General features: G+C 34.8%; 3 protein-coding genes across 4 annotated transcripts; 2 read left to right on the top strand and 1 right to left on the bottom strand.

The window, feature by feature from the left end:
- Positions 1-32,658: 32,658 nt before the first annotated feature.
- Positions 32,659-47,110, bottom strand: LOC126813392 (intraflagellar transport protein 80 homolog). The gene is made up of 14 exons (XM_050539145.1): positions 46,883-47,110; positions 46,148-46,258; positions 44,701-44,769; positions 43,934-44,043; positions 43,190-43,279; positions 42,183-42,320; positions 41,432-41,556; positions 40,569-40,817; positions 39,299-39,462; positions 38,769-38,833; positions 35,425-35,560; positions 34,479-34,626; positions 33,564-33,735; positions 32,659-32,781 (listed from the first exon to the last, which is right to left on the bottom strand). Exons 1-14 carry the CDS (start codon positions 46,995-46,997, stop codon positions 32,659-32,661), a joined length of 1,815 nt encoding a protein of 604 aa, XP_050395102.1. The 5' UTR covers positions 46,998-47,110.
- A 3,050-nt stretch (positions 47,111-50,160) lies between these two features.
- On the top strand, positions 50,161-63,168 carry LOC126808493 (uncharacterized protein CXorf58). Of its 2 annotated transcripts, none has more exons than XM_050533243.2 (10): positions 50,161-50,270; positions 51,886-52,225; positions 52,679-52,778; positions 53,069-53,163; positions 54,344-54,455; positions 55,958-56,089; positions 57,598-57,673; positions 59,623-59,776; positions 60,521-60,653; positions 61,223-63,168. In XM_050533243.2, exons 2-10 carry the CDS (start codon positions 51,906-51,908, stop codon positions 61,403-61,405), a joined length of 1,305 nt encoding a protein of 434 aa, XP_050389200.1. In that variant the 5' UTR covers positions 50,161-50,270; positions 51,886-51,905; the 3' UTR covers positions 61,406-63,168. The 2 variants fall into 2 exon arrangements, with proteins under 2 accessions (XP_050389200.1, XP_050389201.1); XM_050533244.2 differs by having other exon boundaries at positions 50,173-50,266.
- Positions 63,169-64,193: 1,025 nt separating this feature from the next.
- On the top strand, positions 64,194-66,972 carry LOC126808496 (E3 ubiquitin-protein ligase MSL2). The gene has a single exon (XM_050533256.2). It carries the CDS (start codon positions 64,294-64,296, stop codon positions 65,488-65,490), a length of 1,197 nt encoding a protein of 398 aa, XP_050389213.1. The 5' UTR covers positions 64,194-64,293; the 3' UTR covers positions 65,491-66,972.
- Positions 66,973-72,089: the final 5,117 nt, after the last annotated feature.

Raw genomic sequence — 72,089 nt, 5'->3', positions numbered from 1 at the left:
ACCACAGAAGCAATCTAAGTAACAACTGTTAAAGAGAGAGAGAGAGAGAGAGAGAGAGAGATGGGGTTTAGGGTTTAACTCCACTCAACACTAACTAGATCATTTTGGGACTAACATATGTTTCAATTTTATTTCAATAATTCGCTGGCACAGTGGGAGGAAACTGGAGGATCCCGAGAAAACCCATGAGGTTGAACGGACGAAAATGTTAAAGAAAGTTTGTACAGTTTTAACTGTGTATTGTAAGCACTACATCAAAATGGATGGTTTCAAGTAACAACAAGAATTTCTATGGATTATATAAATTGGATTTATGGATTTATTATCCATGTTGTCCAGAGAGAGAGAGAGAGAGAGAGAGAGAGGATGTTATAGCTAGGATTCATTTCTTTTGTAGTGTACTAAAGACTTAATAAGTAGAAACCTACCAGAAGTTGAAAGGTAGATGGATTGATACTGAAAACAGATGTTGAAACATTTTTTAAAATAAACAATTTCTGGTTGTCAGTTTTACTGTTGGCTAGTAAAGTCAGTTGATATACTATCTACTTGATGAAAGATCCATGTTGTTAACTTACTATTTTCATAACCTATTTTCATAGTAAACACAAAAATAATACATTTCTAGTTCTTTACAAGTATAATAATCAACCTTTGTAAAAATTATGTTGTTTCAAATCTAGACTATTATTGTTGAATACCTTGAGCATGATTGGTACAGTTAACTCAATTCATTTATGAATTAGCTGAGCTTAGCACATTTTTTGAAAAAATAGCTGTTCTTAGCTACTTTGAATGAAGGCCTATATGTGCCATGCGCAAGAACAGGTAGCTTACTCAAGCATCTTAAAAAAAGGTATTGATACTAATACAGTTAACTCAGTTCATTTAAGAATTAGCTGAGTTCAGCACATTTTTGAAAAAATAGATGTTTTAGATGTAAGCTTTTCAACTTCTACTTTGAAAAAAGGCTCATGCACAATGGACAATGGTGGCTTACTCAACCAGAGAGAGAGAGAGACAGGGAGAATGAGAAATCGGGACTAACACACGGTTCAATTTCATTTCAATAATTAGCTTGCGTGCAGGGGTCTTTAGCAGTGTGAGGAAACCGGAGGACCCGGAGAAAACCCACGAGGTTGGACAGACGACCCTACTCCTTGTCACGTACAACCGGGGAATCAAAACCATGCCAGTTGACTCAATGACAGGTCTTATGATACAGCCTGCACGTGCTAACCATTCGGCTATCTAACCCCCCACCCCTAACTCAACTATCTTAAAAAAGGTATCAATACTAATTAGAATTTCCTTCTTCAATGATTTATTTATTTGTTGTTATTGATCTGTCAAACAACTATATATTCCTAGTGATAAAGACGTCTGGGTTTTCTAATGGTGCTAATACTGACATAATATTTATATAAGGCAAACCCCAAAATAATTTCCTGACAAGGACAGCTGTCTAGTCATTCAGATGGGACAAAAAAAAGAGGTCCCGTGTACACATTGGCATGCACGTAAAAGATCCCTTGACAATTGGAATTCAATTATAAGAGAAGGCTGTAGTGCCGCTGCCCTGGCAAAATTTCCCTCATAGCACACTGTATGGCGTATGCCTGTCTTCATTAGCACAGACCAGTTCAGAGCAGAACAGTAGGACGTTAAATCTCATTTCATTTCCAAAATAATTTAGTTTGACAATATGGTCCATTAAATGTCATATTTAATATGACATCCCCTCCAGGTAGAATCACCCCCCAAAAAATATCACTATTATCCTTTAACAATGGATCTTTTAGATAGTACCATATGTCTATTAGGACATTAAACATTTCTATTGTAATATTTCGGGTACTGGTATAAACATGTATTTAGATTAAACTTATTTTAGTTCTAAATGGCTATATTAGAATATTCTACACCATCAATATCGGTATTGGCTAAGACTTCACCGACTCTCCCTTCACGGAATATTGAACGAACAAATTACATCTCAATTTACTGACAAATAGTGGCAGAATTCACATAAATCTGCTCTTATAAAATATTCAGTGCAAAAATGTTAAGTGTAAGAAGTTTATTACAAGCTCAGGCCTCGAGTTCACAAAGCATTCTCAGACTTAAGTTAAGAATTTACTCAACTTTCAATCACTGTTTATGAGAAATATCTTTGATCTAGAAACACAAAATTTTGCACATAGTTTCTTATTGATGTATTTGATACATTAAAACAACAAAGTTTTATCAAGGGTTATATTTTAGTTAAAATAAGGCAAACAATTCTAAGTAAATTCTTAACTTAAGTCTGAGATGGCTTTGTGAACTTGGGGCCAGACAAAAGAGAATTATTTAGTCCCATTTGGCACCATGCGTGCTCTCAAGGGATTCTTCTTTCCTGGTTTTCTTCCTGTTGATAGGTTGAAGTAAACTTTATATAAATTAAACATACGTTATGCAAGAGCAAAATCGGCCTATTGTAGGTCTTTCTTTGGGCCTGAAATGTTATATATATAACATTTCAGGCCTAAAGAAAGACCTACAATAGGCAGATTTAGATCTTACATAATGTATGTTTAAAATAAAAGTGAGTATGATGATAAAAGATGATTAAGATCTTTGTGATGCTGTAGGTCTACTGGATGGTGTTGGTTGACTTTTAGTAGATGAAGCTGTTGTGTGGCCACCAGCAGACGGTCTCTCTCGTTCTCTTTGATATTCCATTTCTATTTTTGATTCTATCTTCTCCCAGTCCACTTCAATCTGCAAAAAAAAAAAAAAATATATAAAATAAAACAAATGATAGATAGAATTCTTTTGGGAGAAGTCACAGAAACGCATGCCACATGCTACAACAAAAACAAAATATTATACAAAATAGGAAAATCAAAACGGATGGAGGATGCAAAGTTACAACAATGCAATAAATCAACAATTTACAGCTGTAAGTGTTAATTAACAGAAATACTGCAAGATCTACGTTTTTAAGTCAGTTCTGAGGTCGACTTTCAGATTTATTGCAACTTCAAACTAGAAATGATCAATTTTATTTTCTTTGACATGTCTGGAGAAAGAAATGCATCGTTCATTCGATTTATGAATTTTCACTCGAGCAATCTGTCAATATAACAAATATTGATTCAAGGGCCGACCTCTTACAAAGACTAAAAATAACAGTCTCGGATTATATTACAACACAATTATAAGAGGGAAAAATCATGAAATATGGCCTGTAAACCTGCGCAAAATAAATGGAAGACCTAGTGTATAATTTGTCTCTAATCAGATCAGGCGTTATGTTCGCAGTTAATAAATGAGATTTTGGAAATGAAGTTATGTAATGACAGAAACGCGGCCCTTTTAGCTCACGGCAGATCAATACTTGAAATGCAATACTAGATTTCAAATTCACAATCAATATATTGGCCAACCAACGTGTCTTTTGCATCGCTACGGAATTTTCTTTTTTTTTTTTCGTTTTTGCGTTAGCCAAGGGAAAATATTTCAATGTTTTACTTGATAAACATAAAATCTGTACGTGACATGCCTGTATTGATTGTGGGTCACCATGTCGTTTTCCGTCTCATTTCTTGCTATCATGACAAACAATATAAAGATCAGACGTCCAGACAGAAATAATTAGACTCGCTTCCAACTCATCGCCTTTTCTATAGGGAAAACAAAATTATTCCCTTTCTGTCTCATTTTGTTAGGTCCTTTTTCCGTTGTCATTCATTTATAAAATGATGAATGTATAGACTAGAATGAAACATGCAATGTAATATAATTTACACGGAATGATTACATTGTATAGATGTTATTCACTAGCAGACAGTCACATGATTTACCCGTATTTTTTCTCTCGATATTTGGGAAATTACATTCAAATTTGGGGCAGTTGACCTTTCTCGTATCAATCAGGCCTTAAATTAACCTTTTTGAACATTTAATATAATTTTGTCTGAGAAAAAAAAAAAATGTCTGAAAGGCAAATGGCCATAGGGAAATGGTAATCACGTTTGGTCTACAAAAAACACTCTTAAGGTCTTCGTTAATTTGCTCGACTCGAAACAACACCTAATGTAATCTAAGCTTACATTTCCCATAGCACGAGACTATCAAAACATTTAATAACATTTCATATGTATTTAAAGACAGATAGAGAAATGGGGTTTAACGTCCACTCGACACAAACTAGGTTATTTAGAGAATAACATATGGTTCTATTTTATTTCAATTATTCCCTTGCGCGCAGGGTTTTTTAGCAGTGGGAGGAAACCTGAAGACCCGGAGAAAATCCATGAAGTTGGACAGGCGACCCTACTCCTTGTCACGTACAACTGAGGAATTGAACCCTGCCAGTTGACTTAATGACAGACCTTATGATACAACGCGCACGTGCTAGCCATTCGGCCATCCAAACACCCTATATTTAAAGCACTAAAATCTCCTAAAGTTTGCATGATCAAGTTAAAACAATCTGAATTTTTAATAAAAATTCCGATTTTCTTGTTAAATAAAATTCCGATTTTCTTGTTAAATAAAATTCCGATTTTCTTGTAAAATAAAATTCCGATTTTCTTGTTAAATAAAATTCCGATTTTCTTGTTAAATAAAATTCCCATTTTCTTGTTAAATAAAATTCCCATTTTCTTGTTAAATAAAATTCCCATTTTCTTGTTAAATAAAATTCCCATTTTCTTGTTAAATAAATGTATGAATACAGAGGACCTTGTGTTACTTGCTGAAAAACCTTCTAAAAACGTTTGAAATAATAGAAAACATGAAACATTTCATTTGAGAAAGGAAAAAAAGAAAGATCTTAAAAACTTTGATTGTCAAAAAAAAAAATGTCTTTATCACACATTCATTAGTTATCAAAAGTATTTTTTTGTGCAAAGTCTTGTATTGCAAGCTGACTTATCAGTGTATTGCATAACAAGCGGAAATTAAAATCAGAGAGTGGGATTAGTAAAGGAATATTTTCATTCCTAACATGGCCATCTCAAAGCGCAAATTGAATGTCAAAGAGCTCACAGGTGACGGACATTCCTTTATATGAAGCAGGTTTGTCAGAAATATCAGATGAAAACATAATGCACGCTAAATCCCATTTTCATGTTGCAGTGAATCAAATCTCAGGTTTTTTTTTCGGGGGGAAAACCTGAGAGAGAAAAAAACAATTTGTAATGAGTAACAGGAGCTGGTGAGCCGAGTTCGATGTAAATTGAAGATTTACACACTATTGATTATCAATGCTGCGTTGTAATTTTTTTTTTTTTTCTTCATGATGGATTATTGGCAGAAGCAGGAGTAAAAGTGTGTCACACTATCTCACAACTCAATCCAAACTCGGCGTTAATGAATTTGTCTAGACAAAGAGCGACCGTGCCTAGTATTTTATCGAACAATACCCTTCTCAAAGTGAGAATCGCATTTCAATTTGTCAGATGTCAAAAGAATAGACTACCCAGGGTGAGCTAGGTTTTTTTTATGTCTATCAAAAATGTGTAAATCAGTCGTCTGATCGAATTCAAGTAGAAGCAGCTATTACACTTACGAACACAAAGGTGGAAAATTTATTTGTATTTTGCTAGACTTGTCATTTAATTGAAGGCTCGAAATAGCCACAGAATAATGAAAATGTCTGGCTTTATCTCGACATTTATGTTTTATATATACTAGAGGATATAGTCTCTTCTTGAAATTGTCCATCTTAATCCTATATTGTCTATTACTTGTAATCGAGTTAAATCATTCTTTTGTAAAAAAAATACTGTTAGAGATAAATAGGCTTACCAAATAAACTGTATCGTCTATTAATTCCAGGGCATAATCACCCTGGTTTCAAATCAACTGTACAAATGTTAAAATAGATAGAGAGAGAGAGAGAGAGAGAGAGAAAGGAGGGTTTAACTTCAGTTAACATGAACTAGGTCATTTCAGGACTAACACATGGTTCAATTTTATTTCACTAATTCGTTTGTGCGTAGGGGTCTTTAGCAGTGGGAAGAAACCCATGAGGTTGGATAGGCGACCCTACTCCTTGTCACATACAACCCTGGAATTGAAACCATGCCAGTTGACTCAATGACAGACCTTATGATACAGCGTGCACACGTGCTGACCATTTAGCCACCCAACCCTCAAAATAAATATTTCATGGAAATGTATGGACACAATACTGAGAGTACCATTCAGTTCAAAGTTTTACAAACGTACAAAGAGATATTTGATCTTTGATTAATAAATTGGGCACCCAAATGACCTCAGATCATGCACACAGATATCCTTTTTTGGCTGAAAACAATGATGCGCAATTCCTTGCAGAAACAAAACAATGCCTTTGTGATTTTCCAGAAGAGGAAAAAAAAACCACTGCATTTTTCTCCCTGCTACTGACAGTTACATAATGCACATGACAAATGTTCTGATGCTTGAATTACCATAAGAATAGATGGTAGAAAACTTGTTGTCAAAACGCCTTTCACTTCTTAAACTTCATTATCTTCGATATCATTTACCATATCAATAATTATTAGTCATAATTTCCCTAGTGTATATCAAATTGATATTAATTTCTCCACGAGATTGTCTAGCTTATGTAACTATGTGTATGAATTGAGTAGGCCAATTGGATTCATTTGCTTGAAAATTTGAATGGATCACTTGCTATCGCTCTGTAATATGAGAAAGCATATTTTATCAAGGATAACTGATATCAGTGAAGGGATACATAATGAAATTCAAAAAGAAAATCTTATAATAAATTGGAGGTTTGTTTCTAACTAAATATTATTCAAATACCCGGTATTCTTTATAGCATACCATAATGCAAATCCAACCTTTTAAAAAAATACAGCTGATATGCAAAATCCATTTCTGGGGTCAGAGTAACCCTGAATCACCCCAAAAAACTGTTTGAATGAGCGAATGAAATATTGGTGCTCCTAATTCTTAAGAACAGATGCACAAAACTACTGCATGTGTTGCAGGAGGATATAATTAAAACTTGGTTTGACTAGCACACTTCTGATTGACATTAACGGCCAAATTTAATCAACTGGAGGAGGCGCTTGACAGCCATATCTCATGGTTACAAAATGCTTCAACCATTAAAAAATGACTTTAATAGCAGCAATGTTTTGTAATGTTTGTCAACATTTAATTTTATTTGGAATTTACGTAAGAATGGTCAGCTATACAACCTATTGATAGGTGATTCGCTTACGCAGATAAATCTAATAGTATATTCATCACTACGGTTACGGGTTAGTGCTAAATTATAAGGCCAACTCCATTTATCGTCATAGGTCACAAGATGTAAACAATGCTAGCGCTAATTTCAATATTAACCTTAAAGGGACAATAACACTCTTACCGGCTTGACAGCTCCAGAAAATAAAAAATAGCCTTATTCTAAGTACTAGATGTGTTAGTGTCCTACCTATTGTGTAAATTATCCATTAAATCCTATTTTACTTGTCCAGAGGGTTCAAAAATATTTTTCAATCCAAGTCACATTTGAAAGCTTTACGTCAGGCTTTTCAAATAATTTAGTTGAATTTTTCCAATTTTTAAAATTAGGTGTGTTAAGATGAAATTTGTATCATCAATTAATTGGAATATTGTAAAATAGTACAATTTGTTGACCAGAATAAAGATTGGGACATATTATTCAGTTACAACAAGAGTGGTATTGAGCCTTTAATCCTGGACCTAGCCCAAATGCTTACCCTAACAATCTTGCAAACAATCACATAACCTTATTTATATCGCCGCGACCTTGACAAAAATTGAGCTGGCCTTAACAAATAGATTTAGCCAATCATTATGAACGATTTTTTTCATTTGGAAACACCACTCATTCTCATAGCAAACTGACCAATAAACGGGAGCCAACCAGTCATTGTACAACTAGATACCCCAACGACAAGACAGATACTCCCAAAACTGATCAATTTAAACACCCTAACGACAAGACAGATATTCCAAAAACTGATCAATTTAAACAACCCAACGACTAGACAGATACTCCCAAAACTGACAAAATTTAAACACCCTTGCCTAAAAATTAAAATTTGTTATAAAAAAAGGTACAAATTTAATATATATGAAAAATTATAAAATCTGATTTTTGGATATTATATACTCTCCGATAATTATTTAAAAATATTTTTCATCTATAGAATGAAGAATCAGACATAAAGATACTTCAGCAGCTAAGTCTTTGAATTCAGATAAGAGAGAGAAATGGGGTTTAAAGTCCACTCGACACAAATTAAGTCATTTTGGGACTAACATATGGTTCAATTTTATTTCAATAATTCGCTTGCACGTAGGGGTCTTTAGCAGTGGGAGGAAACCGGAGAAATCCACGAGGTTGAACAGGCCACCCTACTTCTTGTCATTTACAACTGGGGAATCGAAACCATGCCAGTTGACACAATGACAGACCTAATGATACACCACACACGCATGCTAACCATTCGGCCACCCAACCACCCAGAATTCAAATAGACTAATCAAGAATTAATAGGTGCGTACAAAGAATACTAGTGAGCTCATAGTGTGGTCTCTTCTAGAAGAATTAAGACATTTGATGCACAGAAAATGACAAAACAAACTGCATAATGCATGTAGGCTTTTTTTGTTACTTGCAAACAAACGTGTTGTTTACGAAATAATCCAAATAACTTCCAACATTTTTGTCTGTTGTTGAAATGTGATGAGTACAAATACCACACTAGAACTAGAAGAAAGACAATGTTTTTAAATGAAACTAAAAATAAATTTAAAACCTTTTTTCTGCACTCGAAAGGAAATGAAATGGGGTTTAATGTGCCACCGTTCTGTGTGCTATGCAGAAAATTTCCCCGTACAGCAGTGCTATGGCCTAATCTTATTTTGAATTCAATCCGTCAATGTGTACATGTGACCTTGGTTTTTCGTACCTTATAAACAACTAGAATCTGTTCTGCCAGGCCCTATCTCCAGCACTCCTGCCAGGCCCTTGCGTAAATGAAATGATGAAATGAAATGGGGTTTAACGTCCTACTGTTCTGCTCCAGCATGGCTAATGAAGACGGGCATATGCAAGTGCATGCTAATCTATACACGGGACCTCAGTTTTCTCTCCCATCCGAATGACTAGACAGCTGTCCTTGTCAGGCCCTCCTACCTGCACCACTGACAAGGGGAAACCACGTCGGGAAATCCAAGTGAACTTTCTTGACCAATGCAGGGATCGAAACACCCGACCACCAGGCTAACGAGCCAGCATCTTACCAACTTAGCCACCGTGGCTCACTGTGTCTCCGTGCATCAATGCCGGAAAGGGACAGTAAGCCAACTGCTGATCTTTTGACATAGGTAATAATAACATGTAACTGACTATAGTGTGACTAGCTGTGTATGGCGTGATTCAGAATAAGACTGGGGTCGACATGACTCTCCTGACTCTCAAGTTCAGCTAAGAGAGAGAGAGAGAGAGAGAGAGAGAGAGAGAGAGAGAGATGGGGTTTAACCTCCACTTGACACAAACTAGGTCATTTCGGGACTAACATATGATTCAATTTTATTTCAATAATTTGCTTGCGCGTAGGGGTCTTTAGAAGTGGGAGGAAACCGGAGGACCCAGAGAACACCCACGAGATTGGACAGGCGACCCTATTCCTTGTCACATACAACCGGGGATTCGAAACCACGCCAGTTGACCCAATGACAGACCTTATAATACAATGCGCACATACTAACCACTCGGTCATCCCCCCCCCCCCCTTCGTTACAGTATAACATGGGACGGATAGTCATTAGAACCCCAAATTCAGTGCTATTACTAAACTCTAGACAACTTACTAATTTATGACAAAACATGGTTTGCAAATTAGCATTAAATATTATTTATTATCGTCTAAAGAGAAAGGAAAATCTTTGTACTAAAGTCACCCACACCTATTGTGTTAAAAGCATTTTGTTTTTGTAATGCCAAATATCTATAGTTGATTTATGACATGTTGACAAGATGAATATGTGTAAAATCAGCATTAATAACACGCCAAGAATGTCTTATTTGGGTTCTTACTATCAATATTTTCTCTGACAGAAAAGTAAAAAACTGAATTCCAGAAATCTCTTCCATTCTGTCTGCAGGAATTAAAATTAGACAAATTCTGAATTCTGACATAAAACAGACTTTTCTGAAACTTTTCAACCCCTTAGATTTCAATCTGATCCTGTTTGTTTTTTATAGTTTAAAATTTCGTTTTATTTGTCTGTACAGAGAGAGAGAGAGAGAGAGAGAGAGAGAGAGAGAGAGAGAGAGAAATGGGGTTTAACGTCCACTCGACACAATCTAGGTCATTTCGGGACTAACATATGGTTTTTAATTTTATTTCAATCATTCGCTTGCGAAGGAAACCAGAGGACCAGGAGAAAACCCACGAGGTTGGACAGGCGACCCTACTCCTTGTAACGTACAACCAGGGATTCGAAACCACGCCAGTCGACTCAATGACAGACTTTATGATACAGCGCGCGCACGCTAACCATTCAGCCATGCAACCCCCCATTTGTCTGTACAACACTAGGATCTGGAAGAGTTGTTATATAACCTGCATTCTGGATGGCGTGAGGGATTAGCCAGTGAAACCATCTGTTATGGCGACTTCTTGGCGTACGATGCACAGAACTCTGGGTAAACCACTAGAAACGTCAATGCTGATTGATTAATCAATGTCTGACGTCATAGGACCAAAAGATGCTCGTACGACCCATGACACGACCTTCCACTACAGCTTAATTCTATGTGAAAGACCTCTAACTTACCGCCAAGCCACTAACTCAATATACGTGATATGTTTTCAAACATCTTAAACCCAACCGTCTTCACCTGAAAATGGAGACCGGTGTCCCAAGCTGTATTATATGGTGTCTGGATAAAACCAGACTTTTACTTTATAGAAATAAGTACAGCACATGCATCACCACTGTTTTGACCTCTAAAAGAATGGTAATAGATTATCAGGTCAGCCAACGAAAAAATTAAACCAAAATCTTAAAAGGGTTACGTGTCCGGATAAGCGGTTTTGACGTTCACGACCAAACGACTGAATATTTTGAGCTGAAATTTTCAGACAGGGCAAATACACAATTCCTCTATATTTTGGCGCTTAAATTTCATACATACATACAGACGTGGATTTTTATTTCTGAGACTGTTAAAATTGGGATGGACCCTTTAACACAATTACAGAGGTAGAAGATTCATCATGACTTTTGAGACTAATACGTGATTGTAAATGTTCTGACAGTTTCTTAAAGGGACCACAGTAGATCCTGAACTTCATATTCAAGTGTCACTTAGATACAGGGACCACAGTAGATCCTGAACTTCATATTCAAGTGTCGCTTAGTTACAACACTGGTTTTAAAATAAATCATCTTGCGATTTGAAATAAAGCATATGTCACTTCAGTCTTGTTTGCAATCCTCACAAAATAAACATTTTTAAATTCACTGCAGAACGGTTGTTGACTGTTTGATGTTTTGTCTACTATGTTTCTGTGGGTTATAAAATGTGTCGAACATATTTCCCCATATACATACATACACATGGTTGTGATAGCGTACATAAATAAAGAAATGAAGATTATTGGCAGAAGATGAAAATAAATAAGTCTTAGCTCACTTTTCCTGACTCTACTTCGGCTAAGATTTTTCAGACGCAGACCGAATTAAATAGAAATCTAAAAGGTATGGGGTAACAGAAAGAACTTTACAGCAACTTAATTCACAATCTTGTGCACATGCCGTAAGTAAACAATGCAGAAGAGCTGACGAAAATTGAGCCAATCAAGATGGTTTTCGTTTACAGATGAGAGGAGATATATCGTTAATAGTAACACCTTTCAATCGTTGAACTTCTATCAAAGGATTATCATGGCTACCACACAAAGCATATTAATGTAATATAGGAGGATCACGTACTTGATAATGATACTGATACTAACAAAATCTTTGTCGACAAAAGTCAATCATCTGAACTCTGACCAAGAGGTATGCCCATAACCCATTTCAAATGGCATTTACACGTGATTAATATAAAGATTAAAGATACATGGAAAATCATCAATGGTTTTATTGTTTTTTTTTACATTTACGATACGATTGTTAGTCTTTCCATGTGTACTAAAGTTACTATGTAGTGAAACAATTAGACATTATATTTAGAATAAGACAAATTGAGTTATTTCTCGTTTTTTCTTTTCCTAAAAATTGTAATACAAATACTGTATTTGAAAAATTATAATCTTAAATCACTCCACACGACAGTAATACCCAACAAGCTGTACGTCACAAGAGGGAGTTGGATGGCCAAATTGTTAGCGGTTTCGATTCCCCGGTTTTACGTGACAAGGAATAGGGTCGCCTGTCCAACCTTGTGGTTTTTCTCCGGGTCCTCCAGTTTCCTCCCACTGCTAAAGACCCTTGCGTGAAAGCGAATTATTGAAATAAAATTGAACCATATGATAGTCTCAAAATACCTAGTTTGTGTCGAATGTCACAAACTAATGTGTTACCATTTTGGTTGATTTGTTAAAAAAAAAAAAACCCAAAAAAAAAAACCAAGAGGACCGCACTACACACAAAACAAAATCTACAAGATAAACCTACGGACAAGACAGACAATAGACATTGCACCAAATAAACAAATATCAAATCAAGTGAATCGATCCGGGGGCCAGCCGTAAGCGTCCACTGCGCTGTACAGTAGCGAGCCTGTAATAGTACAGGCTTCACTCAAGATATAAAAGAAACGATTTACAAACAAGACGTAACAGAATAATGCGACCAATCTTGACAGTGGTCGTCTGCCAGTTGACGTCATGAGTTAGAACATAAAACAATTTTAACAACAAGGGCGATAAATAATCTGGATAGAATCTTGGAAAACGCTAAAATAATAAAGTCTAGTGAGCAAACAGGAGCAAAACCCAACAACGAGAACATTCTACAGTACGAAGGGTTAATAGTAAGTGCAGGAGTACCGCAATATACACAAAACAAAATCTACAAGTGATCTATCAACAGTGTTAGACTTGTATACAATTACGATATAAAACTCAAACCATGTCCAATTGGATTTTGACATTTTATCTACTATTTTTAATCAACAAAGTTTGATTAGAAATTAATTTAATGTAAATTACATATATGACTATAACATCAAAATACACTATCACACTACAATTTACTCCATGATTCGTATTCAAGAAATTCTGTGTTTTTTGTGGCAATTTGCAGAACCTGTAAATACCACTTCCATTATCTGTATTTCAGAACAACACCAATATTTAAAATTCATGGCCAAGATTTTCCTTGAATATTTAACTTCTGTATATCTTTTTTTATTTTTATAAAAGTTTAAATTATAGATAAAAGATAAGATTAAACCCGCCTTCTTGAATAATAAAAAAATTATAATTTATGGCATAATTTTGCTATAAACTATTTCTTTAACTGATGCCATGGAAACCTTTTTAATAGTTTTTTTTTTACTTTAAAAAAGATAATGAATAATGGATAATTACTTCTTGTTTTAAAACTTTGAACAGATAAAAAGATAATATAAGATAAATTTAAATCATTTTTTTAAAAATTATTTCGATGGGAGTAAAAGAGCGTGAATAATGGATATTTACAACTTGTTTTAAAACATTGAACAGATAAAATGACCTGTGTTTTATAAATTTGTCAGATGCCGTAACAAGTCAATGATTTAGAGCGTTCATTACAAGCTCATGAAAGTTGGACATGGCTATAGAAATCAATTCTTTCATGATATTCTGTCTAATTAGATAATAAGTTAGAGAATAAATCTAACTCAATGTCAAGTCAAGACACCTGGTACCTTTCTGTCTGTCTTATTAGTAGGCCCACATTACTGCATTTTTACAGCACATCCCTTAATTAGTCACTAAACTTGCTCGGTGAAATTTGTCATTTTGATCACATGATTACAAAAAAAAAGTGAAAATTTGTTAAAGGGAAGTCCATAATATATTTTAGTGTGTGTGTGTGTGTGAGAGAGAGAGAGAGAGAGTGTTTAACTCCACTTGACCTAAAGGAAAGTCCCAAATATATTTGAGAGAGAGAGAGAGAGATTAACACAAAATAGGTCATTTCGGGACTAACAGATGGTTCAATTTTATTTCTATAACTCGTTTGCGCGTAGGGGTCTTTGGCAGTGGGAGAAAACCAGAGGACAGGCGACCCTCTCCTTGTCATGTATAACAACAAGGGAATCAAAACCATGCCATGTGTTAGTCCCAAAATGGCCTAGTTTGTGTCGAGTGGACGTTAATCTCTCTCTCTCTCTCTCTCTCTCTCCAAGCTTCCTAAGGAAGTTCAATAAGTTAATAACAATCATTGAATTATGGTAATTTTCTTAGCACTTAACCATGCAAATTTTGAATAATAATGTATTTACAAAATTTTTTGTTGCAATAACTCTAAATTAAGAGGTAGTCATAATATATATATATATAGTATGCAAGGACTGGATGCAGTTTGTTTTTAAACATCAATAACAATATCACTAATTTAAATATATAAAGGTTGTAACATTTCAATTGCTCAAGTTCTTGAACAAAAAAACCCCAGAAGTATAAATGTATATTTGTCAAAGTTACAAATTGAATTCTGATATAAGCTTAGCCATTATCAAATATAACATTTAAAGATACATTATGGGAGAATTGATAAAGAGCTGACAGTTCTCACTATAATAGTTAAAAACTAGATAATGTAAAGGGAATATGCTGAAAATTTCAGTCAAATTGCTTCACTCTAAGCAGAGAAAACCTTATTTTAAAATCTTTGTAGCTTTGATTGTCATTGTTAGCGCTGTCACGATAATTAACAATGTCTCGATTATCCATTTTTGCGTTTAATCACCAACAGACGTTGAACAGCAGATCGGATTCAAATCCATTAAAAATTGGACATATAAGATGGCATCGAGAGTTGATTATGATCTGGATAAGTTAATTAATGTCTAATTAATAGTTTATATAACATTTCAGGCCTAAAGAAAGACCTGCAATAGGCAGATTTAGCTCTTGCATAATGTATATTTAAAATATATTTTTATCAATATATTGAAATAAACCTGTCTTATACAGTATTGGTATATAATTATAACGGCAGTTAAAAAAAGAAAAAAAAGAAGAATAGTAATCAGACATCCGAACATTGAAGACAATAATACTACCTAATTAAAATAAATTAGATTTTCTTAGAACCGATATCTAACAAATTTAATTATTCTTATTTCTGATAAATATCTTAATTATCAACTATTGTATTTTAAGACTTATCTCTCTCTTTCTCTGACATAAGATATAAGGAAGAGACAAAAAAAACCCAGAAAAGAATATCTAACAAATTTAATTATTCGTATTTCTGATAAATATCTTTATTATCAACTATTGTATTTTAATTTTAGGAATTATCGTTCTCTTTCTCTGACATAACAAAACACAAGGAAAAGACAAAAAAAGAAATAAATTTATTCATTCTTAGACAAAAGTAAATACCTCATAGAATGAATTTATGAAATAATAAATATTCCTTATCAGTTCTTACAGGAACATAAACTCTTCCCTAAAACTATCTTAGCAGATGGATGATTACATCCCAAACAAGCAACATCTGTTTTTAAAAAATGAATCCAATATATTTGGACGGAAAGATTTAGATGTGAAATAAAAAACTTTCTTCTGACATTCGATCATAGTGCAAGGCCCATTTAACAATCTATTGGTCTTTTATTGCTTCTTCTTACACAAGGTGATGACGAAAAGGAAACGTGAACCGACAGTTGTAGTGTTGAAAGGTGAGCGAGAAGCATATCAAAAAAGAATAACTTATTCCCTATCTGACGGAATACAATTTGACACAGCTGTTAAACTCATCTTGATGTGATAGATCACATACCTACATAAAAAAGATTTTTCAGCTTTTTGAATTCTATCTGAAGAAGATTTAGGCGTCTGCTATCTTCTTGTTGCTAATAAACATGTATCGGGGAATGAATTGCATGTAACCTTCACCTTGCTTTGACATCATGAGGTGATAACAAACAACCAATTAAAAGAGAGCTGATTTCCAGAGATTTGAATTGCATTATAGATGAAATTAAAATCATCTTGACACTCTGAAATTATTTCTAATTTGAACACACGTTCGTTCGACTTCAAAAGGAACTTTAACAGCAGCACTCTTATGTTTAAATAATAATAATAATAATAATAATGTTTTATATGGCTCTTCTCCATGTTGACACATGCTCAAAATGCTTTTAGTAATGGCTCTACTGGTAAAACTGTCGAAACAGGAAAGTCTTCAGTGCGGATTTAAATTGATTAAAAGTTTGTTGATTCTTGATCTGTTGTGGAAGTTTGTTCCATAATCTAGGACCAGCTGAACTGAAAGACCTATACCCATATGACTTTAAATTATATCTTGGAACAACTTGGAACAATAGATACCAAATATTAAATATTTACAAGAATACACTATCTTGGTGTTTAAAGAAGAATTCTACTTCATTTTAATACTTATCTTTAAGTGTAATCTATCTCCCTTAAAACTACAATTCTTTATTTATTTTTTTTTTTTTTAGCCATATTTGATTTTTACTTAACCATATTTGAATTTTACTTACTGTATCTACCTCCCTTAAAATTCTTTTTTTTTCTTTTAGCCATATATTTTATTTTTACTTAATGTATTTGCATATGTTATTTATCAAAGGTAATATACGGCTACTTAGAAACACATCAGTATTGAATGTCAGGAGATTATAAATGTTTTATATCTATTCTATGAATGAGAGTCTACTAACAATAACAGCAGGATAAATTATCTAATAACGTAAAATATTTGACATCTTTTATATATAGTAATAGTATTCACTGGTGTCTACTGATAAGTTCATAGCTGTATTGTTCTTTATTTAGTTTGAGTCATTCTATGTCTATGACTAGTCTTTGTCTACGGTTGTGTTCCATCTGACTTACCAGGTTTTTATTTTTCAAAATTCAAATATTTCTCATATATATTTAGCCAGGTGTGTCGAGAACCACTGAGCTACACAGACATTGCAAGCAATAAACAACAAACACGTATATATCAAATCAAGTTAACGGATTCGGGGACCAGCTGTAAGAGATTTGATATAGATTCAAATGTAGATTATCATTTACATTTCATCAAATATACACCCCCTGGAGAAATAGGCAATAAACAGTTTGTGTTGTTGGGGGGGCGGTCACATGTCTAGTGGCAAACTAAGACTAAAGAATTTATTTTTAAATGGAAATTATTTGATCCTTTATGAAATCTTTCTTTGCCCAAATCTAGAAATATGATATTTCTGATACTGTTAAAGGGATTTATAAACCAAAATCGGTAAATCTTTTTGATCTTTGGGGTATATTACATGCTCGGAATAATTTGCGGTCTGAAAGTCGGGGGCGACTTTGGATATATACAGGGAAATTTGGGGTTATTCTTCTGAAAGTTTTTCATTAAACCTGTAATGGGTTATTCTTCCAAGAGGTAGGTTTTTATTTTCCATAAGAAAACATGGGATCTTTTACGTGCATGCCAATGTATACACGGGACCTTGGTTTTTCATTCCATCCAAAAAACTAGACAGCTGACCTTGTCAGGCCCTCCGGCCTGCACCACGGACAGGGGGAAACCACATCAGAAAATCCCGATGAACTTTCTTGGCCAATGCAGGGATCGAACACCCGTCCTCCAGACTAGTGAGCCAGCATTTTACCAACTTAGCCACTGTGGCTCCCATTCATTTTAAAAAAGCTTTGCATTTATTTAATATTTCTATATTCTCCTTTATTATGTTTACAGCTTGTTTTGCCGTTAATTAGAAACTTTGTGTTTTTTATTATATCAATATTAAACATGCATTATGCAAGAGCTAAATCTGCCTACCGCAGGTCTTTCTTTAGGCCTGAAATCTTATCTAAATTATTAATTAGACATTAATTAACTTATCTAGACCATAATCAACGCTCGATGTAAAGGCTAGCCTTCGATATCGACTGGATTAAAATCCTATATGCTGCAAATGCTCATTGATAATTAAATCATAACAATGGATAATCGAGACTATGCTTTTTAACGTACTAACTTTAGTAATGATGAACGAGGCTAGCCGGAAATTTACAAAGCTGATATCTCGGTTCATAGTGGACCAATTTGACTGAAATTTTCAACAAATTACCTTTACATTATCTAGTTTTTAACTATTATAGCGAGAACTGTCAGCTCTTTATCTAATCTCCCATAATGTATCTTTAATATATTCATGAAAAGGGAAAAACCCATAACAATTTATTTTATTGCTATGTCTCTTTAACCTTTGTAAAAGTACACCCCAGTAATCAATAAAACTTCACTCACCCCATCTTTATATTGTAAATATCTTTTATTATTTTCTTTTTTATCGAATCGATCCAAGTATTTCAATCTATAGCCCATAACAGTATCTACATGAGTCTTATGTTTTACAGCTAATTCAAGAGCCCTGAAAAAAAACCCCAGAAAACATTAACGGTAAACAATAGGTTGCCTAGCAATAAAACACACACACACACACCCACCAGCTTCACCATATCCTACTTAATGTACTCTACAATTACTGAACATAACATATTTTGCCATCTTAATGCATATTATATCACTGTAATCTGGATATCATTTAATCTTGTGTATTTAGGACTAATTTCTTTCATATTCGTTTAATATCAAATCTTTGTTTAAAAATTCGTAAAAAGCATTTAACATCACCCAAAATCATATACTATTCAAAAAAAGTAGGGGATATTTGATTTTTAAGTGTTATTAAAGTCACCTAATGAAACTGACGAAGAAACAAATGACAAAATGAAATGAAGTTCACATTCATCCATTTATTCCAAATGATCATTAGACTAAGTAAGGCACAGACTGACCATTATAAGGGTAAAATGATACCCGGGGTCAAACAGCAAAGTTACCACAGCATCACAACCAAGTAAATCCTCCTCTGTTTGCCAAACAAGCATTGATCCGACGTGGCATACTCCTAATGAGACGTCTAAGGTCATTTTGGTCCAGATTGTCCCATTCCTGTTGCAACGCAGCAGCAAGTTCTTGGACATTGGCAGGACGTTGTTGACGTTGACGTAACCTCTGTCCAAGCATGTCCCAGACATGCTCGATGGGGGAGAGGTCGGGACTCAGTGCTGGCCAAGGTAATGTGGTGATTTTCTGTTGTTGGAGGTAACCTGTAACGATCCTGGCCCTGTGACATCTTGCGTTGTCATCCTGGAAGATGAAACGGCGGCCATGACGTCGTGCGAACGGCACAACATGGACTGCCAAGATGTTGTTCCGGTAGTACTGGCCTGTAACACGCCCTGCAACAACATGTAAAGCCGTTCTTCCAGCAACAGTGATGCCTCCCCACACCATAACAGAACCACCCCCAAATCGATCATGTCTGATGACGTTAACGTCTTGGAAGCGCTCGTTTCGACGACGCCACACCCTCCTACGTCTGTCCAAAAAATCAACAGTGAACCTTGACTCATCTGAAAACATCACATTGCTCCAGCGTCGATTATCCCAGTGTTGACGATCCCTACACCAACGACGTCTTGCCTGAATGTGATGATCTCTCAAACAAGGGATCACGCGAGGACGTCGGGCGCGAAGGTGACCCCTATGCCGTCGATTCCGAATCGTCTGGCCACTCACTCTCACACCAGTGTCTGTTTGAAGACGAGCGCTGATCTGATTTGCTGTGATGACACGATTTCTCAAGGCCAAGGTACGGATAAATCGATCCTGGGCTTGAGTTGTCGCCCTTGGTCGACCTGAGCGTGGTCTGTCCTGTACAGATTGTGTATCACGGTATCTGGACCATAGCCTGCTTATGACAGACTGAGAAACATTCATCGTCCGCGCCACAACCGCCTGTGTTGTGCCGATCTGTAGCATGCCAAGGGCACGTAACCTTTCATTTTGGGTAAGCCGACGCATATCAAAATTTGTTTTCTGGTCACTAAAACAATTAAACTGATGTTTCCACCCTGGAATTCAATGCCACAATGACTGTAACATTCAAAGTCAGAGTCGTGCAAATCTTGGGTTGGACCCCCATGATGATCCCAAGCATCACATGCATTCCATGCGGTAGCTATTGGTGCGTTTGGGCGTCACATGTAACTGGAAATGTTTCTTCTGTTAGGTTCTATAGTGACTTTTTTCGTAGTCATTTGCATATTTTAGTATTATGCCCCCAAAATCAAATATCCCCTACTTTTTTTGAATAGTATATAATTTGTACTTGTGTCTAGTTTAAAGCTGATAATGAGTGACCAATTTAAAAGTATGTAATTTCCTGACCACTGTCAATAATCAATTAGGTTGTTTATTTTTTAACAGTGATCGAGAAATTAAACGCTTATAAACTGGACACTCATTATCAAAAGTTGAATGGCCAGCTTTAAATTTTACAAATTTTCTAACAAAGATTTGATGTTGAATGAATGTTAAAGAAATTAATGCTAAATACACAAAATTAAATGATACCGGGGTTACAGTGTACCCATAATTAAATGAAATTAAATGGAGTTTAGCGTCCTACTGTTCTGCTCCGAACTGGGCTAATGAAAATGGGCATATGCCATACAGTGTGCTTTGATGGAAATTTTGCCTGGACAGCAGCACTACAGCCTACTCTTATATTGAATTCCAACTGTCATGGGAACTTTTACGTGCACACTAATGTGTACAAGGGACCTTACTTTCGTCCCATCGGAATGACTAGACAGCTGTCCTTGTCAGACCCTTCATCCTGTATCACTGACAAGAGGGAACCATGCTGGAAAATCAGGATGAACTTTCTCGTCCAATGCAGGGATCGAACCCCCGAACTCCTGGCTAGCAGGCCAGCGTCTTACCCACTTAGCCACCGTGACCGTGAATTTGGAAAATGTTTTATCAACCCTGATGGTTTGTCAGCTGGCAAAACATCATAGACAATAGGTAGGGCTGTATAATTGACTGAAAACCAACGATTATTCAATTATGACGAAAATCTGACAAAAAATCCATTACTACTATATAATCAAAAAAACATTAAAAACTGAAAAACTTATTTTATAATAAAAAAAAAATGGCTATACTATATAATCACAGAAACATTAAAGATACAAAAATTGATTTTTTAATAAAAAAAAAAAAGAAAAAAGAAATGCCCCATACCTGTCCCAGTTATAAAGTTGAATATTTAACATGATTGCTCTAAATATTAACCCAGCTTGTAGTAATATAGCTTCAGCATCTAAAGGGTTTCCACATAATAAAGCCATCTCAGCATTTCTTGCTTCCTTTACAGGTATATCTTTTATATTCATAATAAACTGTACTTTATTTACCTGAAGTAATATATAGATTCCATAAATAGAGAGAGGGAGAGATGGGGGTTTAGGTCATTTCAGGACTAACATATGGTCCAATTATATTTCAATATTTCGCTTGTGTGCATGGAATCTTTAGCAGTGGGATGACACCGGAGTACCCGGAGAAAATCCACGAGGTTAGACAGGTGAGCCTACTCCTTGTCACGTGCAAGCGGTAAATCAAAACCATGCCACTTAACTCAATGACAGACCTTATGATTCAAAGTGCATGCATTAACCATTCGACCCCCGATTCCCTAAATAAGTGTAATGGGGTTTTTAAATGTCCTACTGGGTTAATGAAGACAGCATAAGAACATATCTTAATTTTTTGGGAAGAAATAAGATTACACTTTCTTCAAATCCCATTATGTATTGGTCGAGAGCGTGACATTATGTAATATATCCTAACAACAAGAGGGCCGTAGGCCCAAGTGTTTTTACAATATATTACGCAAGCTCGAGACCATTAAACAACTTAAAATACACACACTCCTCACATATATCACTAGTATAAATAATGTATGATTTGCAAGTTGCCCGTATGATTATTTGAAATAATGGTACACCAACATCAAAGGGTGATGTCACATCTGTATTTTAAAGTTTGTTTAAAATAGCAAATAGGTAAAATTGTTCCATCATCTTAGTTTAAATATACATGTAATAATCTGTTGACAATACATTATCTAATGGTTCATTTTGATATGTAAATATAGGTCAGAATGAATTGGTTGTAGAATGGGTTTGTTATGTGTAGGATGAAGCACGAGACTGGGGAAAGAAAGACTGAAGAAAATAACCTGAGAAAAATAAAAACCGAGGTTTTTTCTGAAGTCTTTTTTCCCCTGCATAACCTTAGTCTCGTGCTTTATCTTGCTTATAAACCGTCTATGTTTACATGTACGTAAAATGAAAATATCTCAGAATTCCAGTAAGAAAAACCTTATATTATGTTTTCTTATGGAAAAGAAATCTACCTTGGAAGAATAACCTGTTACAGCTTTAAAGATAAACTTTTAGAAGAATAACCCCAGATTCATCGGTATATATCCAAAGCCTCCCCCGACTTTCAGACCGCAAGTTATTCCAGGCATAGAATATACCCCATAGATCAAAGAGAATTACCATTATTGGTTTATAATTCCAGATCACCTTAAAAGTCATAAGAATAATAACCCCAAATTCCCCTGTATATATCTGAAGCCTTCCCCGACTTCAGACCGCAAGTTATTCAGAGCATAGAATATACCCCATAGATCAAAGAGAATTACCATTATTGGTTTATAATTCCAGATCACCTTAAAAGTCATAAGAATAATAACCCCAAATTCCCCTGTATATATCTAAAGCCTTCCCCGACTTCAGACCGCAAGTTATTCAGAGCATAGAATATACCCCATAGATCAAAGAGATTTACCATTATCGGTTTATAATTCGAGATCACCATAAAAGTTTTTAGATCAACCTTAAAGTTTCCAGATCACCCAAAGAGTTTCTGATAACCCATTCACCATAAAAGTGTCTGTTACCAGAGTTTCCAGATCATATCAAAAGTTTTCAGATCACTCTAAAGGTTTCCAGATCGCAACAAGTGTTTCCAATTATCCTGTAGGAATTCCCATTACCAGAATATGATGACATATTGTAATAAGATTGGTTTTAGATGAGAGCCAAGTTTTTATCTTGTTTATACTGTAAATATGGTCAAAAAATAAATCCACTTATTGATACCAGAAATGCTTATCTTGCCAAAAAGAGAGTATCAAAATTGGACTGTTTTTATTCTATTTTAATAGATAGATTTAATCACCAAATACAAGGCATAGAATCAGAAAAAATATTCTCCTAAAGGTGAGAGAAAGAGAGAGAAATGGGGTTTAACGTCCACTCAACACAAACTAGGTCATTTCGGGACTAACATATGGTTCAATTTTATTGGGAGGAAACTGGAAGACCGAGAGAAAACCCACGATGTTGGACAGGCAAACATACTCCTTGCCACATACAACCGAGGAATCGAAACCATGCCAGTTGACTCAATGACAGACCTTATGATACAGTGCGCACATGCTAACCACTCGGCCACCCAACCTTCCTTCTCCTAAAGGTAGCTACACTGCTAGTACGCTTATACATGTAAGTCCAGATTTAATAATCAAATACAAAGCATAGAACTAGATGAAATATTCTCCTAAAAAAGGTAGCTACAATCCTAGTACACATATACATGTAAATCTGCACGTTTACCCTCTGTGAAAAATGGGATTGTACAACTACAAACACCCACATTATTCTGTTTATATATTTGTCATATATTTACATATAAAATTAATGAGGATCAACCAGTTAGGTCAAGGGTAAAGGTAGGGTGGTGATTACGATCAGACAATAAATGAATAACTCTCCCCTACCGCAGTCTTCTCAAAAACAAAAATCACCTGGTTCAACTATGTTGGTTTTAAGATTGTAATTCAATAGCCTGCTTATTAATATTAATATATTTTCAGAGAGAGAGAGAGAGAGAGAGAGAGAGAGAGAGAGAGGGAGAGAGAGAGAGAGAGAGGGAGAGAGAGGGAGAGGGAGGTCATTCTGGGACTAACCTATGGTTCAGTTTTATTTCAATAATACACTTGCGTGTAGGGGTCTTTAGCAGTGAAAGGAAACCTGAGGACCTGGAGAAAACCCACGAGGTTGGACAGGCGACCCTACTCCTTGTCACATACAACCGGGGATTTCTTGCTAGAAGATAAATAGATTAATATATAGAATTAAACCTACATTATGCAAGATCTAAATCTGCCTATTGCAGGGCAAGTCTTTCTTTAGTTCAGACATGTTATATAAATTATTAATTAGACATTATTAACAAAACAAGACCATAATCAACCCTCGATGGCATCGGATACTCTAGATTTTAACTAGATTTAAATTCAATTTAAAAATGGGAAAGCGAGACTATGTCTTGAATATACCAGTGCTCTGGTTACCACAATGCACACATTTTGTTAAAACTACAAACAGTGATAATAATTTCATTTTACATTATCTATTTTCGAACTATTATAGCAAGACTGGTCAGCTCTTTATCTAAATCTTACATAATGTATCTTTAAGTTAGATTGAATGAATAACACAACACCCATCACTAGCCATTTTAACTTTTTTCACCCAGAGTTTCCTTTATTTAAAAAAATGGACGTGACATGTACCAAGTGAGGCGAGGCAGTCAAGTGCAGCTGTAAAACACGGATGGTTAATGCGTTATGTCACACAGACAGTTGTTTTCAAATTACATGTTATACTTTCTCGAGACAAATATGTTTTGTTAATACCTCATGCGCGCTTGTTTACCATTTTCCATGCAAGAAACGTTTTTTTAAACTGTCATACTAATGGTAAAAGTATGTTGGTGGAATTCTCTTTAATTGTTGATTGTTGTGGTGATAAGGTGTGATGATTTGAGATAACTATCTTTTTAACTGGAAGGTAGACACCTCACCATTTGTAATTAAACGAACATTTAGAGTATTCCAGTCTTGTTTTCTTGTGCTAGTTGGCACCTACTCAACTTATCTAAAATTGCTCAAAGAATAGCTAAGTATGTTTTAATGGTATATATGTACATCAGTAGCGGTTCAGTTATGTGTACTCATTCTAGCAACAACCATTACAAATGGCAAAACAACCACAAACATGAATTCCGCAAATGTTTTTAGCACTATTCACTCTGTGCTAACATTTAACACTCCACAAACTGATAATATCTAACACATACAAAATAAAAGACTCAAAAACACTTTCTGAAAACTTCTTATTAAATAACAATGAATTGAAATGGATCGTTAACAAATGTTTCTAACTTGGCGTTGTCAAGTCTTATTTTGGTTTCCATGATGTCAAACTGCATATTTTTAGAAACAACGCATATTTTTAAATTAGCCATTACGTCATATTGCTGAAAACGCAACTGTAATAATAATGGGTACAATAATGCTTAATCCATGCAGAAACTTGAACTATAACTTTTGAACTGTAAAAACTGCACTTATAATGCACTTTAACAAATCTCATTTCTCTTATATATAGGGTACTTCAAAGTTATCAACCAGGACTACGCCTTCCATTGCGAAATATTACCATACACATTTATTGAGAGGGGAATATTTGCCCTTTAAGTGTCCCCTGCTTAATTGCTATTTCAAGAGGGGTTTTTAATGCCAGACACTAGCCATATCATGAACTCTGTGGGCTAAAAAACATGTAATTTTATTGTTTTCTAGAATATCACTTGTGAAGCTTGTCAAGTTATATAAAATAGACATAAAACATGTTTAAAACAGCTTAAATCATGTTCCTGAAGCAACGACCCCGAGTTTTACAACATCTAGCCATTGCTTCAATACTCAACAATTTCCGAATTTTTGCGCTTGTTGTGTTTACACGTGACTAATTAGCATTGTCCAATCAAAGGTCGTGGCACATAACACACTGTAAACAAATATGGCGGCCTCCATAGAAAAAGAAAAGACAAGTTTACATCCTTTGTTGATCAACCATGATTTCCAGCAACCTTGACACTGATCGAACCTTGAACTTTACAACTCGATTGTCACATGTAGACATTTTAGCTAGAAGCGCGAGACTTGATAATAGTAACCATATTTTTAACGAAGGAATCTGATAGGATCACAAGCTGGGCTTATACCCAATCGATATTAGTGCTAAAATATGAGGGGTATTACGTTAAAGGGCTTGAAAAGATGTACGTAGTTAAGGAGAGATCAAGCCTTCTATTGAAGATGAGTTTAAATATACATTATGCAAGAGCTAAATCTGCCTATTGCAGGTCTTTCTTTAGGCCTGAAATGTTACCTAAATTATTAATTAGACATTAATTAACTTGTCCAGATCATAATCAACTCTCGATGTCATCTTATGCATCCGATTTTCACTGGATTCAAATCCGATCTGCTTAGCTTTAGCAGAAAATGTTAATCATTGAACTCTGTCAAGACATTCACCTAATGTTCTTTAGTCGTGACCAATGAAATTGCTTATCACTACTTAGCCTAAGCAGAACAATTCTGACCATAGAACTTAGTCAAGGTATTGATATAATGAATCTATTCTCTGAGTTTCATCACTCTCACCAAATTAGAACCAAAGTTATCGTGTTCCAAAGTCTCAACCAATCTTATTGCTTATCTCTGCTTAGCCTTCTTAGTGGAAAATGTGCATGATCGAACACTGTCAAAGCATTCACCTATAAATAAACACTTACACCAAGTTTGAACCTTCTACCTAAATTAAAAGGAGAATTATTGGGTTCCAAAGTCTCGACCAATCAGATTTAACTCTCTACTTAGTCTAAGCAGAAAATGTTCATCATCGAACTTAGTCAAGGTATTGATGGATGGAAACTATACATGAAGTTTTATCACTCTTACTCAAACAGAATCAAAGTTATCAAGCTCCAAAGTCTCGGCCAATCAAATTACTTATCACTCTGCTTATCCTGAGCAGAAAATGCTCATTATCGAACCTAGTCAAGGTTTTGATATAATGAAACTATACACCAAGTTTCAACAATCTCACTTAATTAGAACTAAAGTTATCGTGTCGCAAAGCATCAACCAATTAAATTGCTTATCTCTGCTTACCTTAAGCAGAAATTGCTCATCTTCGAACTCCCATCATGACATTCACCTAATAAACACCTACACCAAGTTAGAACATATTAGCTTAATTAGGAGGAGAGTTATTGTGTCCCAAAAAGTGTGACGGACATACAGACAGACAGACAGATATATAGATCCATTTTATAGTCCCCTGCTTTCTTCGACAGATGGATGACAAAAAACCCAACAATTATGTATTATTTGTGTAGGATATCTTTTTTGTAACACACAAACAGAAGTAAAATAGCAATTTGATTTATAGCTGACAATAAAACATTAGGAGTGACCACCAAAATTATTTTGTATTTTTGGGGAGTGTTTTTAAAAGCAAATAAAAATATCATATTCATAGTAGTCAGTACTGTTTTAAATGGAAAAACGGGTTACTAGGCAACAAAGTGTACTCTTACTGATGATTTGTTTTGTCTGGGTCATCATGATAGAGTGATATAACTTTAAAGAAGCTCTAGTGCTTGAATCATCTGGGTTTTTTTTGTTATTGTTCAAATTATTTTTTTTACAGATGTCAGGTATTTTAAAGTAGCTAAGTCTCTAACGCAATATCATCCAAAGTCTTTGACATTGAAAACACAAATTATTTGTCAATTTAAATCAACATAGATGTTGTGATCTTATCGGAAAAAGATGGGCTTCTGATATCCAATAATTAAGACAAAATAAACATTTTACCATTGGTACACGAATCATGTATCATAATGTGTTTCAGCGCCATTTATAACAAGGGACTCAAATAATGAAACTAGACATATTCCACAAGTCATGTCAAACGGTGAAGCCATATTCTTATCTGGAGAGTATGCAAAATAAATACTACCGGTCTAGACTGGAATAACCAGACGCTAGAGATTGCCATTTTATTGAGACTGCTGGCGTATTTCGCGGAACATAACTGATTAGAAATTATTAAAAAAACAGAAACAATTGAATGTAAATCAGTTTATATACATTCATATTGCATTATTATAGGCATTATTGCGACCCAAATATTAGCGATTTAGCTCCTTTAACTATTAAATTACAAGTCATACACATGTTACCTTACACTTATAGCCCGTTCAGACGTTTAAGTTGAACTGGTTTAAAAACCCTGGGGATCGTTGTACTAGTTTCACTTTGTCGTCTGAACGCAAATGTAGGGCAAATAAACCAGTTTAAAAAACCCAGCTCGCGACCTGTCTTTGAAAAGGTTTTTTATTTCAAACGGGTTCATCTGGGCCGTTTGAACGGGTTGGCTTAAAAACCATGGCTCCAGTCCCCTTTGAGTACGCGCAGTATGTTACATTCCTGGGAAAATGTCGAGGTCAGGCAATGCCAGTGTTACCGAAAGCATTCGAGAACTGAATAAAGAATGTGAAGCTACATGCATAGTTAACTCTGACCGAAGAGGTCAGAATAGTTAAACTGGTTTGGTTTATAGTACGTGTGAATGCAACATGATGCTGTCCTTGGATTTTTGTTGATTATGTTATGCCAAGTTTATTTGCAATAAGAAATTGTTCAAAATCAATCCCATTTATCCTTTTAAATTAAATATACAAACAATTTACATAAATTACTAGAAGAAAGAATGGCACTTGTGGTCTCTAGGGAGAGTGTTCTTGGGTATTTTCGACGGTTGGCTAGGGGATAAGAAAAATACAGCCACATTTAAATATGGAAAAACAAAATAGCTATGATATTTTAGCTATGATATTTTAGCTATGATATTTTAGGAAATAATTAAAAATACATTATGGGAGATTTTTATAAGGAGTTAGCCATTCTTGCTATAACAGTCCAAAAATAGATGATGAAAGAAGAATATATTGAAAATTTCAGTCAAATTACTTCATTCTGAACATAGTTATCACCAGTGTAATTTTTGACAAGAAATGGGATTGAATTCCATTTTCACCGATTCTTAGTATGGCTGATCGTCTTTTGTCAGCTGTCATCATATCCGAATTTGTGTTTTACCTTTTTGAATTTTTTATAACAATTGGACAAAATGAGTGAGAGGGTAAATTTTTATTCTTACTAGTATTTTGGGCATGCATTAAACCAATTGAATATAGGACATAATATTATAATACAATTATGATAAATCTATAGGTATACACTAGTGGCATTGTGCCTATTGGGGAAATAAAAATATTTTTATTGATATTATTAAGACAGAAGACCTGTCTGTCTGTATTAGTCATCTCACGGTCTCCAGGAATTGTATAATTTGTCATTATCTGTGTTTAGTTTATTGCACTTTAAATAATTTAGATGTCATTTGTTAAGGCATCACTCAACAGCGGCCTCGCTTCGAACACTCATTTAGCCTCGATCCGGGAGTATGACGTCAACGTAACGGTTAATCTCCGCTCACGACGCCATTTAAAATTAAATCAGTCAACAAAATCTCGTTTAAATCCAAGCTGAATCCAAGCCATCCGTGGGTCTACAGAGTTGATTTTGTGCTTGTTGTGTAAATAAAGGTCTAATTTATAATTTCTATGACATCTGAAGCCTAAATAAAGACTTGCAATAATCAGATTTAGCTCTTGCATAATGTATGTTTAATAGGAATTTGCCCATCTACAACAGAAGATGTAAAAATTATTTTGATATAGTTCTCTTCCTATTTTAGCAAGCAAAAACTCCCAGCAAGATGTTACAAAAAGACTCCTGTCTGCAGGCAGTCACCATGACATCCACACCCTTTCAAGGCTATTTGTCGTTATATAAGGTCTAAAAAGTGATGTTTTACGATTCCTACATATATGGTGGCCATATGATTTAACTCGGGATCAAATTAACTAGGTCAGTGCTAGACAATAATACTGGTGTGAACAGTTAAATCCGAGTAAAAAGGATGGTCAAACTTTGTTTGCATCAAGAGTAAAAAGGCATGGCTTGTCAATCTTCTATTAATAACAATCCTCTAGGGCATTCCTTACAAGACATTTCCTGCTGTCCTGTGTTATAACAGAAAGAAATGGCTGTTTTCTGAAAGAATAAACTTCTTGAAAGGAAATGGATATTGAGTAGGAAAAACATTAGGTTAAAAGTCAAATGGTTTTTGTTTTAAGATAAATTCTGTATCCTGGTTAAGTGAAATCAGACGCGTTTTTAAAAATATTTAGACTACATTTAGTGATAATCTACCTCGATGTCTGGCAAATTTTTATTCAATTGAATATTATTGGACAATCATAACAAAACTGTTCAAGCTCTTTAGAATTCGGAGAGATGTACAATTTTCAATTGATTTTTTCATCAAAATTGAATATATAAATCATATGTTCGCTAGAAACCTTTATATTTGTCCAAACTGCAAATATTTTTCATGATAATGAAAGAGACAAAAGCCTGATTATTCACAATTTTCGTATCATGAGCAATTCTATCATTTAAAAATGAATAGAAAAGTAAAAATGTTGAAAACTTTCATCATTAGGGCATGGGTATACATGTATACCCCAGAACAGGGCAGGGTACCATTTGTATACCCTGGTACCCTGGATCTCTGTCTGGAATGGCCACCAAATTAAAAAAAATAGTAGACTTATTAGTAATATGGTTCTAAACCGTTTTTTAAAAACCTCAATATATGATAAGACCTGACAGGATCACCATGATTACCCAACGATTACAACCACGATTTTAATCGTAGCGCGAATCGTGACAGTGGGAACCTAGCATCGGTAATTGAACACATTAAAATAAACACAACAGTTCTATGAACCCCAATTACTGTATTTTTAATTGGAGCTACGTCTCTACAATGATTCTCTTGTCATATTCAAGCACAGTACTCGTACACTTTACACATGATACTGTTAAATAAAAGTCTTAAGTGAAGACCCTCTATATTTATACATTTTTGACAGATCATGAGCAGAGAGCAGACCAGGTCTCGAGTTCAAAAAGCATTCTCAGACTTAAGAATTTACTCAAAAAAAAAACCCTTTTATTGTTTTAATGTATCAAATACATCAGTAAGAAACTATGTGCAATGTTTTTTGTTTCTGGATGAAAGATATTTCTTATAAACAGTGATTGAAATTTGAGTAAATTCTTAACTTTTAAGTCTGAGAATGCTTTGTGAACTCGAGGCCTAGATAACAATTACAAAAATGGTTTTGACACATTTTTGTTGCTTTTGCACATACAGTTATGTGTTCCTTTAAAATATCTCAATGTCACTTACATAAAGCAGACCTCTGTTATTAGTCTTGTATTACAACTTTGTTTTTTTTTATAAAAGATATTATTATGACTGTTAATTATTTTATTGTTATGAAAGAAGTGCTAGGTAATCCATGGTTTTATGAAGTGACCTCCCTGTACTTTATTTAGCATGTATTGAAATTACATCACACAAATGAAATGGGATTTAACTAAACTAGGCTAATGTAATCTGCTATGAGGAAACTTTTGCCCCGACAAACAGCGGCACTATGACCTATCCTTATTTCTGTTTACAACTGTCAGAGGATCTTTAATATGCTGTCTGTGGTATCCATGGGATCTTGGTTTTTCATTCCCTGGTTGTACCTGACAAGGAGTAGGGTCCAATATGCAACCTGGTGGGTCTCTCTCTCTCACACACACTCACATATAAACCAAACAAATGGACATTTATTTTGTCAGGTCTTCTGTTCTGCATTACAGACAAGGTGGGAATGAACCTGAGATTTTCTGTTCAGTAAGTCAGAACCATACCCGATGTCACCATGCTTCCCTTTTACTGTTATTGCTTATTTTGCATTAATTTCTTCTATCGTTGATATAACACAGGGGCGTGTCTATGAATTTAAACAGAGGGGCTTCCAAGGTGGAGACGACCTCAAGTTTGACACAACCTCAAGTTTAAGGTTAGGTCAAGGGGAAACTACCTGTGTATTTGAGAAAATCGGACAATAGTTCTGTTCATTTAGATGCATGCATGTATAGGATTACAGTGGAGTGAGCCAGAACAGGGTTATTTCTATGAACGCAGGGGGGTTGGATGGCTGAATGGTTAGCGTGCGCGCGCTGTATCATAAAGTCTGTCATTGAGTCGACTGGCGTGGTTTCTAATCCCCGGTTGTACGTGACAAGGAGTAGGGGCGCCTGTCCAACCTCGTGGGTTTTCTCCGGGTCCTCCGGTTTCCTCCCACTGCTAAAGACCCCTACGCGCAAGCGAATTATTGAAATAAAATTAAACCATATGTTAGTCCCGAAATGACCTAGTTTGTGTCGAGTGGACGTTAAACCCCATTTCTCTCTCTCTCTCTATGAATGCAGGAGAGAAAAACAGTATTCTCTGTGTCAGCGGGGGTGGGGGGTGGGGGGTGGGGGGGGGGGTATGGACATGTGTCTGTAACAGTGTAATCTTATCAATAATTATATGTTTGCTGATAACCAGTGGCCTAATATCTCTTAATTGGGATGTCAACTTTTTAAACGATGATATAAGATAACTGACAACAAACCTCTTTAATTGCAGCATAAGCTACTTCTGCTGTGTTTAAATCTTTAGAATAAGCTGCCATGGCGGCTAAACATGACCATAAACTGTCATCCTGAAAATAACACGGAAACTTTTATACTTTGATCAATGCCACACAACTATAGTTTTTAGCCATATTTTGATCTACTGCTATTCAGACCATTGAGAATGCTCCAAATAAATTGTTAATTGATTATATAAAAAATACACTATTATAGAAAAAGTAAATTCTTTCATTTCACATCGCTATAATTCTCAGTAGGTTTAATTTAAATCTGACCAAAAAAGTACCAATATCTAAACTAATTCTTTCATTTTAATTAGAATTTATTGTTTTCTCCAAGACGGGATTCAGGAAAACCAAACCTGGAAAATGGACAAAGGGATGTAACTCCTTTTAAGCAATGTAAATTTTTTTTTTTCAAACTGATTAAAATACAGATCTATATTTCGTTTTTTTTTTTTTATACTTTCGATGGCCTCTACTACATGAAGATCTGACCAGTTGTAGTGGGAGGTAGCGTCAGGGGTTATACAAATGTTTTTTGTCCCCATGACATTAGAATTTGATTAACCAAACAGACTTGATGTTTCTAGTAGGATACCCACATTTCTGTGCATCCCACGCCAAGAACTTGCTGCAACAGACTATTTCATTGGCTAATCCCTCACATCAACCAGAATGTTGCTTATATAACAACTCTTGTAGATCCTAGTGCAGTAAAGACAAGTAAAAGAAAATTTTGAACTAAAAAACGAAACGAAATAGGATTAGCGTTTTAATCGGATTGATTTTTTTTTTACCCATGTTCAAAATAATTTGTGTAAATCTTCGACATTTCAGAGAAAACTTACCTTAACAAACCTACAGAGTCTGACGGCATCTTCCCATCTTGACCCATTAACATAATCATGTAGAACTGCTATGTACGGTGATATAGATGTACTGACTAACGAACCTTCAGAACGTCGTAATATAAGATGGTTACCAACGAACGCCAGAAGTTGAGGTGATTTACCAAACTCCCTAAAATTTAATAATAATGTGGTAATATTATGGTGTTGACTAATAATTGTTTATAGATTCACAGTCAAGCAGAATAACACCTGAAACAACAGAAATCTACATGACTAGAACTATAGGTTAAAAAACACATTTGTCAGGAATGCAATGTGTCTGTTGACCAAATTTAGTAACATATTCCTACCAGGGTGCAAGGTTTGGGGTATGTCTATTCCATATTTGTATGGTCAGTCTATGACATAAACCAAATTTAGTAATAAGTCCCCCCAGAGTGCAAGGTATGGGGTATGTCTATTCCATATTTGTATGGTCAGTCTATGACATAAACCAAATTTAGTAATAAGTCCCCCCAGAGTGCAAGGTATTGGGTATGTCTATTCCATATTTGTAATCTAGGACTGTGGTCAGTCTAACACATAAACCAAATTGGGGAGTGAGCACCATAAAAAAAGAATGGGGGACAGCATTCGGCAGAACTCACACCATCTATCATATCAGCCATTTAATTATTCGGGAATGAGGAAGATTTGTGACTAACGCTACAAGTTTTTGGACAATAAAAAATAGAAAAAGAACCTGAACTGTAATTATAGTTTTTGTCACGGAAGTGAAGGCAATGCAAAGCTTAAAGATCGAATAGTACTACGGAAATAAATCGGGACATGAAAATGGTGACGGATTTGACAGTATGCCGTAGTATTCAGATGTCGGAAGTTACAGAGTCCACTATATAAAATAAAACTTACGCTGAATCTCGTTGATATTGTGTACTAGTTAGAAGATCTTTATCTACGTATACAGTATTCGGATAATACCATACTAATATTTTACCATCAGTCATACCAGCTAACATATTAGTTTCATCATTCCATGCCATAGAATGGATCATTGGACCTGAATAAAACAGACAAAACTACAGTATTTAGACCAGTGGTTCTCAACGTTTTTTTGCTAACGGCACACCTTGAAACACATGAACAAATAGCGGCACAATTGGCTAAATATATATGAAAATATTTGAATTTTGCAAAATAAAAACATGGTAAGTCAGACGGAATACAACCGTAAACAGAGACTAGTCATAGATACATAGAATGACTCAAACTAAATAAAGAAAAACACAGCTATGAACTTATCAGTAGACACCAGTCAAATCTCAATTGGGATCATGTGGTTTTTCGCATTTTTTTAGTTTGCCGTTCAACATTTCGCAGCACACTGGTTGAGAATCACTGATTTAGAAGGACAGCTGACTAGTCTTTTGGATGGGACGGAAAAACAAGGTGTATACATTGGCGTGCACATAAAGATCCCTTGACAGTTGGAATTCTATATAAGAGTGTTGCTGCCCAGGCAAAATTTCCCTCATAGCACACTGTATGGTGTATGCCAGTATTCATTAGACCAGTCAGAGTAGAACAGTAGGACGTTAAACACCATTTTATTTGATTTCATAAAATAATCTGTAACTGATTTAAACTGTCATTTTCCACTTGTGTATTATATATAAGAAACTTGATAATCAATCTAGAAATCAACAGTTAAATGTGTTCATGGCTTTTTTTTGCACATTTGACCAATTTCCCCGAATTGGGCCCCGCACTAGAAAGGGGCCCCGCAACTCACCAACTTAATAAGATAAAACATTGTGGTATGTCATAAAATAAATCCACAAAAATGAATTCTTATTACCTAATTTGACTGATTTTCTTTCCGCACCAAAAACACGAACAGACGTCATATGTAGATCTCTATTTCTATCTATGATTGCCAAACGACGCTCTCCGGTTGGTCCACACTGATCTAAGGCAACTTCTATAACCTCTAACTGTAGAAGATAATAATCTAAATTAATGATATTATCCTAAAATCGAACAACATTGCATAACAAACTTCAATAACAAGAACAGAGCCGAGTACTGCAGCTTGGAACGTACTGCAATCTGATTAAAATACAGATCTATATTTCTTTTTTGTTTTTTTTATACTTTCGATGGCCTACACTACATAAAGACCTGACCAGTTGTATTGGGAGGTCGCATCAGGGGTCGTACAAGCAGATTTTGACCCTATGACGTCAGACATTAATCAATCAACGTTGACGTTTCTACATTTCTAGTGATTTACCCACAGTTCTGTGCATCGTACGCCAAGAAGTTGCCATAACAGATGGTTTTACTGGCTAATTCCTCACGCTATCCAGAACGCAGGTTATATAACAACTCTTCCAGATCCTAGTGTAGTAAAGACAAGTAAAACGAAATTTTGAACTATAACAAAAGGAAACGAAATAGGTTCTGAGCCATGGTGCGTACTAAATTTTTGATCAGGAAAATGATTGATAAAACCAATTTTAAAAGACTTAAGGCAGGACACTACTTTATAAAACACTCTGTATAGATTGATCTGTCAAATTTTGATATCAGCTAAATTGCCCAAAATAGTTAAAATTTGTTGATTTTTCAAGTCGTGTCAAGCCTTTATATTATATAGTGTTAAATATTTAGTCATTTGTATAGGTAAATCAAATTTTTAACTTTTAACTTGCTTTTTTCCGTACCCAATTTTTCACCCATATCAGGTCTTAGAAAATCAAATTCTCAAAATCTATGAGAGATAATGGTCTTATCTTTGGAATACGATTAGTGCTATAGCTACTGTTTGCAATAAGGTGATTTTCAAAGTGTTTGTTATACATTTGGACATTTTATTGTACAAAATTTTTTTAGTGGTGTGTTTGGCACACCCACTTATTTTATGTGGAATGCATAATGTTCTTTATTAACATTCAAATAGTAAAATTTACGCCTTATTGCACTCTTTAATGCCTATATATGTTATTCCAAATCACAAATAGTTTGTTTCAATAAAATTGTTGAAGATTTTTATTTCCTAACATAGCCACCGTGAATATATAAAAAAAATCCAATATGGCCACCATTTCCATGGCAACAAATAAAGATTTTGTGCTCAAATTATCAAATCTGATTTTGGACATCATATACTAATATTACACTAAATGGCAAGTTTCTGTTATCAATGTAAAATTCTTAGGTAGTGTCCTGCCTTAAAAGGGCATAATGGGAGATAAGATAACAAGTTGATAGTTTTCACTATAATAGTTAAAAACTAGATAACGTCGGTACGATCAAAAACAAAGTCTCAATTATCCATTTTTACGTTTAAGCATCCTTCGCAAAATGTATTCCAATCCGCTAAATATTGCACGCTAGCGATGACATCGAGAGTTGATTATGGTCTGCATAAGATAATTAATGTCTAATTAATAATTTAGATAACATTTCAGGCGACTTCTTGGCATGAGATGCAGGGAACTGTGGGTAACCCACTAGAAACATCAACGCTGATTGATTGATCAATGTCTGACGTCATAGGTTCAAAAACAGCTTGTACGACCCCTGACACGACCTTTCACTACCACCGGTCAAATCTTCATGTAGTGTAGGCCATCAAAAGTATAAAAAAAACAAAACGAAATATGGATCTATATTTTAATCAGACTGGCTACCAGTGATGGGATTTCAAAATTTTTCTTGTCAGACATTTTTTTCCCGAAAATAAAGGGGCATAACTTTTATCATTATTTAAGCAGACGTTTTCAAACCACAATTAAGAATCACGTGTCAACAAAATATTCAAATTTATACGTAATAAAAAAATATCTTCACCTCGTTATTTTTCATGCTTAATTCCCGTACGGTATTAAAATTTATGTCAATAATATTCTTACAAAATTACATGACATCGTAATACCATAGAATGAAAGTGTGACGACTACTGTCGATCGGTACCTGTTTCAAATTCCCCCAAAATTACCGTATTTTTCGGGTCATATTTCGATACATTTTTCAGCAAAGACCGGCATTTATCTCATACTCCGTTTTGATTTATAAACGAAAGGAAAAATATGACATCCCGAAATTTATTTCGTAGTAAATGCCGCTCAAAAACGAGCGAGGGACACCAACTGCAGCTAAATAATCGCATTCGACTCTAGCACGCGCTATCGTCTAAAACAATTAACTAACCTTATTCCAATCGACATAGTCGTCAACATTTCTTAGCATGTTTATTTATTTATTTAAAAACATAAACCCCACTCAAAATATGATCATAAATCTGACAATATGCCATCAAAATAGAATCTTTTCTCTCACATCAGGCGTGTTGATTCGGCACGTTTAAATCTCTTAATTTCACGTGTCTCGCGAGATGACTACTTTCATTTTGAGTTACTTTACTAAAACAATTAACTAACCTTATTCCAATCGACATAGTCGTCAACATTTCTTAGCGTGTTTATTTATTTATTTAAAAACATAAACCCCACGTATTAGATTCGGTACGTTTACATCTCTTAATTCCACTTGTCTCGCGAGATGACTACTTTCATTTTGAGTTACTTTACTAGAACCATGCGTGTGTGTGAAATAGCTTTATTTAATTTTGGCTTCCACTGAAGGAATATCACAGACAAGTTATCGGATACAGTGTATATTGAATCGAAGCATGTTGAAAGTTATAATGACTGTCTATTGATGTCTATTACAATATGTGACATCTATAGTTTATACATATTGTCGGCTCACATCAATGCGATTAATATGTCCGACAATGCAGAAACCACGAGGTTAACACGAGGATTAAAATTATATAATCACAGTTATTGGATTGATGAATATTCCAACAAAGGGGAAACAATGACTTCTGTTTACGACTAGATTGATGAACTGTCGGTCAATCAAGGCAGATTAAGTAGTTAATAAAGGTAGGTTATTTATAGACGGTATAAAACGATAAATACGTTGATCACTTAATTACCTAATCAATCCAGCGTATTATCGACGATAATTGGGTTGAGTGGTAGTTATACAATCAGTAAACTATTAATTTCAGAATTTTGAACATTATTCACCATGTCTTGGTGTCCGATTGGGCATATTCCCGGTCGGACAATTTTGGGCCTCTGTCTATCACTACTTTATTAATATGTAAAGATCATAAAACATAAGTACCTTATGTGAAATAGGTTTACCATCTCCCATTACTTTACCAGTTTGTGCATCAAATACATAGATTACTGAAAAAACAAAACAACCCAGAACAAATGTAGTAATTATACAATTTATGAAACTATTGAAGGTTTAACTATGTAAGTGTTGCAATAAAAGACCCGAACAAAAACTTAAAATAAATAAAGTCCAATAGGAAAAATGTGCATGCCTGTTTTTGTCTCCAAAAAAAATCCCATATTGGATGGCTGAATAGTTAGAACATACGTACTGTATCATAAGTCTGTCATTGAGTCAACTGGTGTGGTTTTGATTACCCGGTTGTACATGACAAGTTGTAGGGTTGCATGTCCAACCTCGTGGGTTTTCTCCGCGTCCTCCCACTGCTAAAGACCACTACACGTAAGCGAATTATTGAAATAAAATTTAAACCATATATTATTCCCGAAATGACCTAGTTTGTATCAAGAGGACATTAAACCCCATTTCTCTCTGTTCGTCAAGATTGAATATATAGTACTGTAATATCTTACATTTTTCGTCTGTTTTATCTCTGATGGCTATAGTATCATTACTAAGGGATATTGTTTGTGTATTAAGTATATCGGCTTTCATTCCCTGATATCTGGGTGAACATACTAGACGTCCATCATATGAATATACATAGACACCACCTCCATCAACCATCACAAAATGTCTGAAATAAAACATACAATATCATTAAAAAAAATGATGTACGTAACTATCAACATCGTGAAGTGGATCACAGCTTAAAGGGTCATTATGGAAGATTAGATAAAGAGTTGACTGTTTTCGCTATAATAGTTAAAAAATAGAGAACGTTAATAGAATATGCTGAATATTTCAGTCAAATTGCTCCACTTTGAACCAAGATATTAGCGATAGAATATCAGGCTAGACTTGATCATTATTACTAAAGGCGGTAAGATAAAAAACAAAGTCTTGATTATCCATTTATCGATTGAATTATTTTTCAAAAAATGTATTCCAATCCGCTAAATATCGCAGGCTAGCGATGGCATCGAGAGATGAATATGGTCTGGATAAGTTAATTAATGTCTAATTAATAATTTAGATAACATTTCAGGCCTAAAGAAAGACCTACAATAGGCAGATTTAGCTCTTGCATAATGTATGTTTAATGAAGCAATGCAATTAAAATTTGTCCTCAACATAATAAAAACGTTATGTGATAATTTGGGTCACGGCCAGGCTTGTAAAAAAGAATACTTGACAGTTGGAATTCAATAAAACGTAGGTGAAACTATAAGATATCAAATCCCATTTCATTTCATTTCACTTCGTTATATCCCACCAAAATTTTCTAACACAGTAACGTTGATATCGTTGACTAAGCAACAAATAACTGTTATAAATGAAAATATACGACATTAATAGATCAAAGTCATCAGTATATATACATAATGTGTATTAGTTAGTTTAAATTGTTAGTAATCAGGCAGTATTTATTAAGTAGGTGTTTTGTCACTAAGGTGTTAAAACTGTGACTATTGAATATATACATCACTATTGGTTAGGTTTGTGTATTCAATAGTGATGGGTGTTATAAATAGTCACATCTTTTACAGCTAGTAACACACTTACTAATTAATGACAACTGTATAATTTTTAACCACTTTCTATACATACTAAACATTAGTTTAGAATAATGATTATATGATCTAATGACAAAAATTGTTATTACTAAATAGCCTAGCTTCATTAGTCAACGGTATCAGCTTACACGTGTTATCAAGTAAAGTATCGCTTTAACAAACTTACTTTTCAGCTTGTTTAATTAATGTGACACTTCCTTCTTTCAGGTCAAAGATCATTGGTGTATTCCAATTTCTCGAACTGTAAACATAACACTGTGATGACGTGGCTACAACTAGGTGGTTAAACGACAACGATACTTTAACAATACGATCACGAAAATCTAACTTCTCTAATGTATCGTTCATAACATTCTTAACAATTATCTGTTTACTAGCATTTACTGTAGCTTCAAAATTCTTCCATTCTAATCGTCTGAAACAAAGAATAATTAGAATTTCATCTTTTACTCAACATTTTATAAACTCATTTTAGTAGTTCTCAAACAATTTTTATCAATTATCAAACGATATTTTGAAAGTAAACTATATGTATACTTTCTTGAGGACCCGGAGAAAACAATGAGTTTGGACAGGCGACCCTACTACTCCTTATCAGTCCAAATTTGTTTAATTCCATTCAGTATTCACAAAGATATGTCGAACAGAATATTTTAACAAGATATGGCTTCCCCTGCAGCAGACATAAACAAGCCGGTACCTCTTGTAAGTGTTGAGTAAAATGTTTTGATGTGCCTCTTTTTAATTGGATTAATCCAAGTTGGGAGACCATTTACCTGGATATTTTGTTTTTTTTAACTAAATGTTGAATACCCATTTGAGCGTGGATTCAGTTGGGAAGAATTAGATATTTTGTCAACAAATTGCATTATTTGGATTTGTGCCTTTAACAAAACAAATTTTTCAAAATATTTTCTATAGATAATCTCTGTTTTAAATCCAATACAAGAAATTATTGAGTCAACTGCGACCTATCACTCCGTATATCTTTTCTGATACCACAATCAAATAATGTATGGAATAGTTTACCTCTCAATAACATTTGCAATAAGAACTTGTCCATTTCCACAAGCACCTGCTACTTGAGTACCATCACTAGACCAAGCTAGACTAAATATACTACCAGTATTCGGTTTCTCTAAAGCATACGACCACTACAATAACAATAAAAAGTTCAGTTTAAAGGAGCTAAATCGCTAATATTTGGGACCTACAAATTGACACAAATGGGTTGCAATTAGGTACAAGCTAGGAATCGAAACCATGCCACTTATCTAAGTGACACACCTCAGCATAATGGGCACACATTATCCGACTTGACCACCCACCCCGTAATAAAGATAGAAGATTAACATGAAATGAAATGGGGTTAAATGTCCAAATGTTCTGCTCCAAATAAGGCTAATGAAGATGGGCATCCACCATACTGTGTGCTATAAGCGAAATTTTATCCGGGCAGCGGCACTATGGCTCACTCTTATTAAATTCCAACTGCCAAAGGATCTTTTACGTACATGCCAATGTATACACGGGATCTCGTTTTTTTCGTCCCATCCAAATGAACTCTCTCGGCCAATGCAGGGATCAAACACCCGATCTCCAGGCTAGCAAGGCAGCGTCTTATCTATTTAGCCACCATGGCTACCAAATAAAAAGACAGCGTATTCTTTATAGAACTCTAGATATATGTAAGATAACATCTTATTAATTTGGGCAGTTCACATATCTAACAAGCGATTTTCTACATCTATATTCCAGTATAATTCTATGTTTCACCTACCCCACTTCTATCACATAATCTTAAAGTATTAAACGATCCAACAGCGAACATTTCTCCGTCTGGTGTCCAAGATGCTGATGTTATAGGGTAATCATGTGCTGCACTGTTATATATCATACGACCATATGTATCCCATACCTAATAACAAAATAAAATTATAAATATAGGTTGCCATACCTAGAAACAAACTAAAATTATAAATATAGGTTGTGGCATTGACAAGATTCTACAACATGATCAGCGGCAGTAACTCGAGAAGTAATTATCAGAAATGGTGGCACTGGGATGGACACACTAAAGGTCATGGGCAACAACATTTCTGTTTGGGCATATAAAAATGGAATTCAGTTGCTGTTAAGCTCTAGCCCCTTGCTTGTCCACTCTGTCACGACCTTCTACTACAACCGGTCAGATCTTCATGTAGTGTAGGCCATCAAAAGAATAAAAAATGAAATGAAATATAGATCTGTATTTTAGTCAGATTGATGTAGACTAAAAATACAGTCGTTGTTGTTTGAATTTTAGAGGAGAGCCGAAAAAAACTCCCCTTAATGAACAAATTGAAAAAATCGCTCCCCTACAAAAATGTTCCGATTTCAATAATAAGAGTGATTTTAGAAATTAAGGAGAGTGATCTGATATTAAGGATAGTGATTAGTTGTGTGTATGAGAAATGGTTCTGAAGATCAATAACTGCATGTTAGGGTGTCGTTCCTGGATTCATCAATGATAATAAACCCCCCATGACTTTGTAAAGAAGAGTGATTTTCAATTTTAAGGAGAGGGAGAAAAACCCCTCCTTGGTCGACATTCAGGTGAGCAGCAGGCGCTCGAGAGTGATCACTCACCTAAAAAACACAATGACTGAAAATATCAGTATTATTCTCTAATCTAGGAAATGCACCAAAGATTTGATATTTTTTTAAATATACTTAAGGACGGAAGAACTGAGATTGGTATGGTTAATAAAATCCAATGTATCTTTATTATTTTAATCTTGAACTTACTCTGTATCTACAATCTTCTCCAGCAGAAATAATTAAATTATTTACAGGATTCCAATCTACAACCAATATAATTCCATCACTGCCTTTCCACTGTAAATAGTATAAAGCAATTTTAATCAGATTTTCACATGGAACTTTTAATACTAAATTAACTATGACTGTGGAGACTTAATTTATATACAGAGAACAACTGATTCGAAGTAATTGTAATGTACTATGAACAAAAGGTATCTTTTCAAATGTCAATTAAAGGGGCATTAGATAATATTATATAAAGAGTTGACAGTTCTGGCTATAATAGTTCAAAAAAAGATAATGAAAACAGAATATGCTGAAAATTTCAGTCAAATTGCTTCACTCTGAACCAAGATAATAACAATTCAATTTTAGGCTAGTCTTGAACGTTATTACTACCACTTGTACGATAATAAACAAAGTCTTGATTTTCCATTTTTACGCTAAATGATTCATCATAAAATGTATTCAAATCCAGTATATATCGCAGGCTTACGATGGCATCGAGAGTTGATTATGGTCTTGTTAAGTTCATTAATATCTAATTAATAACTTAGATAACATTTAAGGCCTAAAGAAAGACCTGCAATAGGCAGATTTAGCTCTTGCATAATGCATGTTTAATCAAGAATTTGTTTAAAAATCTAAGAACAAGTCTAACCAAATTATAAAACGAAGAAAAGAAAGGGGCTAGAAATTAAAAGAGCTATATAAATAATGATTTCTCACCATAGTAGGTTTAGCATTAGCTTGTAATGGTTTTAGCACCAGCTGTTTGCCATTAGTAAATAGAACTTGATCAGCATCTGGTCCCCACGATACAGAATATACTGGTAAACCTAAAATATATTTAATCAATATTTTAATCATTCTGTTCAAAACATTTTTGTGTATATCGGTTAAAAAATATCTAGAAAAAAATCTGTTAGTTGGCGAACAGACTTCCCAGATGGCTCTCAAGAAGTGGCTGAGACAATGCCGTGGACTATGCCTGCTATTCAATACCTTTCAATTTTTAAATGAAATGAAATGAAATGGGGTTTAACGTCCTACTGTGCATGCCAATCTTTCAATTTTTAATAAAATTTGATTTTAGAAAAAGTGTGAAAAACCCCCAAGAACACAGACAAGGCAAACAGAGAACTTTCAATCAATCAACCACAGTACATCTATTCCACCTCCTCCAGGGGGAGGGGGGGTAGTTTGGCTGAATGGTTAGCACATGCATATTATATCATAAGGTCTGTCATTGAGTCAACTGGCATGGTTTCCATTCCCTGGTTATACGTCCAACCTTGTGGGTTTTCTTCGGGTCATCAAGTTTCCTCTCACTGATAAAGACCCCTACGAGCAAGCGAATTATTGAAATAAAATTGTACGATATGTTAGTCCCGAAATGACCTGGTTTGTGTCAAGTGGATGTTAAACCCCATTTCTCTCTCTCTCTCTCCACATCATCAGTGAAATTAAAGAGTGACTCTGCTAGTATTACTTACTGTTTTGTGTTAATGTAGATCTTAACATTCCACTCCTCGACCAAATCTTAACTTGTCCATCTTCACCAGCTTAAACACAAACAAACAAATTATACAATTTTTAAAGGGACATTATGGAAGATTAGATAAAGAGCTGGCAGTTCTCATTATAATTGTTAAAAACTATATAATGCAAAGAGAATATGCTGAAAATTTACTAAGACTGTGCTATCTATATGTTTTGTAACAATCTTTAAAGGTACATTATAGAAGATGAGATAAAGAGCTGGCAGTTCTCACAATAATAGTTAAAAACTAGATAATGCAAAGGGAATAAGCTGAAAATTTCAGTTAAATCGCTCCACCCTGAACCAAGATACAAGTATCAGAGTTTGAATTTTAGGCCTAGCCTCGATCATCATTACATAAGTCGGTAAGATAAAAAAAACAGTCTTGATTATCCATTTTTGGATTAAATAATCAATGAGCGCTGAGCAGCAAATCAGATTCAAATCCAGTGAAAATCTGACAAATAAGATGGCATTGAGAGTTGATTATGGTCTTGGTAAGTTCATTTATATCTAATTAATAATTTAGATAACATTTCAGGCCTAAAGAAAGACCTGCAATAGACAGATTTAGCTCTTGCATAATGTACATGTATGTTTAATTAACAATTAACATTAGAGACAGATGGTACAATTTAGATATTGTACATGAATTAAGTGACACATTACTCGAAGAAGAAGAGACAGTTTGTTGTCCACGAACTGAAGCCAATTAAAATGGTGATGTAAAGACAATGTGAGTCATTTAAATTCTAGAACATGTTTGAAGATCTCTTTACCAAAACACAGTAAGCACCAATCGCCTCTTTTAATTCATTGCACCAGTGATGGAACTCATTATTTAAGCAGACGATTTTATACCACAATTAAAAATCAGTCAACAAAATATTCAAATCTCGTAATATTCCTTCAAAATTACGTGTCTTTGTTTATACTTCAGCAAATGAATGCAGAACTTCCGAAATGATTCCCAGCATTCATGGGGCAATACAAATGAACTAATCTGAATAAACACCACCCTGGCAACCTAAAACATACCTACCAAATTTCGTTCGGAATTGTTAAAGCACTTTAGGAGAAGAAGTAGTAATGACTCTTTACATGTACATTGAGCAGATGACAGACAGAAATGATGACATAAGCTTTTTAGCCCTATAGCCAGACCAGGAAATAAGGGTTTAGATGTACCTGACAAAATGTCAGGCACTAATGAAATAGTACCTGACATTCTCACTTTAGTGCCGGACCAGACATGCATTAATAACATCAATAAAAAAGACAAATCAGTGCTAGACAAAATGACAGGCACCAGTGGTTTAGTGCCTGACAAAGCCTGAATCTGTGCCTGACATTGTCTGTGAAAGGTGCCTTATTTCCAGGCAACCACAGTAAACAAATACCTGTAACTAAAGCTGTGCCATCTGGACTCCATTGTCCACACAATACAGCACCTTTATGAGCTTCAACTGTCTTTTCAATACGTCCTGTTCTGCTGATTAATCGGAACTTTCCTGAAAACAAGGTCATGACATGTATAAGTCCACTAATAAAAACAAAAAAATGTGAACTATAAATTTAAAAATCATTTCTTTACATTGTAACCCTTGCACTCACTTATAGACTTGTTAGTTTAAAATGTCTACCCTAATTTTTAAAAATTCATGAATAAAATCAGGTTTAGTTTTTATGTTAAAACCCAATCTGATTAAAATACAGATCTATATTTCATTTTGTTTTTTTATACTTTCGATGGCCTACACTACATGAAGATCGGATAAGTTGTACCGGGAGGTCGTATCAGGGGTCATACGAGCGGCTTTTGACGTCAGACATTGATTAATCAATAAGCGTTGACGTTTCTAGCAGTTTACCCACAGTTCCACGCATAGCATGCCAAGAACTGGCCCTAACAGACCGTTTGATTGGCTAATTCCTCACATCAACTAGAACGCCTGTTATATAACAACTCTTCAAGATCCTAGTGTAGTAAAGATAAGTAAAACAAAATTCTAAACTATACAAAACGAAACGAAATAGGATCTGTTTTTATCAGATTGCCCAACAATATACTTTGTTTTCACACATAAACATCTTATACATAAATAACAATCAAATTGATATTTTAACAGACTCACCATCTGTAGAGGTGAGAACGAAAACATCAGAAGCAGATTTTTTGGCTCCTCCACCTGTACTAGTTTTAGGAAACCAGTGCATTCCAGTAGGAAAACAGTCTTTTGGTAATGTCATAACATTTGATGTTTCATGGTTGCCGATCAGATTCCATCGAAGAATGTTGTGATCATCTGCAGATGTGAATAATTCGTCCGGTGTCGTCCATCCAACGCAGCTTACTAATTCGGAATGTTCAAAGTGTTAAGAAAAAGATTAATCTTTTAAATTTACCCTAGATAATTTTAAGTTTACAAACATTATTCTTATTTCCAGCATATCAATCTAATTAAAATACAGATCTATATTTTGTTTCGTTTTTTTATACTTTCGATGGCCTCTACCGGTTGTATTGGAGGGCTGCATCAGGGGTCATACGAGCAGCTTTTGACATTATGACGTCAGACATTTGATCAATGAATATATGTTGATGTTTCTAGTGGCCTTTCCACAGTTCCGGAAAGAGTTTTACACAAAGTGGATATTGTATAAACATGTTTTACAGGACAGATTTCGTTTGTCCGTCCGTGAGTTTTTACAGTTCTTACAGCCATAGATAGACCTATGGACATGTATATGAATGATATGGAATTTACCGGTGAGTAGGCTTATTTGTTCTGAGTTGGCGTGCAGGTATATGTGTGTCAGAGTGATATACTTCTAGGCATCCTAGTGTAATATTACAAGGTACTCAAGAGTAATACAGAGCGAGGCTCACGTGATGCGCTGTGCTTAAGCAAAGCTCTTTCTTGGTAACACAGAAGCGTAACTAAAACTGTCACACACAGACTGTTGATTAAAAATAAATTCAGACTGGAACCGGATACACTGGCCATGACTGAGCAAAACTGGCAATGTGCTTGTCAACTTCCAAAATGACATATCCAATCAATGACGTCACACATTTTTGACGTCTATGAAAATAATTCTCACACTTTTTTGTTCTTTTTTTTTTTTAAACAAAATTAATCATACAATTTGGATCTAAATAAATGAAAATCAATTCAGAAAAATGAAATTATTTACTATTATTTGTACACCATTGTATCAGTCGAGAAACTTAGTTATGAAGGTTTTATATAGAGTGAAGCTCTAAAGCATTGCGGGAAGCGCGGTGCTTGAGCAAAGCTCTTTTCCGGCAAAACAGGAGCATAACTGAAATTGTCACCCACAGACTGTTGATTAAAAAAATATTCAGACCGGAAGAGGATACACTGGGCAAAACAGGCAACGCGCATGTCAACTTACCATACGCGCCTCAGAACGATTTCTATGATGGGTCTAATCAATGACGTCATATATTTTTGACATCAATGAAAATAATTCTCACACTTTTTTGTTCTTTTTTTAAAAACAAAATGGCTGGGGCTATTTGCCACATGAGGTAAGACAATCAGGAGACTATTTGCTACATGTGGCAAGTCTCCAAACCGCAATTATCAACCGATTTCAATGAAACTTACAGATAACGATAACATTAATAATATCTCAGAGCAGGTAAAATTTCGACCACTTCCGGTTAGCGGTTTCGGAGACATCAGGTTACCACACATTTCATGTGGCACGGCTACAGACCGCATTTACAAACCAATTTCAATGAAACTGGCAGATTATAATAACATTAATAATATCTCAGAGAAGGCAAAATATCGACCACTTCCGGTTAGTGGTTTCGGACATATCAGGTTACCTCACATTTAATGTAGCATGGCTACAGACTGCAATTAAAAACCGATTTCAATGAAACTTACAGAATATGATAACATTAACAAAATCGCAGAGTAGGAAAAATTTCGACAACTTCCGGTTAGCGGTTTCCGAGATATCAGGTTACCAACCGATTTCCATGAAACTTGTAGATTATAATTACATCAACAATATCTCAGAGTAGCCAAAATTTCGACCACTTCCGATCAGCGGTTTCCGAGATATCAGGTTATCACACATTTCATGTGGCACGGCTACAGACCACAATCATCAACCGATTTCCACGAAACTTATAGAATATGATAACATTTATAATATCTAAGAGAAGCCCAGATTTCAACCACTTCCGGTCAGCAGTTCCCGAATTATCAGGTTACCACACATTTTATGTGGCACGGCTACAGACCACAATTATCAACCGATTTCCATGAAACTTACAGAATATAATAACATTAATAATATCTCAGAGTAGCCGAAATTTCGACCACTTCCGGTTAGCGGTTTCCGAGATATCAGGTTACCACACATTTCATCTGACACGGCTACAGACAACAATTATCAACCGATTTCCATGAAACTTCTAGACTATAATAACATTAAGAATAGCCAAAATTTCGACCACTTCCGGTTAGCGGTTTCCGAGATATCAGGTTACCACACATTTCATCTAAAACCGCTAACCGAAAGTGGTAGAAATTTTACTTACTCTGAGATATTATTAATGTTATCCTTATCTGTAAGTTTCATTGAAATCGGTTGATAATTGCGGTACGGAGACTTGCCACATGTGGCAAATAGTCTCCGGATTGTCTTACCACATGTGGCAAATAGTCCCAGCCAAACAAAATTAATGTATATAATTTAGATATAAATAAAAATCAATTTGGAAAAACTAATTATTTAACATTTTTTGTATCACTTGAGAAAATTAATTATGAAGGTTTTATATTTGACAATAATCAGCTTCGCTCTACTCGGACAATTCCTGTTACATATTATTACCATATGAATGATAGGCCTGTTATTTATCTTCGTAGCGCATGGACATGTTCAAATCAATCATGACTTTAAAAATTAAGGACAAAAATGGCTAGTAAACCGAATAAAAGGTAGAAACTAAAAAAATTTTTAAAAGGATATGTTTTGGTTCTTTCTGTAGGGTAGTTTTGAGCCTCATCTTTGATCACGTCCAACGTTTTTGGTGATGTCTTTGTCAAAATTGTTGTCTGCTACAAATAATAAAAACAATCAAATGTCAAGCTTTTGGTATTCGTTGAATGAGCATGCGCCAGAATTCCTTCACTTTCGTTCTGTGATATAAAATGAAAAGAAAACTATTCAAGAAATTTTGCTACTCAAGTATGACAATACTTTGAATTTCGAAATGCAACTCTTCAATGTAATTATAAATGGAATGTAGCTTGAAGTATATCTAGAAATTGCTAAATAATTTATAAATCCATATTCTACAATATTTCGTTTTGAAATGTTTCCAGTTCAAAATATTTTTACCAAAGGAAGCGCAGAGGTTTGTGGGTATTTACACCGGAAGTTATGGTTTGTTTTCAATGGATACGGATGATGTGAAGCTGAATATCAATGGAGTAGAATTTCTTATAGTTTTCCTATTTTGAAAATACGTAGGTTAGAATTAATGAAATATTTAGTAAATTCTAATCTCATCAAAACTATTCTCACCATCAATACTTGTGCCCTTTCGACTGAACGCGGATCGGTTTTATGTGTCGTAACGTAACCCCAAAGGCGAAACCAAAGGCAAAACTAAACTGAATGAAATGAACCATTCATTGCCTGAGAAGAGCGAAGCTGATGTGATTGTTGTTAAATAATATGTAACAGGCATTGCCTGAGTAGAGTGAAGCTAATGTGATTATTGTCAAATATAAAACCTTCATTAGGCCTGAAATGTTTTCTAAAGTATTAATTAGACATTAATTAACTGATTCAGGCCTTAATAAACTCTCAATGGCATCAGATTTCTCTGATATTAAATAGATTAGAATGGTTCAGCGATACTTTGATTTAATCAAATATGGAGGACCGAGACTTAGCTTCGATCAACCAGTACGGTGGTTGAAATCATTGCACACGTCTGTCAAACCTTCAAAGGCTAATATCTTCGCTTGCAATAGAGTAATTTGAATGAAATTTTCAAATTATTCATTTTACATCATCTACTTTCGAACTATTATAACAAGAATGGCTAGGTCTTTATCTAAATCTTACATAATGTATCTTTAAGTTTCTCAATTGATACAAACAATGTTGATATTGTTAAATAATTCCTATTTAGTATTTTCCGAATTGAAATCATTTGTATCATTTGTATGATTAAATTTTTAAAAAAAAGAACAAAACAAAAGTGTGAAAATTACTTATATTGTCATTGAATTTGACGTCAAAAATATGTGATTAGACACGCCATAGAAATATTTCTTCAAGATGCGTAATCTCGCTTTTGCGCTGGATTTGGTAAATTGACTGGCACATTGCTAGTTTTGCCGAGTGTATCCAGTTCTGGTCTGAATTTTTCTTATCAAGTCTGTGGGTGACAGTTTTAGTTACGCTGCTGTGTTACTGGAAGAGAACTTTGCTCGAGCACCACGCTTGAGGTGATGCTTTAGTGCTTCGCTCTATACTAACTAGCCAATAAAATAAATTGAAGCGCACAACCTAGCCATTACAGCAGCATAGGCTCAAAAGTTAGCCTACACCCAAAAATGTTTGTACAGTAAAATCACTGGATCAGATATCAGTGATTCATGCAAAATCCCAATTTGAAACCCCCTAACTCAGAATATAGTTTAAATGAACGTTGTATTATCAAATCAAATGTGATAAACAAAATGTGTTAAATTAGATCTAGTTCTAGTTATAATTTATTTGAGTTCATATGACAAGTGAACATAATTTTATTGAATATGGATTGAGGCAGATTTTGGAAAGGGATTTTCAATTTGCCATTACAAACTAAATATTTCGATAAACACTAGCACTACGAATACAATGTAATGTATAGGCCTATATATGAGCAAAAGATTTATTTATATAAGCTTATTTATTGTAAAAATGAAGTCTTGTCTATTTTATTAGGTTATTATATAATCCCATTGAAGTATATGTTTTTTAAAAACTAATTTTTAAAAAGCTATGGTACGTTTAAATGCTAAAATGTGTCCAAATATCATAACACTCAATTTTTTATACATTTCTTAACATACGTTTGTGTGATTTTCAGATGACAGCTTATTCTTTGATATGTCTCGTACGCCAAGCGGAAGTAAGCACAGTGGTAGTAGTTCCCATCATGTACAGGGTGAGAGTAGAACATCTATCAATGTAAAACTACCATCAGCTAGCACCCAGGGTCGACAAACTGTAAGTCCAGATAGAAAATCAGTATCAGAGATAAAGTTGTCACCATCACCAGCAGTTGTAACTCCTAGAAGTTCATTCTCTGCTACTCTTCAAGGTCAGGAATATGGCCATTCTCATCGAGTCCCATCACCCACCAGTACAGTAAGAACAACATCAGTACTGGCCAGAAGTCTTCGAAATGGTCCACAAAATGAAAAAGAGTAAGTCTCACGTTTTATCGAAATGTGTATATAAGAAAAGACTTGCTTTTGTGTTTATTTTTTAAAGGGACATTATGGGAGATTAGATAACTATACTTTTCCAGTTTATCGTTAAATTTTTGCTAATTCCTTAATATGTTAGTTTTTCACAATCATAAGGTACTATGTGGTGGTATTTGGTTTTATTTAATTAGTATTGGGTAGTATTGGGTAAATCGTTCTGCTGCTTTTGATGTGATATAAATTAAAGAATTTGCCATCCATGGTGATTAAAAATAATTACTGTAGTAATGTACAAGTAGTTTCTCTGTGATATTACAATGTAGTTTCACTATTATTGTGGCTTGATCAGCAAGCCATTATTGACACACAAAAAAATAAATCTTATTGTTGCGAGAATATTTGAACTGTTGAAAACAACACTAACAGCTTTATGTATATTTTTGACTACAGATTAATCAGACAAGCAGCAGCTTCAATCATTGAAAGAGGATGGATAGCACATCGAGACAAACAAATGTTCCGACTATTGAAACATTCGTTATGTGCTGCTGTAAGTACTTTAAATCACAACTGATATTTTCTTTGATTGGCATTTAGTAACTGAACATATTAACACAAGGTACAATTTTATGGATGCGCAATTACTGAGTTTAATACTAAACGATGTTTTGGCGAGGATACTGATCAAGACGAGAGTATCCTGGTCGAAACGTCGCTTAGTAAACATACATTATGCAAGAGCTAAATCTGCCTATTGCAGGTCTTTTATTTCACTATCACTGTTTAGTTGCATGATTGACATGCATGTCACATTTTTCTTTCTTCTACTTTTGTCAACAGGAAACATCCTTATCTTATGAAATTTTACGAAAAGTTTGTCCTGCAGAAGCAGAATTTTTTAAAGATAAAAGTTCTCAAATTAAAGTTAGATTCAGGTAATTATAATACATGTCAATGTATGGTACATCGAAAATAGTGGTGCACACAAGCTTCCATATTCAAAACTTCACAATGTGTGGGTGTATATTATTATTATTACAACATAATTATAGTGCATCCTTTCATATAACATGTTCAGGGGCACTTTACAAAGTGAAAATATAATCATAAATAAACAACAAGATTATGGACATGTTCAACAATTCAATAAGAATACGAAATGAAATGAAATGGGGTTTAACGTCCTACTGTTCTGCACTGACTGGACTAATGAAGTTGGGCTTACGCCATACAGTGTGCTATGAGGGAAATTTTGCTTGGGCAGCGGCATTATGGCCTACTCTGATATCTAATTCCAACTGTCAAGGGATCTTTTACGTACATGCCAATGTGTACACAGGACCTTTTTTTTTTGTCCCATCTGAACGACTAGACAGCTGTCCTTGTCAGACCCTCCGTCCTGCACCACTGACAAGGGGCATCCACCTCGGAAAATCACAATGAACTTTCTCGGCCAATGCAGGGATCGAACATGCGACACACCCAGCTAGCGAGCCAGCGTCTTAACCACTTAGCCACCGTGGCCCCCTATAAGAATACAGTTAAAGGGATGACCACATAAATGTTAAATATAATGAAATTTAAAGCTAAAAAGTGATCTTTCAATAGCAATTTAGGTCTTAAAGTCCATATTCGTATTTATTTTGGAATATTGGGCAGGTAAGGATGCTACAATGTTTGATGGTCAGTATGGTTACATGTTGTACTAGAGACCTAATATTTAAAATAGCACAAAGATCCTTCTATCTAATGTTAATATCAATTTCAGAATGTATACATTGATTTATTTCAAATAGTATATTACGCACTTGTAAAAAATCAAATAGCACAAAAGTTTCTATGTATTATGCTTGAATGTAATGTATTGTAAGCTATTTCTGTATGACAAGGAGTAAGGTCGCCTGTCCAACCTCGTGGGTTTTTCTCCGGGTCCTCCGGTTTCCTCTTACTGCCAAAGACCCCTACGCATAAGCCAATTATTGAAATTAAATTGAACCATGTGCAAGTCTCGAAATGACCTAGTTTGTGTTGAGTGGACATTAAACCACATTGCTCTCTTTCTGTGTAGTATAATATATATATCTTCTATAAGTTTGAAACATTGTTGATTTACAGGTTTGGTGGAGGTGAATTCCCTCCAATGATCTTTTTCAAAGTATTTTCTCATAATAATGGAAAAGGATTAAAATATTTGAGTGGCAAGAAATTAATCCGAGGAGCAACAGAGGTAGGCTAATGTTTAGATTTTCAATTTATAACTTTTTCTTAGAACTCTCCTAGTAATTATATATCAAAATGAATTTGATGTTTGAATCATTCTTTTGCAAGCAGCTTCTTATTAACCTTTAAAGGAGCTAAATCGCTAATATTTGGCACCTAGAAATTGACACAAATGGGTCGCATTGTTAATGTAATATGAATGTATATAAACTGATTTATGTTCAATCGCAATCTGGTTAAAACACAGATCCTATTTCGTTTCGTTTTTATAGTTCAAAATTTCGTTGTCCTTGTCTTTACTACACTTGGATCTGGAAGAGTTGTTATTTAACTCGTGTTCTGAATGGTGTCAGGGATAAGCCAATGAAACGGTCTGTTACGGCGAGGTTTAGGTGTGTTTTGCACGGAACTGTGGGTAATCCACTAGTAACATCAATGCTGATTGGTTAATCAAATGTCTCCATCAACAATAATAATTAAATATTACTGTTAAACATAAATTATGCAAGAGCTAAATCTGCCTATTGCATGTCTTTCTTTAGGCCTGAAATGTTACATAAACTATTAATTAGAATTTATTAACATGAAAGACCGTAATCAACTCTCAATGCCATCTTAAGTGTCAGATGTTCACTGGATTTGAATCTGATTTGCTGCTAAACGCTCATTGATGATTTAATCCAAAAATGGATAACCAAGACTATGATTTTTTTTTTATTGTACAGACTTTAGTAATGATGATCGAGGCTAGGCCTAAAATTCAGCATATTCTCTTTACATTATCTAGTTTTTAACTATTATTATAGTGAGAACTGCCAGCTCTTTATCTAATATCCCATAATGCCCCTTTAATAATAGTATAGTACTGAAAAGGTTAATGATAAGTTGATAATATGTGATTTGTTTCATTTCGGAAGCTAGAAATCTATTTTTGGTGTAGCATTTTACATGTACGGGGAAAGCAACATGATCTTTTCAGTGCTTTGGGCGTCTGGTGGTCTTAACCTAGTTCAGCTCTGAACGTAGGTCTCATTACACTCGCCCTATTGAATCCTTGTTGAAAAAGTATCGCGCACCCCCCCCCCAGTCAATTTTACTGGGCAACTTTTTACTGCTAAACGGTTGTGTGTCTGTGATTGCCTGAACAATGTAAAGGAACATTTTAGTGAGAAAATAAGGCTGTGCTTTCCTCGCTAGAGTCAGTATGTGCAACACAACATGCTGTTAAATATATGCCCCCTTCCGCTAAATGGCTTGGCAGAAGCCATTGAAATCTAAATATAGGGTAACACACAAATTTACGTAACTTGGCCATATATAACGAAATGAAATTTAGGTTAACTGGATGGAAAAATTGGTATCCGAGGTGAGCTAGTCTTAATCCAGCCCTGAGGATAAGATAACCAAAAATATATAAAGGTGGATGACGGACGATTGCCACACACTTTTACCAAATGGTATTTAACAGCCTAATAATAGTTGTAACCCTAACCTAATTGCTTTTTTCAGGCTGCCGAAGATTCCCTCAAGTTAATGGGTAATCGTTTATTTTATGATCACATGATACAAGATGCTATTCATCATCATCAATATAAAATAACAGATGAGGTGGATATTACTACACTAAAAGATTATATGCAGGTTAGTCAATACATTTATATATATCTAAAACACAGATCCTATTTCATTTCATTTTTTATAGTTCTAAATTTCGTTTTGCTTGTCTGTACTACACTAGGATCTGGAAGAGTTGTTATACAACCCGCATTCTGGTTGATGTGAGGGATTAGCTAACGGTCTGTTAGGGTGAGATTTTGACATGATGACCACAGAACTTTGGGTAAAGCACTAGAAACATCAACGCTGATTGGTTAGTCAAATGTCTGACATCATTACATGTAAGGTCAAAAGCCACTTGTATGATCCCTGACGCAACCTCCCACTGAAACTTGGCAGATCTTCATATAGTGTAGGTCATCAAAAGTATAAAAAGATGAAACGGAATATAAATCTGTATTTTAATCAGATTGGGTGGCAGAGAAAATAATATAACATCCCTGTCTTTGTAGTAAAACTTGAAAATATATTTTACCTGAAGTACTTTCTATTGTGTCTTTTTTGTAAATCATTGATTTGTTTTCCATTTTGAGTGAAGTCTGTATCATTACAGGCCTGGAATGTAAAGTGCAGTGGACGCTTACAGCTTGCCCCCAGATTCTCCTGTTTTTTTCATTGCTGGTCTCCTGTTTTTTCTTATCTGGGGGTTGACATGTCTGCCCCAGATCCATTCACTTTAAGATCACTTGATCTGATATGTACATTTGTATTCCTGCGCCAAACAAATTAGTTTTTGGTATATAATTTGGTATATAATTCCTCCCACAGCTAAAGACACCTAGACGCATGCGAATTATTGAAATAAAGTTGAACTACATGTATATGTTATACCCGAAATGACCTAGTTTTGGTGAATGGACTTACTATTAAACTCTCTCTCTCTCTCTCTCTCTCTCTCTCTCTCTCTCTCGCTCTCTCTCTCTCTCTCTCTCTCCCTCTCCTCCTGCACTATTAAATGTATCACAAAGTTGTTTTGAATTGTATTTAGGCCATATCAATTTGATTTTCTGTTCTTCAGGGAACCTCTGTTCAAATTTTGCTATATTATTGTTTCGTTAAAAGACGTTTTAAAAACCGAATTGAGTTGCGCTGTTCAAAATCTTTTACACTAGTTCCTAATTTTTAAGTTTTGAAATTTTAAACAAAAAACATCTTTCATGAGATTGGCCTTATTTATATATAGGCATACAATGCTGTTCATTTTGATTTGGGGAGCCAAGGTGGCTAATTGGTTAAGACGCTGGCTCAATAGCCTGGAGGTCGGGTGTTCTATCCCTGCATTGGCCGAGAAAGTTCATCTGGATTTTCCGGCGTGGTTTCCCCTTGTCAGTGGTGCAGAACGGACGGCCTGACAAGGATAGGTGTCTAGTCCTTCGGATGAGACAAAAAACCACGGTCCCGTGTATATATTGGAATGCACGTAAAAGATCCCCTGGCAGTTGGAATTCGATATAAGAGTAGGCGATAGTGCCGGTGTCCGGGCAAAATGTCCCTCATAGCACACTGTATTTCATTTCATTTTGATTTTTCAGTATATTGCCATCTTAGATGAAACACCTGCTTATCTTGGTGGTAAAGATAATTTTTGGAGAAAGTTAACGTTAGATGGTTAGTATATGTGCTATTTTATTTTTAAAAAACACAACAACATTTATATTAGAAACATTTGTTATTTCATGTACATTTCATTTAAGTCACTGTTTATAATTAAAACAATTTATCGGTGGTTTATCATTAGTTCAATCGGCTAGTTACTACCACAGACTCCCGTAACATGGAAAATATTTCAAAAATAACATCAAACTATGACTAAGTATATGTCTAAAGTCTGTTACGTCCATGTTCGTAAGCGAGATTATCAAATAACTGGTCGTACGTAACTAACGTACGAAAATTAAATGGTAGCTGGCTTTTTTTTCGCACGTACACAGTGAATGGCCATTTTGCTCAGTAATCCCAGCCAGAATTTGGCTATTTTTTTAAAATTGAGTTAAAGTTTTAAATTTTTGTTTAGAACTGAAATAAATTAACTTTTAGTCAATCCCCACGCTAAAAACAGTAACAGAATTGATTGTGTATAACTGAAATAGACAGGACCGAAGCACAAAATAGTGCCAATATGCCGACGTCAAATCTAGAGTTGTAGATGATGTTATTTTTGTGAAAAATCATTGGAAGAAGCGATAAGACGTTCTGTACGGATTATACAGTCCTAAAGGCTACAAGAAGGCTATTGTTTACAATGTAACATTGTGTCTTGTAATGTTGATAATGATCATAATGATGGTGTTTACATTTGTTTGTTGATGTGACCTCATGACCTGTGACGTTTAGATAACGTCATTTGGATATCATGGCTATTCACTGTGTCAGAGTCACTTCTCTGCAGGTAGGGTGAGTCTGTCGTTCAGATTGATAACTGGTCTGATTCCAATTTCTAACTCATGTTCAAATATTGGTGTATATAAATGGGAAAGCGAGGCTAAGTCTTGAATGTACCAGTGCCCTGGTTACCACAATGGACCTTGTGAAAACTACAAACAGTGAAAACTTGCCTCAGTAATTTGAATGAAAATTTCACTATTTCATTTTACATTATCTATTTTTTAGCTGTTATAGCAAATATAGTCAGCTCTTTATCTAAATCTTACATAATGTATCTTTAATTAAGAAGTTCACATATAGTAGGGTGACCTGTGCACCCAAAATTTTCGATACAGAAAGTTGGTCTCAACACGGCGAATGTACCCGCTTCAGTGGATTATCTCGAAGTGATTTCTCGCTTACTATGAACTATGATAATACTCAGCGGTAGTGTCTATGATACTATAAATAGCCATTGCACGTGCAATTCTTTACACATCTATCAACTATTACAGTCGTAAAAAATCTATTGTTGGCGATTCTGAATAGCAGTAACATTTAGCTTATTGGTTATTACAGCAGCTTTAGATATTACGTTCGTTTTATTTTTTAAATTTGCTTTATCATTGACTGTACCATTAGGAGCGGCATCTTTTGGTTTAGTACAAATAATATCTCTGAAATACTTGCGTTGGGCAAGAACATGATACTAGCACTAGCAGTAGTTTCATTTTACTTTCAACAGTTGTTGAGTTGCCCAACGTGTGTGTTTCTAAATCCAATTTATTGTTCCAGCTTTCTGTTATGTTTCGTAAAAAAGTAGTCTTGATTATCCCGCCCTGTTAATCAAGCGTAGAATGGTCGGTAGACTGGTTAAGTGAGACTACTTTCAAAACAAGAGCGTAACCTATTTCTTACTCACATGTGCTTGGATGTTATGGCCGACACTCGGAACCATCTTTCAGTGTATTATTTATGGATGATTAAATGGTCATAGCTTATTTAGTACAACATGGCCGTTTATTTAGTGACTATAAATGTTTGAAGCTGATTTAAGGCTTGGTGTATATATAGATATTGTGGTGTAATTGTCGAGATATTTGGAGATATTTATTTATGGTGGGGCACCCTACATATAGCTAACATTTTCTACTCTTCTTTTGTGAATGAATCTGATCATATTTATTTTTTAGTTTTACCCAGACATACAATATTTTATGATATTGTGGATTATGCTTATAATAATCGTCTTTCTACACGATTAAAAGAGGAGATAACTCTACTGATGATACAACCTTTATCTCAAGAAATAAAGTTACAACAGATAAATGCAATAGCTCAAATGAGGTATTACTGGAAATATTTATCATAATATGCATGTTTTTGTTCTTTCTAATGTCAGACTGCTATCGTCCTGACATACTTCTCACAGTGTTTCGTTTGATTAGAGTTTATCCCACTTAGCACTGCTGTAATGGAAGCAAATTTCTGTTCCAAATTTTGACTGGTCAATAGTCCGATTAACAACCAATAGCTAACTGCGTAACAATATCATTACGCTTTAAACAGAGCTCCAAATTGGACCAAATATGTTTACATAACGTCACATCTTGACTCACGATTTTATTACGTCCAATTAATCAGTGCATAGCAGAAAAACTAATTGCGTGACAATCAAGGCTATTAAAATGCATACAATGTAAACAATACTGTTTGGAGATGAACAATACTTTCACTGTTTTTTATAACTTAAAACAGTGTCCAAATTTTTAGGGAAGACCCCAGATTAAACGAAGGTCTGTCATGTTGCTGTACTTAGGAGAGATTTGATTGAACGGGAAGAATAGACACACTCCCTAAAAATCTCAAGTATCAGAAGCCAATCCACCAATGGCCAGAGATGGATTACTCGGGCCATTGCTTCAGGAATATGTGGTCCTGAGGAGTTAAAGTTTTGAGTCCTGCAAGATTTACCTGATTCTATATTATTTATAATTCAATGTGAATTATCTACCACTTGGTGAAAACTGATCCATAAAAAGAAAAATTCAATATCATATCACAACATGTTTGAATTCTTCTTTCATATAGATCACCATGGATACCAAACATCCCTGTACCTACACCCAAATCAGCTTTGAACAACCAGTCTGCAGGCAGACGTACAAAACAAGCGAGACTTAGAGCTTTAAAAATGAGAAGAATGTATGGTCTGGATGATAAAGTAATTGCATATTTAATTTTAGATATTAAATGAATTTAAACTACCATAATTGATGTGTCCACTGTGGTTTAATTGATATTGGATTTTGCAACAATCTGATTAAAATTAGATCTATATTTCGTTTCGTTTTTTTATACTTTCGATGGCGTAGACTACATGAAGATCGGACCAGTTGTAGTGGAAGGTCGCGTCATTTGTTATACGAGCGGCTTTTGATCTTATGACGTCAGACATTGATTAATCAATCAGTGTTGACGTTTCTAGTGGTTTACCTACAGTTCTGTGCATCGCACGCCAAGAATTTGCCCTAACAGACCGTTTCATAGTCTAATCCCTCACTTCAACCAGAACGCTGGTAATATAACAACTCTTCTAGATCCTAGTTTAGTAATGACAAGTAAAACAAAAGTTTGAACTATAAAAAACGAAATCTGTGTTTTAATCAGATCGTTTCACAAGCTAGACAAGTTTATGATTTATTTAGAGGCTGTTTTCAATGGATTTTTTTTATCTAATTTTTCAGTTCCGTCTTGGTGAAAATTACATAATGTGTGTGGCTTTTTTTTCAGAATCAAACTGCTAATGCTGATGATGAAACGTATTTAGCTCATTCTACATATTTAGATATGATGAACGGTGGTGATAACGATGATGACTGGGAACAGGAAGCTAATAAACTATATGAATGGACACAAGATTTATCATTCCATGATGATCTAGTAGCTACACCAAGACTTCTAGCACCATCATAGTCAATCTACTTAAAATACAGATCTATATTTCATTTCGTTTTTTATACTTTCGATGGCCCATACTACATGAAGATCTGACCAGTTGTAGCAATAGGTCGCGTCAGACATTTGATTAACCAATCAGCATTGATGTTACTAGCAGATTACCCACAATTCCATGCAAAATATGCCTAAAGTTTGTCGTAACAGACCGTTTCATTGGCTTATTTCTCACACTATTCAGAACACGTCAATGATAACAACTTTTCCAGATCCTAGTGTAGTAAAGACAAGTAAACAAAATTTTGAACTATAAAAACGAAACGAAATAGGATCTGTGTCTTAATCTGATTGCATCTTAGTAATAATACTATCAATTGAACAATTTATGAATCATAGGGCAGTTAACAAATTCAATTTATCTGCCATGATGATCTAGTAGCTACACCATGACTTCTGGCACCATCTTAGTAATAAATACTAACAGTTGAACAGTTTATGAATCATAAGATAGTTAAACATACATTATGCAAGAGCTAAATCTGCCTATTGCAGGTCTTTCTTTAGGCCTGAAATGTTATCTAAATTATTTATTAGACATTAATTAACTTATCCAGACCATAATAAACTATTAATGTCATCGCTAGCCTACAATATTTACTGGATTAGAATCTGATCTGCTGCTCAACGCTCATTGATGATTAAATCAAAAAATGGATAATCAAGACTATGTTTTTTATCGAACAGACTTTAGTAATGATGATCGAGGCTAGGACTAAAATTGAATCACTAAATTCTTAGTTCAGAGTGGATCAATTTGACTGAAATTTTCAGCAAATTCTCTTTACATTATCTAGTTTTTAACTATTATAGTGAGAACTGCCAGCTCTTTATTTAATCTCCCATAATGTATCTTTAACAATTTCAATTTATCTGCCATACTACCTTGATTTGAAATTATGGACAGCACATGATAGTGTTTCATCAGTTAAAGATGCATTATGTAAAAGAGCTAAATCTGCTTATTGTAGGTCTTTATTTTGGCTTCAAATTTTACATAAACTATTATTTAGGTATTTATTAACATGACAAGCTTCTAATCAACGCTCTAGGCAATTGTATGGCTGACATTTAGTCTTGATTGTCTAGTATTGTTGCTATGATATTAAACAATCTGTGCTACATCTTTCAACACCCATAACTTTGTTCAGAATAAAGTAATTTGAATGAAATTTTCAATATATTCATTTTGAATTATCCTTTTTTTAAAACTATTATAACAAGAATGACCAGCTGTTTATCTAAATCTTACATAATGCATCTTTAAAAGAAGAGATAACAACACTTTACTATTTGGTGATGTGTGCCAAATTCCAATTTGTGAGAATGAGTATTAATATTTGGTTAGCAGTTGATTTTTAAATCTTCAACAGTAATTGTTATCCTTTAAGAAAGGTAATAAATTATATAAAAATCTGTAAAGTTTTAGATATTTACATATAATCATGTCCACAGGTCTCATAAAAATATGAATTATATAAAGCACAAAACCATAATATTTTAATTAAAGCAATATTTTGTTGAAGGTTCTGTCAACGTTATCAACGTTACGAATTATATTGATGGTATTTTTGTGTCGAAATAAAACATATATTGGTTCAATTTAAAAACTTATGTGATAAATAATTTATGTTTAATATTAATTGTGATATATTTAAATAATTATATTAAAGTAAATCTTTTATTTTTTTGTTGTGTACATTTAGATATAAAATTAAAATAAATTCATTTATTAATGATTGAAGAATGTGAGTTAATTGAACTTGAATGAACTCCAAAATGAGTAAGTGGATTGAGTTTGTATGTTCCCTACTAAAACTTTACCGAAATATGTAATTGGATAGGCATGGAATCGGGATTCATCAATGGTTTAGGAAAACACATATCAGACAGGTAGATACAGGGTACCTGTACGTGAAAAAAGCATTATGGATTGGCAGTGTGCCTATGAAGGTGAAAGGCGAACAACATTTATCTATTTGTGGATGGCAGGATGGTTAGCACGTGCACACTGTATCATAAGGTCTGTCATTGAGTCAACTGGCATGGTTTTGATTCCCCGGTTGTACATGACAAGGAGGGGGGTACCTGTCCAATGTTGTGGGTTTTCTATGGGTCCTCCGGTTTCCTCCCACTGCTAAAGACCCTGATGGGCAAGTGATATATTGCAATAAAATTGAACCATATGTTAGCATGTGCGCGCTGTATCATAAGGCCTGTCATTGAGTCCACTGGCACAAGCGAATTATTGAAATAAAATTGAACTTTGTGTTAGTCCCGAAATGACCTAGTTTATGTCGATTGGACGTTAAACCCCATCTCTCTCTCTTTCAAGGAAATAAAACAAAATAATTATCTCCCTTTAGTCTTCAGCTGAACAACTCATTACATGTCTGTGCCGTTACGGATTAAACCCTTACAATCACAAACAAAATTTCTTTTTTGGAACATGAGGACTGTTGATAAGATATGTTAAGTATAGAAGTTTCGCTAAAATAAATATTAAAAAGAAGCAAAATAAAAAACAAAAGTAGTCTAACAGCGGGTTATCTCCCTTTAGTCTCCAGACTGTCTTCTTTATCCTTTCAATTCTTTTTGAACTGGAAGCGTTGTTTTTCATCATAATATTGTTTCCATATTATAAAGTTAAAACAAAGAAATGACACTTCTCTGATATTTACTTTTCTCGCAAACATGCAGCACAATTTTCAATTATCGTAATCAGACTTGTTATCCGAGAGTCTAAATCAGAGTAATCTCCCTGGAACTGTCATTGACGTCATTACTTTTCGCGTTCCTACGGAAGTGCCTGTGAAATATTTTGGCAGTGCCAATTTATTCCTGACATTATGACAGCTTTGAATCTGTATTTATCAACATGCAGATATGTTATGAAAGCTGACCCCAATAACCGCTCATCATGGTCTGAACTTTACAAATACATACCGTATATGAGACAAATATTTGCCTGTTGTGTTTGCGGCAAAATTCTTCACAAACCGAAATGTCCATCTCATAATGTTTGTCAACATCACGTGTGCACTGGTTGTCTTGGTGGCAAAATGCGCCTGAAACCTGGGTGTAGTTGGTGCCGAGATCCTAGCGTTTTCATAGACAGCACTTCAGTACGAATTATGATTTTATGTTTTAAAACTTTATGTGAATATATTTATAATTCTTCTATTGGTATACAACTTTTGTCCGAATCGTCAAATTCAAAGGCAAGCTCAAGTGAACGAACAAATTTACTGTCAGTGCTTCTCGAAGTTCGACAATTTAAAGATGACTACGACTGTAATGATGTCAGTCCCGCCTTTCTTTTCCCACCTATGATAACCCCTTGTTCTGAATCGAGTAAAAAGGGAAGAAAAAGAAAACAAATCAGTGATGTAGCATCAGATTCCCATTCTCTATGTTCCTCCGGTGGTGGGGATAATGCGCCATCACCCAGTCCACCAGTGTTAACACGTTATGATAACGACTTGACAGTTAAAACCACTCTGGATGACAGTGTATCATCGACAACAGATATCAAAAGTGATGACAGTAGTAGTCCTATTGATGTTGTGACTGTCAGTCCATCAGATGATGTGACGTCTAATTTATTTGAATCTGGACCACCTTGTTTACAAAAGATAACAGAGAGAAAAAGACCCAAAGTGAAGACATATCGGAATTCGAATTTATCCAAAAATGGACCCAAAAAGAAACAATTTAGTGGTGAAGCTCCAGTGATGGAGATGTGTGGGAACAAGGCTAAAACTGAAGGCATTTCTTTTGACCCACCGTGTAAACGAACAAGAACTTCAAATCCAATTGATATGTTGAAAAGAAAAATATGTAAATGTGCTAGAAACAATCAGCCTAGTCCTTTAACCTGCCTTGGACAAAGATGCCCATGTTACAGTAATAAAAGGGCCTGTGTAGGGTGTATGTGTCGAGGTTGTCGTAACCCGCGACATGAAAAAGATCCTTCAGTTTTCTCTGAAAATGATTTAACATTGAAAGATAACTCACTCTCTCTTGTTGTTGGTAATCGTAACTAATATTTTTGTATTTGTTAGCACTTGTTCGGTCATTTTCTGTGGGAGATGATGTTAACTTATTTTTGTAAAAAGACATGATATGTTGTTAAATGTACATGCTGTCATTTGCACTTGAAAGAATCATTGTTAATAGTATTTTAAACTATCATGGAGTCTATATGAATTTTTATTTATGAATGATATTGATTCAGGTTACATTTCTGAATCAAACTATTTTTTGTCACATCATTCAAGCCTGGAAATAAGGTACCTGTCACAGACAATGTCTGGCACCGATTCAGGCATTGTCAGGCACTAAACATCTGGTGCCTCGATCACGTGCCTGTCATTTTGTTGGGCACTGATTTGTCTTTTCTATTGATATTATTAATACATGTCTGGCACTAAGTTGAAAATGTCAGGTACTATTTCATTAGTGTCTGACATTTCGTCGGGTACATCTAAAACTGTCATTTCCAGGCCTGCCACATAATTACTCTTCAGCTGACAGCTATTATGGTTTATTTACTGACTTAACTTTCATCGTACCTTTCTGAAAATTGTTGGGTTACATGTATATCATATTTATGGCATTGTACTTAATAAAAGTAAAAATATGTACATGTAGCCCCATTAATTTTAACACATTTCTATTAATGATCACCTCATATGTTAAAGAAAGTGTATATACTGAATAGTAATGTAATGTGATTTTTTGTTTTTCTTTATTTTTAAATTTAAAAATAAACTTTCCAGTGTAAAGTAAAGAAGAAATCTATGAAAACTATGATTTAAACATTTTTTTTTTCTTTTACCTTTGCTATATTTTCATGAAATAGGGTTAAGGTAATCCCTGCTGTATACAAATTTTTTTTCTAGAAGCCTTTTTCTTATTTAGATTTGATATGTCTCTTGTACTCTGTTTTGATATGTTCTTTACATTAACTACTGTATTGAAGTATTGAATACCTGTTATATCATATTTATACGAAATTTTCCTTAAGGTGATTACCATAAGTTATTCTTAGTTCAATTTATATTTTTAAAAGGCATTCTTGAAGGTTTTTTCCTTCGGTATATTATATGTACGTTTCTAATAGAGATTAGGAATCAGAACAAATTAAATTTATTAGGTATATTTTACATGTATTGTGCCAGATCATTTTCTTCATCGGTATTTTTTAAAAAATTAAAAAAGAGAAAAATTTATTGAACATTTGTGACCCATGACACAGAATAATGAATCTGAAGTCACTGATTTACGAAAATGTGGACATTTTTTAAACAAATATTTTCTTTTATTTTAGTTTGGTTTATTTGGTAAATCTAAAATTTGGCCTTTCAAGTTATGTTATTAAAAATGATATTTTTAGCCCATTTTTGTTTGTATCGTAAATCAATGAGTTGTGATTTCGACTCGTTTTGCTATCACATTTATCACTTTTTTTTTTTGTTGAACTTAGAGATTTGTGTTTATTTGTTGATGTTTGACTATTATTAAAAAACTGTTGTTAAATTTTAGGCATTTCTTCTTATTTTTGGGGGGGTGGGTGGCTATGGCCGAATGGTTAGCACGTGCGCGCTGTATCATAAGGCCTGTCATTGAGTCAACTGGCGTGGTTTCGAATCCCCGGTTGTACGTGACAAGGAGTAGGGTCGCCTGTCCAACCTTGTGGGTTTTCTCCGGGTCCTCCGGTTTCCTCCACTGCTAAAGACCCCTAAGCGCAAGCGAATTATTGAAATAAAATTGAACTATGTGTTAGTCCCGAAATGACCTAGTTTGTGTCAAGTGGATTTTAAACCCAATTTCTCTCTCTCTGTAACATGTTGTCAATCTGTTTCACAGGGGTATTGCAAAGACTAATATCTCTGTAAAAAATGACTGTTTAATCATGTGACGTCACATCACGCAGCATCCATCATTGGCTTAACGGCACATGCATTGTTTACATAAGACGCTACTAGTCCAGGTAGAATGATGCCTTTTACTCTTTTTATATACCCATTTACACTAAATAGGAAATATTTTTTACCTACATCAATTTGAAACACCTATTTTTATTTTTTTCATGCTTAAAAAATATGTTTTAGAATTTAATTTGCAGAAGGAAAACGTTAATATTTGGGACTCATTAAGTCACATCTATTTCATCCTTATCAGTGCTTGTAGTGGCCTAGCAAATATTCACTGCTGATCAGCGTGACACGTAGTTGACATGTTGGCTTAAACTAAATAAAGTTTGGCTGATTTATTGGAGCTGATTTATGTTCTGATATTAACTTAGGATTCATTTCAGTGAATCCAGATTTTTAGAAAAGGTGTTACGATTGCTTTTTAAATGACAAAACGATCGAGACTGGGTTTGAGGTTTGGGCCTTAGATCAATGGAAGATTTTTCCACTGACATCAATGTTTATTCTTGCTCTTAAGCATGTATGAGGTACACCATGGAAATAGCACACCAGTAAACACCGATCACTTAAAAATACATTATTCAAGAGCTAAATTTGCCTATGGCAGGTCTTTTTTTAGGCCCTAAATGTTATTTAAATTATTAATTAAACATTTATTAACATGACAAGATCATAATCAACTCTCGATGACATCGGATGCTCGAGATTTTAACTAGATTAGAACGGTTCAGCTATTCAATGATTTAGTTTAAAAATGAAGAAATGAGTCTAAATCTTGAATATACCAGTACTGTGGTTACGATAATAAACAATCAATGCACACATCTTGTCAGAACTACAGAATCCCCGGTTGTACTTGACAAGGAGTAGGGTCCTCTGTCCAACCTCGTGGGTTTTCTCCGGGTCCTCCGGTTTCCTCCCACTGCTAAAGACCCCTATGCGCAAGCGAATTATTGAAATAAAATTAAACCATATGTTAGTCCCGAAATGACCTAGTTTGTGTCGAGTGGACGTTAAACGCCATTTCTCTCTCTCTGTGTCGAAACTACAAACTTCGCTCAGAATAAAGTTTGATGGTCTGTTTCCAACTGAAGAAGAAAGTTGCTCTCAATTGGAGTTGCCTCCCTTCATATATGTTATAATGAAAACAGCAACCATAGTCCACCAGTTAATACATGATAAAGAGCAGAAGAACTAGCTCCTTAATGATTGTGCGGATCGAAGAAACTTGGTGACTTACGACGTTATAATATAATCTCAAAGACCCAATAATATTAGAATTCAATAATACCACACAGAAATATGAAAAAGGGGGTGGGGGGGGGGGCAAGCAAAGCTGTATATAAAAGCACATTGTATAAACGATCAATCGAGCCGAGCGAAGCGAAGCAATTTTCTTAAATCCGTACTTACTTAAATTTTAATTTTTCAAATGATCGCCCCCTCTCCCCCCCCCCCTCCCCACACACAGTCCAGATTAGTTGGGTAAGCGTATTATTACGGGAAACCTAACTGAGGATATAATATATGTAGCGTATGGATATTGTAAGTTTATAGAGAATTGACAAATAAATTGATGATTATAATATCGTAAACAGTGTTAATCCTGAGAAACGTTTTTACTGTAGTATATCCACCCGTGTCATGCAGCAGATGATACGACTTATATAAAAGAGAATGTTTGCTTGCCTGTTATAGGAAACCAAACGATTGAAATTTTTACACGAAAATTAGCAGTGTTATTTATATGGTGTTCGGTGCAGAAGTTAAAGATAGAATGATTATTGAGTTGCTATAGATTTTTGACCCGTGCAACGCCGAGAAACTAGGGTATAATAAAAAGGAAATTGACGTTATACATCAGTCAAAATATTCGTGACGTGACGGTATGCAATTCGACGTTGCGATTGGCTGTTAGAAAGAACGTAAAGGTATTATGACGTAATAGTAAGTATCCACCTACGATAATCATCTTAGTTGAAACCGATATATTCTAAGGTATTTATTTATTACGATTCTAGTACTATTACAGAAATAATATTTAAGTGGCATTTAGTAACTGGATAGAGTAATAAACTATAACATATACTTATAAATAAGTAGCTGTTTTTTTCATAGTTTATTACAGAAGTACTTGTCGCAAAATTAAACCTTGTAAATGATACATAGAAACTCAACCATAATTTACATAATATTTGATTTTTAACATTCAAATAAAAACTGACTTAAATTGACTTAGATCTAACAAATCGTAATTTTTGAATGACTTTTATTTTATAATAGATAAACATTTTACTTTCAGATGGTGTTTAAGAACGAAATCAGATAAATACCCCGGAAATGGATCACGAAAGTGATGATAGTTTTGAAAGTCCAACGGAAACTGAAGACCGTTGCTCCATTCCGGATAAGAGTTTATTACCCAGATCCAATAATTCATATATATCCCTGACCTCAGTATCCTCCATAGAAACTGGCGAAATATGTTCACCAAATGCTGCACCTGCCTCCGAATCACGTGGCAGATACTCAAACCCACTTCCACTGAGCCCGCGAGATAATACCGAAAGCATATCCGAAATGGACAAGAAGTTGGTTCAAAACCAACCCGATTCAAATTCATCCTCTTCAGTTGGTTCACCTCGAAGCCACACTGCAGAAACGCGGTTAAATATAGATACTAGAGAAGAAGAGATGAGAGCCTGTCAATCAGGAGTTAATAATTCATTAAACGAAAAGCTTTCCAAAATACTTTGTAATCAGAGTGATCTTTTCCATTCTAAGGATGGAGATACTAGTGCTAGTGATCTGTTAGAATGCAACATAGACACAACATCGTATACTGAACTTATTTTTAAGAAGGATGTGCCAAATGTTTTAAAAATTTCCAGTCATAGTAAGTCAGGTGAGTCAAGCAAAATAAACGAAAAGAGAAAAGGTGGTCTTTTCGCAGATGCTATTTCGAGATTTACAGGTGTTGGCCCAAGCTGTGACCCATCACAGATAACCTCCGCCAATCTGGTAGAACTTTACCTCCTGTATGGCATCAGTAATTCCCAAACATCATCTCTTACAGATAGTAGTATTTCAGATTACGGCGAGGAAATACAAATATCTCAATCAGGCATAACGGAATCCGGTAGCTCATGTGAATCTTTCTACTCCTATATCAGCGGAGATAAATATCCTTGGATACTGGTAAAACAATTGCGTGTTAAGGAATGTATAACCAACCAAGATTCATCGCTCAAAACCACCGAAGACAATTTGCGAATCAGCGATTCCGATCTATTGGAACTTTGTATTCAAGTGAACACAGGAATATCAAATGCCGAAGAAGAAAACTTGAAATTTAACGACGGGTCGTTTACGTACAAGAGCCTCTCAAATTCTGGAAGTCTGCAAATCTATCAATCTTTCAGCTCAATTCCTGATGACGAAATGAGCATTTACACGAAAGGTGTTGGTCTGGAACAACAATCTTATACAATTCCGGAACCAAGGCAATCCAGAAAAGGCCCTCAAAGTCTCCCGATCTATAACATCAACAGCATCAATAAATATGGTAAACGCATAGAAGACGAATCGGGATATTCCAGTTTTCTTTCACTTTCGTCTGACGGAACGGACAAAAATCCAGAAAATACAAAGGAGAATCACCCATCAACGAGTAAATTAAAGTTTGATCCAAATCACCAAAGCGGCAAAGCGTCAAGCACGCCTTTGAGTTTGTCTGGCAATGAACAACCATTCACTCATATGCCCAGGGAACTAACTTCAAGTAAAGCTAAAGTAGAGCGTATTAATAGACCATCTGGAATAACTGATTATGGTTCGTTGTATAAAGAAAACTGTGTACCAACTGAACAGGTTATACTGGGTGGAACCGGACCTGATAAATGTAATCATATTCAACAGCGAAGAATGGAAGAAAATTGTGAAGATACAAATAGTTTCAAAAGGGAAACACCCTTTGAATGTCTATCGCAGTCATCTAATGAATCAAAGTCAGAGAAACGTTCAATGGAACATAGATCGGATATCACAGCCGATAACAAATCAGGAGATAGTGGTGGTACACAGTGTCATCAAGATAACTATTTAACATCCCACAAGGAAGCTGAACTCTTCCATAGAGTCGATTTCTCGGGTAATCCTGGTGTCAGCACAGAATTGTCTGATTCAAACACAAGAGAATATCGTATTTCCGATGGACCTGGTATTAACTATAAATATTCGGTAAACAGTCAAAGTTTTATAGATACTCAGGATCCTGGAGATGTTTCTAACCAAATGTTGAAAAATGATTCTATCGGTACCAATGTGGTCGATAGGCTGACAAAAGATGAAAGGCAAGATAATTTAAAACAAAATCGTGGTAGTGGTGTCATCACGGAACTGTCTGGTTCAAGCACAAGAGGATATCGTACTGCCGGTGAGCCTGTTACTAAATATAAATATTCGGTAAACAGTCGAAATGTTGAAACTGACTCATCGATTTCAAACATGAAAAAAACAGCTGTAGATAATACAGGAGAACGAATCAGAATGGGTACAGCTGAACAAGTAGATGGATTCAGAGCTTCTCAATCAAGCAAATCACTTGCTATTTCAAAGTCATCACAATCCCTGGTCCAAGATAGTGGTACTACAACTGACTCATCGATTGGGTACATGGACAATGAAAATGAATATAAACAGCCGTC

The sequence above is a fragment of the Patella vulgata genome, chromosome 1, assembly GCF_932274485.2.
Source record: "Patella vulgata chromosome 1, xgPatVulg1.2, whole genome shotgun sequence".
Classification (NCBI taxonomy): domain Eukaryota; kingdom Metazoa; phylum Mollusca; class Gastropoda; family Patellidae; genus Patella; species Patella vulgata.
Note: the sequence above shows the minus strand (reverse complement) of the source record. Positions and strands in the feature narration are given on the sequence as shown.

Bases quoted from the DNA above. Each gene is read 5' to 3' on its own strand.
- LOC126813392 (XM_050539145.1), bottom strand. From the start codon at position 46,997: ATGACATTACCAAAAGACTGTTTTCCTACTGGAATGCACTGGTTTCCT. The intron at 43,280-43,933 runs GTGAGAAATCAT...TACTATTTACAG, and splicing joins CTAATGCTAAACCTACTATG to TGGAAAGGCAGTGATGGAAT. The intron at 32,782-33,563 runs GTAAGTTTTCTC...TGTTATTTTCAG, and splicing joins GACTCTGTAGGTTTGTTAAG to GATGACAGTTTATGGTCATG.
- LOC126808496 (XM_050533256.2), top strand. From the start codon at position 64,294: ATGACAGCTTTGAATCTGTATTTATCAACATGCAGATATGTTATGAAA.
- LOC126808493 (XM_050533243.2), top strand. From the start codon at position 51,906: ATGTCTCGTACGCCAAGCGGAAGTAAGCACAGTGGTAGTAGTTCCCAT. The intron at 52,779-53,068 runs GTAAGTACTTTA...TTTTGTCAACAG, and splicing joins AACATTCGTTATGTGCTGCT to GAAACATCCTTATCTTATGA. The intron at 60,654-61,222 runs GTAATTGCATAT...CTTTTTTTTCAG, and splicing joins TGTATGGTCTGGATGATAAA to AATCAAACTGCTAATGCTGA.